Source organism: Ovis aries, chromosome 21, assembly GCF_016772045.2.
Source record: "Ovis aries strain OAR_USU_Benz2616 breed Rambouillet chromosome 21, ARS-UI_Ramb_v3.0, whole genome shotgun sequence".
NCBI classification, from domain to species: Eukaryota; Metazoa; Chordata; class Mammalia; order Artiodactyla; family Bovidae; genus Ovis; species Ovis aries.
In genome coordinates this window covers 34,192,219-34,264,307 of record NC_056074.1, presented here as the reverse complement: position 1 = coordinate 34,264,307, position 72,089 = coordinate 34,192,219, and the positions used below count along the sequence as shown (strand labels likewise).

The 72,089-nt window shown below is 46.3% G+C and overlaps 1 long non-coding RNA gene across 1 annotated transcript; it reads left to right on the top strand.

Annotated features, from left to right (window-relative positions):
- The first annotated feature begins 40,147 nt into the window (after window positions 1–40,147).
- Window positions 40,148–58,650, top strand: LOC105604073 (uncharacterized). The gene is made up of 4 exons (XR_006057493.2): window positions 40,148–40,651; window positions 41,423–41,520; window positions 42,807–42,919; window positions 43,005–58,650. It is a non-coding gene; the product is annotated as an uncharacterized LOC105604073 (long non-coding RNA).
- Window positions 58,651–72,089: the final 13,439 nt, after the last annotated feature.

Below are 72,089 nucleotides of genomic sequence, written 5' to 3'. Positions count from 1 at the left end.
TACCCCTATGGTTAACAAGACACAGTATCTTGTTTCTAAGGGGGTAAGACATGCTTATAAACAAGACTGCAAAGGCATCTTAAGACAACAAATCACTCATAAAAAAGGGAACATTCTGATGAGTAAAGTGTAAATGAATCAGAAACATATGGATTCAATCTACTTTAAAAGGCCCAGTGGAGTTCTGAGCAAAGGGTAAAACCCTTGGAGGAGGTTATACTGGGGGATATTTCCAAACCCAGGGCTATTAGTTCTGGCCAGGCCCAGAGATAGGCTGGTAAGTGGATCTCTGAGGAAACCGGCAGAAAGAGAGCTTCAGAAAGGTAGGAGGGTCACTTTATCTCAAATCTTCAAGTCCAGACTTGGAAATTTTCAAAGCCGCATGCCTCCTAGAAACACCTTTCCTGAACATCTCATTCTGGCCCTGGGCTGGGACACTGGGTCCAACCAGCCAACGATTTCTCTTTAGAAATTCCAGCTTGTTCAACTCCAGAAGGGTGTAGAGGCTGGACCAAAACCCTTCATCTTTCACAAAGGTTCTCTCCCTTTGACTGTGAACCTTATCCAAGCCATGGCCTTGGAAGGGAAATAAGGGCCATGGTTCCCTTTGTCAGCGTCAGATAAGAAATGAATATGCACAGAAATACTGAACACATTCCACTAAACAGGAAACAATGTAAGAAAAAGAAGCGTGCAGATCATCAGTCTGCATGGGTTACATTAGCCACGAAAATAAACACAGGACTCAAGAGTCCAGGCTGGCTTAATGGAAACCAGGCAATGAGCAGGTGTGTGTCCCTCGGCATAATCATCTTGGGGGCGTCCTGTGCCTTTCCTGGGGTCCCACGTGGGATGAAAGTTCAACCACAGGGGGCATGGTGGGCTCAGGGTCACCTGGGATTTGTTCTGTTTCTTTACCCTCCTGGTGCCCGCTTCCAGATGAGAACCCAGCCTGCTCTGTTGCTGATTTTTCTCGTTCTCACAGTGGTGTTGCTATGGTAACAGGCCTTTCTCATCCACCGTTGATTGAAACAAGTTTTTGGGGGGAATACTAAGAAGGAGAAAGTGGAACAGTATTCTCCCCAAATGCTGCCTGAAATTGACATGGTCTGTTTTCACAGCCCAGCCTCCCCCTTCCAAGACCACACCCAGGCAGCCAGGAAGGTGGGCCCTGCAGCCACACTCCCTGACTGCTGACTGCTCGCAGCTGGACTGGCTGCAGTCAGGGGCTGTGCTGGGAAGAAAGGCATTGTAGGGCCACTTCTGCTCAGCATCCCCCACATCTGCATTATCAGTTTTCATACTCAGATGGGCCTCATTGAGGCTCTGGGTCACTCCCTGCTAGTGCCTTCGAGCTAACACAGGATGCTCTGAGTGAGGCTGGTGGGGGAGCTGGGGCTCAAGGGAATTTTCTGTGCCTCTGGGAGTCCCCGTTGTCACCCCCTCCCCAAGACAGGCTTTCCTCTCTCTTGTTGATGCCTGAGGTCTGTCATCTTAGAGATTTATTTCTTTAGCGGAAGACTGATTCTTGAGATCACTGATGAGAACTTGTTATGTGCATCTTAACATCAAAAGATGGAGGAGGGGAGGGAAGCTGTGGTAACCGGCTGGAGCCGGGGGAGGCAGGTGTCCCACTGAGTGGTAAAGGTAGGCAGGATGGCAGGAGCGAGGCTAAGAACCTTGGAGACACCCTGTACTCGCTTCCCCGCCCCCACCCCTGGTTGTTGTAGGAGGGAAACAGAGGGTGCTCCAGAGCACTGAGAGCCCCCTGCCCCTCTCCACAATACCTGTCCCCAGTCAAGGTGTATTTGCTGTGAGGCTGCTGAGTGCCAGGCATGGCTCTAGACCCTGGGAAAACAGGAGCCGCAGGGACCCTGATGCTGGTCGGAGGATCCGGGAGCATCTGGAGCCTTGGAACCGAAAGGGACCAGCGCTGTCCCTGTCACCCTTCCCTAGGCCCCTCCAGCTCCAGATCCTTCTTCAGCTGGTCCTGCCTCAGCAGGGAGAAACTGAGCTCTCTAAGGAGTTTCTTTAGACACAGTGATGAGGTTGACAGAGTGCAGAGCCCAAAGGGGTGGCCTGGGGTGACCACAGCCAAGAAGGGAATGCATAGGCGAATGTATGCCCTCCAGCCATGTTACTCCCTGCACAGGTGCAGGGCCTTGGCTGGATCTGACCCCGCCTCCCAGAGGACAGAGGCTTCTGGAACCCAGTTGCTCATCCCCGGTAGCCCAGAGTCTCGGAATCCACAGAACTGAGCGTCCCGGTACCCTGAGGTCCAGCCTCTGGACCTGGAGCGCCGTTGGCTGACGTTCTCAGTCTCCTGTGGATGGACAGAAAGGTGAAGCGAGGGAGGGAGAGAATGCTGGGGTAGTGGTGCAACAGGAGGGATGGAATTGGTGGTGGGCTTCTTGCCCAGCTTACCCATCTGTTTCTCCACTGCTGCCCTGTAAATAAATCCTTCAGTCGCATTTTTCTAGATTCCACATATATGCATTAGAATACAATATTTATCTTTCTCTTTCTGACTCACTTCACTCTGTAGAACAGGTTCTAGGTTCATCCACCTCATTAGAACTGACTCAAATGCATTCCTTTTTATGGCTGAGTAATATTCCATTGTGTGTATATACACAACTTCTTTATTGATTTATCTGTTGATGGACATCTAGGTTGCTTCCATGTTCTAGCTATTACAAATAGTGCTGCAGTGAAGAATGGGATACATGTATCTATTTCAATTTTGGTTTCCTTAGGGTATATGTCTAGGAGTGCAGGGTCATATGGTGGTTTTATTCCTAGTTTTTTAAGGAGTCTCCATATTGTCTTCCATAGTGTCTGCATCAATTTACATTCCCACCAACAGTGCAAGAGCGTTCCCTTTTCTCTACACCCTCTCCAGCATTTATTGTTTGTAGACTTTTTGATGAGGGCCACTCTAACTGGTGTGAGGTGATATTGTATTGCCGTTTTGATTTGCATTTCTCTAATAATGAGCGATGCTGGGCATCTTTTCATGTTAGCCATCTGTATGTCTTCTTTGGAGAAATGTCTGTTTAGGTGGCAGGTGGGTTGTTTTTTTTTTTTTTTTACTACCGAGCCATTTGAGCTTCCTCTAGAGTCAAGGAGCCCAAAGCTAAGACCATGGGCATCTGTCTGACAGTGTGATGCCACCTGGATTCCAGCTTTCCATTCTACCAACACTTGGCATGTGCCTCAGAGCAGCAGCAAATCAGCCAAACACTGTTCTAAAGGCAGCAGCCTCATAAGGCACTCTCACTGCGTCCACTTAACAGATGAGCACACTGAGGCCCAGAGAGGGCAGTTAACTCTCCTGAGTCCCAGGACTGAACAACAGAGCAGGGATCTGAACCCAGACCACCGGGCTGACGGCTGTACCCCCTGGACCATTGAGCTAGTCTGGCTACTTGGACAAAGCTCCATGCTGGGTTACACAAGGGAATACAAATAAATAAGTGGTGTGGTCATGGCCCTTGAGGGCTTGACCGTTGCCAAGACTGAAGCAGTCTTCCCAGACTGGCCTGACGGGCCCACTGCCCAGGCTGGATTCCCCACACTCTGCATACGGCTTCAGGCCTCTGCACTTCAGGGACACCCAGTCACCTCCCCCCTTTCCCAGCACATCAAACCCTCACAGTAACTGAAATCCCACCTCAGCAGCCTCCACCTATTCTTCCAGACAGGCTGGCCAGAGCACCTCTCCTCCTCAGAGCATGACTCTGGAGTAACAGAAAGGACTCGGCTGTCCTTGCCAAGCTTCATGACAAAGATGTTGTGTGAGGCCGGAGGACGCAGCTGAGTCGGGCCTGCTGCCTGGGCTCTGGCCTCAGCCAGCGGTGAACCAGGTCAGGGCGCCGGGTGACAGGACGCGCTGCACTGGCCGAGCCCGCCAGGCCCTGCTCGGACAGCAAGGTCACTTTCATCCATCCACTCACAAATGGGCCACTTGGTACTTCAGACGCCCTGACTATGCTCGCCTGCGGGACCAGAGGATGGGGTCTGGCGTTTGGTCCAGACTCTGTGCCCCTGGGACCCCAGAGGCCATGAAGATGTGTTGTAAGTTAGCAAAAGCCAAAGACAGGGTTTCATCAAGGGCTTGATGAAATAGCGTCAAACAGGGCTCAAAGGAGCCTGATGCCATGGTGACAAGACATACAAAGAAGGTCCCTGGGCACAGGATTCCTCTGGAGCTCTGAGCCCGCTCGTGGGGCTGTTAGAAGCTGATACAGGATGCTGAAGCGAGAGCCCTGTCTCCTTCCTGGGGGACCGTTAAAAACCAACTGCACTTGGAGACGTGGTGGGTAAGGGGTGGATATGCACATAGGTTCTGTCTGCCTTGCTGTTCATCTGTGGCTCTGGGGTGACTGAGTCTCTTTCCAAAGGGCCAGTGTCTCTCCTTCCCCATGGGGGCTAGGCAGCCACATCACTGGGGTGCTAGGGGCCCTAGGGGCAGCTTGTCACAGCACCTTGACCAAGGAAATGCTGCCTGGAAAAATTATAGTGGTTGAACCAATGCAGGCATAATGTCCATGAGCAGGAGGAACGTGATAAACCAAGGGAGACAGGAAGGATGCCCCCTTCCCTTCCTGTAACCTGACCTGGTTTTGAAAACCTCCAAGGGGGCTCAAGTCTCTTCCAGGAAGGAAAATGGGCTTCACCAAGGCAACGCTGCCCTGGCACAACACCCCCACCCCTGGCACCCAGAGCTGAAACACCCTCCAGCATCGGGCTCCAGAGTCAAGATCACTAATGCCATTACCCACTCCCTGCCCCCACCCCTGCCTTCAATTCAGTGCCCACCTGTGCCTCACAGGAAAGGCCTAGAACTTGGGCAGGTGGCTGCTTGGGTTCTGGCAGGTTCCAGGTGGTGACAGCCACGTGTGGGATCTAGCCCCACATGCAGCCCTGGGGACAGGCACTTACTACAAGCCATGCAGAAAATTGAAGGCCGTATTCTGCCCACAGTGATACACGCCCCCCGCTTGCCTCCTCCATCACCCCATCAAACCACCATCACCTCCTCCTCACACCACTCCAGCCTCTCCTTATTCCCTCCTCCTCCCCTCACTATCTCTCAGCTAGCTCACAATCCATAAACCTCATCTACAAACTGCCCTGGACATTCCTCTCAGACACAAATTCCAAAAACAGGCAAACAAGAATAAAAATGGTGGAAGAACTGTGTATTGATTTGGGGTCACCAGCTGATATCCTTTGGCCCTTGCCTGATTTGGGAAGGATCCCAAATAAATGCTCATGGGCCGAGCCTCATGGGAATAGAAAGGCTGCTGGGGCTATGCCCAACACACAGCTATCCCTGGCAATGAGGACAGCTCCAAGGCATCCCGGTGCCATCTGTTGTTGAACTGAACGAGATGCCTTGACCAGCAAAGTGGACAGACTTGGTTTTAATTTTTCCTCTCTGGAGGAAAAAGGAAAAGGAATTCTGGCCATGGTGACATCTAGACTCTGCAAACGTCAGGCCCGGGTCTATCTATGAATGGAAATAACTCCTCGGGCCTCCCTTCACCACACCCACCTCTGGAGATACACCATAATAAAGTATTAACAACTGGCTCTGCTCTTCTGACTGATAAGGGGCAACTTTCTTTTTAAGATTTTTGTGCTCTGTTGCTGCCAAATCATTAGTGACTCTGCCTGTAAGGCAGGATGAGGCGGCTTTCTCTGGAGAAGCTCCATCAATCCGTGCCCCGGTGGGCAGCAGCTGTCCGAGGCTGGGTTGTAGGGGCAGGGGCAGAGGGGTGACGCTTCACTCACCCCAGCCCAGCAGGGAACTTGGCCTTGGCTCTGGACACAGGTGCGCCCTGCCAGGAGGTGCCTGATAGCACCATGGGGAGGGAGAGGCGATGGGGGGTGTGCCGCCCCTTCCATGGAAGCCCAAGGGGCTTCTGCTCCCGGCTCTTAGGAGGGACGAGGGATGGCAGAGGCACAGCTCCAGAGGGAGAGAACAGCACTGGGCCTGAAATATTCTGAAGTCCTTGGGGAAAAGGGCTGGAAAGGAATGTTCAGGACAGTCGTGTCCTGTTCTCTTCCCTTTCAAGTCTCTCATACTGCTGGAAGCACTTCAGATAGTGAAAATGGAAGGAACAGGAAGTTCATGGATGGCTGTGGGGAAGGGAAGGGAGGCAGAGTTAGGGGCAGGGGAGAGGGCAAGGCTGAGGGGCAGGAGGAAGGAGAGGACACGGAAGAGAGAGAAAGCCAAGGCAAAGGGGAGTCGGGAGGCAGAAAATAAAGAACGGGGTGTTCTGAGGGGTGAGAGCTTGAAAAAAAACAGATAAATTAAGAAGGTCAACTACACCACAACATAAAACAAAGATTACAAACTTCCCTGGTGGTCTAGTAGCTAAGACTGCACGCTTCTGATGCACGATGCCCAGGTTCAATCCCTGGTTGGGGAACTGGATCCCGCATGGTGCAACTAAAGATCAAAAGCACAACTAAGACCCGGTACAGCCAAATAAATACATATTTTTTTAAAATTAACATTGTAAAGTAATTAGCCTACAATTAAAATAAATAAATTTATATTCAAAATAAACATTTAAAAATTTAAATTTAAAAAAGGATGAATGAAGAAGAGAGGGACTGCTTTCCTTCTTTTTGAAGACCGAGTAATGTTCCCCTGTGAGTACAGTTCACATTTTCTTTATCTGCCTGTCTGTCGATGGACATTGAGTGCTATTTGCAACAACTTGGGTGAACCCAGAGGACACTGTGCTCAGTGAAGTGAGCCAGACTGCTGCTGCTGCTGTTGTTGAGTTGCTCAGTTGTGTCCACCTCTTTTCAACCCTGTGGACTGTAGCCCACTAGGCTCCTCTGTCCATGGAATTCTCCAGGCAAGAATACTGGTGAGCCGCCATGCCCTACTCCAGGGGGATTCTTCCAACCCAGGGACTGAACCCGAGTCTCCTGCTTGGCAGGCAGATTTCTTACCATTGAGCTGCCTGGGAAGTCCATAAGCCAGACAGCAAAGGGGAAATACTGCACAGTGCCCCTTATATGAGAGATCTCAAATAGTCACAGAAGCAGAAAGTAGAACAGTGCTTACTGGAGAAGGAGGAGGGGGAAGTGGGGAGCGGCTGTTCAGTGGGTATAAAGTTCAGTTGTGCTGTCCCTCAGTCGTGTCTGACTCTTTGCCACCCCCTCAACTGTAGCACGCCAGGATCCTCTGTCCATGGGATTTCCCAGGCAAGAATATTGGAATGGGTTGCCATGCCCTCCTCCAGGGAAAGTTTCAGTTATGCAAGATGAATTAGTTCTAGAGATCTGCTGTACCATGTAGGGCTTATGGTCAACAAAACTGTATTGTACACTTAAAACTTTGTTAAGAGAGTAGGTGTCACATTAACTTGTCACTATGCATACAACCATCAAACAGAGGGACACAACGACGGTGTGTCCCGGACAGTGTTCGGAGGTGACGGTATGTCAATTACTCTGAAAACAGAGTGATGGTATCATGGGTGCACGTTTGTGCCCAAACTCCTGAAACTGCATTCCTTAAACACATGCAGTTTACTGTATATCAACTATACTTCAATCAAGCTGTTACAGAGAAGAAGGAAGGGAGTATGATTAGGGAAGGCGGGCTGGGTCTTTGGAGATAAAGGTTAAAAGCTGTCAGCTCTTCCTAAAACTCAGACACATTCCCAGATGAAAATTTTCCATATCCAAGAACTTTTCCCCCTTTTTTTGTCTCAGTTGCCAGAGAGTTTAAAAGTCAGACTTCTTGTTCGTGTTCAGTTGCTCAGCCGTGTCCAGCTCTTTGCAACCCCATGGACTATAGCCCACCAGGCTTCCCTGTTCTTCACCGTCTCCTAGAGTTTGCTCAGATTCATGTCAATTGGATCAGTGATGCTATCAAACCATCTTATCCTCTTTTGTCCCCTTCTCCTCCTGCCCTCAATATTTCCCAGCATCGGGGTCTTTTCCAATAAATCAGCTCTTTGCATCGGGTAGTCAAAGTACTGGAGCTTTAGCTTCAGCACTTCCAATGAATATTCAGGGTTGATTTCCTTCAGGATGGACTGGTTTGAGCTCCTTGCTGTCCAAGGGACTCTCAAGAGTTTAAAAGTCAAACTGACTGCCCAAGTTTTGTGATCTCTTCAAATTCAGTTCAGTTCAGTTCAGTCGCTCAGTCGTGTCTGACTCTTTGCCACCCCATGAATCGCAGCACGCCAGGCCTCCCTGTCCATCACCAACTCCCGGAGTTCACTCAGACTCATGTCCATCGAGTCAGTGATGCCATCCAGCCATCTCATCCTCTGTCGTCCCCTTCTCCTCCTGCCCCCAATCCCTCCCAGCATCAGAGTCTTTTCCAATGAGTCAACTCTTTGCATGAGGTGGCCAAAGTACTGGAGTTTCAGCTTTAGCATCAATCCTTCCAAAGAAATCCCAGGGCTGATCTCCTTTAGAATATACCTCCATCTGTTTCTCTGAGAAAGTCCTGGTAGTGTGATGCTCAGATTGTCGCTAACCATAAGGCTCCCAAGCTTCAGCCAGTGTTAGCCCTTCAGGAAGTGGGGAACCTCAAAACTTGAATAAAGACCCAGGAGGAAACATTCTGACCCTTCTCTTCTCTGGAAGGGAAACAGGTGTGTTCCACAGCAGTCAGATACATCTTGGTAGGAAGCAGGCTCCAGAGATGAGGATGCCCCGGGACAGGCAGGTCCCAAAGGGGCAGCCGTCCAGACCCAGTGACCAGAGCAACCAGCTGGCCAGTTAGGGGTTTTGCGGTTGTCTTATTGCTTTGATTTATTTTTATTTACCTGATAGTTTAGTTGGTATCATGAGAACAGGTAGGGATTTCCTAACATCCCAAAGGGTATGCAGTGAGAAGTCGGATGCTCTCTTCCACCTACGGCCCACTCCCCTTTCCCCACCAGGCAAATGCTGACAATAGATCCCCTAAAAGGAGACTGTGGGGTTCTCTGGCCCATCTCAGAGATAGAGTCCGAAAGGCTCCTCTGTGGGAGTGACACTGGAGCTGAGAGGCGAAGGACAAGCCGGGGTTTGTGGTGAAAGAAGGGACTGCTTGTGCAAAGGCCCTGTGGTCAGTGTGGTCACAGCACTTTGGAGCAGAGGGCAAGCAGGTAGGGTGGCCTGTTCCGAGAGAGTGAGGTGGGGGCACATTCCAGGAGAGTGAGGTGGGGGCGGGCAGGAGCAGTGCGCAGAGGTGGCAGGGCTCTCCAAGCCATCTTAGGGTTGTGACCTTTATCCATACATGCATGCGTGCTAAGTTGCTTCAGTTGTGTCTGACTCTTTGCGACCCCATGGACTGTAGCCTGCCAGGCTCCTTGGTCCATGGTGTTCTCCAGGCAAGAATACTGGAGTGGGTAGCCATTTCCTTCTCTAGGAGATCTCAACCCAGGGATCAAACCCGTGTCTCCTGCCGCTCCTGCACTGCAGGTGGGTTCTTAATAGCCAAGCCTCCAGAGAAGCCTGACCTTTATCCACAGATTTAAGCCCTGAAAGTTTGGAGCGTATATGTGGCAGATCCAGTTAATGTTTTGAAAACATAATCACTGTTGCTCCTGTGCAGAGAAGAGCAAGGAGCCAGCAAGGAGAAGGGCAGAGATGGTATAGGGAGAGACTGTACAGTGAGGAGACTGCGTGGGAAGCCTTGGCAGCCCTGCCCCTCTCCTGTTCAGCATCCCCTTTGCGTTCAGCTTCGGCCGTGGTGGACACTCCCAGCTGGTCTCCGTCTCACACTCACAGCCCTAGCCTCAATTGCACCTTTTCCCTGTAGTGACCTCAATGCTAGGGTAGCTGTTGGGGCACCTGTAGGAATGACCCGAACTGCAGGAGAGCTCGTGCTTCCAGGAGCAGTCCTCAGCCAGTGGAGAACAGGAGACAATGGATAAATCGTCCTCCTGGGCCGTCAGGCTCTACTCTCTAGGTCCCACAGCAGTGACCCCACTTATACACTTGTATATGAACATTCCTTCTCCCCGCATCTGCCTGTCCCCCCCTTCTGATTCCTGGGACTACTTTTAAATGAGCGATCCTCACAGAAGACCTTGTAGGCTCTGCTTTATCTGTGTATTCCAAGTAAGAAGGCGGCACCTGCAGGCATCTAGGTAAGACAGGATGTGAGCTTGGACTGAAGTGGCAGCTGTGGGAAGGGACAGATTGAAGAGCTATTCGGATGGTGAAATTCAGTGTTCAATGCAGCCACGTGCTTCAGCACCACTGTCTCTTCTATTTCCTTGATATTTGGTGCGGCCCATCCAGGCTCACAGCTTGTGGTGAGTCTAGGATGGAGAAGGTGTTTTACAGCGGTACAAACAGCCATGATGTATGGAGGCAGAACTCAATAGCCATTGCAAGATGAAGGTTACAGGAGATGAAGATGGTATTTCCAGCAGTCCTTAATTCTGTTCAGTTCAGTTCCGTCGCTCAATTGTTTCCGACTCTTTGTGACCCCATGGACTGCAGCACTCCAGGCTTCCCTGTCCATGACCAACTCCCCGAGCTTGCTCAAACTCATGTCCATTGAGTCGGTGATGCCAGCCAACCATCTCATCCTCTGTTGTCCCTTTCTCTTCCTGCCGTTTATCTTTCCCAGCATCAGGGTCTTTTCCATTGAGTCATTTCTTCACATCAGGTGGCCAAAGTATTGTAGCTTCAGCTTCAGCAGCAGTCCTTCCAATGAATACTCAGGGCTGATTTCCTTTAGGATTGACTGGTTTGATTGTCCTTCATTGGTTGAGTTTAAAATGGGGTCTTTGGGGCTTCCCTGGTGGCTCAGTGGTAAAGAATCTGCCTGCCAGTGCAAGAGACACAGGTTTGATCCCTGGTCTGGGAAGATCCCACATGCCTCACACAACCAAGCCTGTGCACCACAACTACTGAGCCTGTACTCTAGAGCCTGGGAACTGCAACTACTGAGGCCCTGTGCTATGACTACTGAAGCCCGTGCGCCCTAGAGCTTGTGCTCTGCAAGAGAAGCCTGCACACCACAATGAGAGAATAGTCCCCGTTGGCCACAACTAGATAAAAGCCCAAGCAGCAAGGAAGACTCAGCACAGCCCCAAATAAATAAACAAATAAACAGAACTATAAAATGGGGCCTTTGGCAGGCATTGCTGGCATGAGCATCTTCTTCAGACAAGATGCACGGCCTTTGTAGCAGAGAGAGAAGCAACAGGAGGACATGGAGGAGGGGTCTCGGCTGCTCACCCAATGACAAAGAAATGGAGACTCACAGAAAGAGAGGTTGTCCTCCCAGGGCCCCGAACAGTGCCTGATAGAACCGGTATGCACATTGCGGTCCAAATGGCTCCAAAGGCTGGCTTTTAACAGCGATCTCCTTTTCAACTTCCCTCTGCTCCAAAGAAGGGGAGGAGCCCCACCAGAGCCCAGCCACAGCCATCTCTATTTACACTGGCTCATTGGACCAGCTGATTGTCAGATTCTGTTATTTGGTAGCAGAGGCTCAAGATTTTTTTCCCATAAAGGGCCTATTTTAAATATTTTAAGGATAGAATAGACTTACATCATAATTATAAAAATTATTTACAGAATTAACAGGTTTATATTGTTTATACTTCCAAATATAGAGAACAGGGAATTGTCTACACATTGAATTGTGTGCGTGCGAAGGCATTTCAGTTGTCTGACTCTTTGCAACCCTGTCGACTGGAACCCACCAGGCTCCTCTGTCCATGGGATTCGCCAGGCAAGAATACTGGAGTGGGTTGTCATGTCCTCCTCCAGGGGATCTTCCTAACCCAGGGACTGAAGCCAGGTCTTCTGCATTGCAGGTGGATTATTTCCTGTCTGAGCCACCAGAGAAACCCAAGAATACTGGAGTGGGTAGTCTATCCCTTCTCCAGGGGATCTTCCCGACCCAGGAATTGAACCAGAGTCTCCTACATTGCAGGCAGCTTATTTACAGCTGAGCTGCTATGCGGCTTCAAAAAAAGGAGGATTCCAAGGTGGGAGATGTAAAGGGATGGTTTGCTGCCTAACAAACTGCTCTAACACTCCGTGATTCGGAAGACACCTACCTGTTGTCTTGTGCAACCTGAGGAGGGCTGGGCAGTTCTTCTGCCTGGAGTTGGCTCAGCAGTGCCGGGGTGTCTAGGGGAGCCTGGCTCACCTGTCTGGGATGGCTGAGATGGAGAGGATGTCTTGTCCTCCAGTTGTGGTCCAGCCTCACTCTCCTGGTGGAAAAAAGTTTTGGATCAGCTAGATAGAGGAAAAGCCCTGATGCACACACGCTTTCCTAGCCACTCCATGTGTTGTGTTTGCTCATATTCCATCGGCCAAAACAAGCCCGTGATTCAAAGCGTGGAGAGACCCGCTCCCCTCTGCTGGGCACCAGCACGTTGCAACGAGACATGCTTAGCAGGACTGGACGAGCGTGTAGTTTGTTTTGTTTCCCATCAGTCAGGATCAGAGGAAGCTTCATGGAAAGGATGGGTTTCAAGAAGTGGCTGGGGCTGGGCATTGTAGCCGATCTCCCACAGGTGTCAAAAACCCACAGAGGTGAGAGAGAGGAAGGTCTGCGAGGACCTGCCAGTGCTCCATCTGGGCTAGGGAGAGGGTCGGGAAAGAAAGCTGGGGCCGAATCAGGGAGGGAATGAGTGATGTCTTTCAGAGCTGGGGTGGCAGCCAATGGCTGAACTAAGAGGTTGAGCTCCACTTGTAGGGCAAAGCCCCTCTCAGAAAGCATGCTCCATCACATGCCAGGAAGCCGCGGTGACACAGTTCTCTTGCTCCTGGAACCTGAGGGGCAAAGAAAGGACCTGGGGTAGCCAGTCTACAGGCTGCCAAAGCTAAGGTGGCTGGAAAAGGTGAGCTGAGGAGTGAGGCATGAGTAGCAGAGGTGAGATGAAGGGTCCATTGAAGTTAAATCAAAGCTGGGGAACCCAGAGCGGGGTCCCAATTGGCTATGTGGGAGCTGAGAGCAACGAAACCAGCTGGAGAGTCAGGAAACAGCATTTCATGAAGGTAAAAATTAACCCAGTGAGCGAAGACCAGTCCCTGCAGCAGCCTCAGTTCTCAATGACGTTCCCTGGTGAACTTCCCACCCACGTTTTTGTGTGTTTACAAGTGACTCTTTCTCTGCAGGGGTCAAATGCGTCAGTCCCACATCACGTGATGGGCTGTCCTCTCCTTAAGTCCCCGGTTAGAACATCGGTTGGAATGAAATTTTGAAAAGAGGCACGGCGACCGGGAATAGGAGGATCTGTTGGTCAGACTGCAAAGCAGGGTGAATGTTCATGAGCACAGTTGTTTTATTTTTAAAATATAATTTTTGTTTATTTGTTTCTTTATTTTTGGCAGTGCTGGGTCTTCCTTGCTGCGTAGGCTTTTCTCTGGTTGTGGAGCAGGAGCTATTCTCTAGTCGTGGTGTGTGGGCTTCTCATCGCAGTGGCTTCTCCTGTTGCAGAGTACAGGCTCTAGAGCGCGTGGACTTCACTAGTTGCAGCTCCGCAACACTAGACCACAAGCTCAGCAGTTATGGCTCATGGGCTTAGTTGCTCTGTGGCATGTGGGATCAACCTGGTCCAGGGATCAAACCTATCTCCTGCGTTGGCCAGCAGATTCTTTACCTCTGAGGCACCAGGGGAAACCAGGACTCGGGTTGTTTTTTAAAAGGAGCTGCTCTTTTACTACCTCCCCTAGCAACTACTGCTGCTGCTGCTAAGTCACTTCAGTTGTGCCCAACTCTGTGAGACCCCATAGACAGCAGCCCACCAGGCTCCGCTGTCCCTGGGATTCTCCAGGCAAGAACACTGGAGTGGGTTGCCATTTCCTTCTCCAATGCATGAAAGTGAAAAGTGAAAGTGAAGTCACTCAGTCGTGTCGGACCCTCAGTGACGCCATGGACTGCAGCCTTCCAGGCTCCTCTGTCCATGGGATTTTCCAGGCAAGAGTACTGGAGTGGGTTGCCATTGCCTTCTCCCCTAGCAACTAGACATACCATAAAGTGAAAACGGAAGCCATCATATTTTCAGAAAATTTCTGGGATTAGGTGAAGTCTTAAAAGCTTCAAGAATGTTAGTTTGTAGTCTATCATTTCTTTAAGAAAATGTGTCAGTTCTCACTCTGGGTGCCAAAGAAGCCAGAAGCCATAGCTCACTCTGCCTTATTCCTTCTGGAATTTACCCAGTACATCTCAGCAGTGGCACAGAAAACGTATTTCCCTGGAAATCAGAAGTCACACAATAGGCCTCACCCCTCACAGCCCCATGGGGTACAAAAATCCCCATTCTATTTGAAATGCGATTTTTCTGCTTTTATGTCGCCTCCTCTGCTGTGAAGGCCAGCCCATCTACCAGAGCACAGAATGACACGCACACAAGGTGGTGTGCCAGCCACTCCCGCTCCTCTTTTGTGAGATCACCCTGATAACACTGCAGTCAGTCCACTGCCAGACTGTTAACCTTGGCTTGTTGGAAACAGACACTTCAACCACGAGACATCATTTGTCAGATACCGACCCAGCCTCTTTGGACATGAGTTGGTGCTTACAGAGAAAGCTACTAGGAACGGGAGCCTGAATTGCACCTTGGGCTGTGTAGGCATTTGCCCAGGCCACCATAAACACTACTCCTTATGGAAAAACACCACGCTGAGTCCCACCATAAAGTGTGTGACGTTTGTGGTTAGCATCGCGGCCCGTGAATCTTCTTCCAGGAGAATTCAGAGTGCTCGAGTCCGGCCAAATGTTACCGTCAAAGCCTTTTCTAGTCTATTTGTGGCTACAGAACTGTCTTCTCTTTTGAGAACCCAGAATGCTGACAGCAAGGGCCAGCTCCCACTTCAAAGGCAGATTTCAAAGCAGATGCTTCTTTGGATTCGAGTGCCAGTGGGAGGAGGAGTCAGTGTCACAGGCTGGCCTTCATGCACATTCCACCCCGTCCCTGTCTTACCTTCACTACAAGCTCAGAAACCACCGCTGTCCCCCTGCTGGTCTCCTTACACACCAAGGGGACTCTGAAGTCCTCAGACCAGACAAATCTGGAGAGTGTCCCTGGTGCCACGGCTCTGCTCCCTCTCGAGCTACGTCTTGGTTTGGGCCATGACTTTCTTCCCCCGGTATATCAGGCGCTCAGCTACAGATGAGAGGCGACTCATTGAAGCTTCCTGATGCCAGCACTGCTGGAAAAGCACATCTCCATGGCAACCACAGCGTTACCTCACCCAACAGCATTCAGATGTGACCGACCACAGAGCAAATATTTTTTTTTCGATGTAGAGGAAGCATTAGCTCTGTCTACAGAGTCAAGAGGGTTTTGCCTTTTTTTTTTTTTTTTTTGATGTTATATCCTTCTCTTCAGAGTTTTTGGCGTAACATCATATGTTTGGGGAGCATTTTGTATATAGACCGTATTCTCCCTCGTGCCTCAGCACACAGAGATAGCTTTGCTACGAAAATAAGACGACTTCTTCTAGGGAGACATGCCATTATTCATCTCTGCTCTAGTCACCGCCTATTGCCAAAGGGTTGTTTTTATGTTCTGAATCCAGGATTCCTCTTTCTTCACAGCCGCAGCAGGGTCTGGCCCACTTGGCGCTTGATGTGGTCTGTTCATGGGAAACCTAGGTGCTTGGGGTGGGGGTGGGAATAACTGCTGTCACAGTGACCTTTCACCTACCCCCCAGACTGGACTGGTTAACTCAGGGCACCCACGTGCTCTGCACTTCTCCACTCCATCGACCGGCTGGGGATCAGCAGCATTGGGAATGACATCTTCTGTCTCTCTGGGCTCCCCGAAGAGCTAACTTAATTGTCAGAAAACAATGGAGAAAAAAGCTGTCCCTACATCCTCTTACATCATGGGTTCTCAACATGGGGGAGAGGAGGGATTTCGTCCCTTGGGAACAACTAGGCAATGCCTAGGAGCATTTTTGGCTGCAGGACTGGGAAAGAGGTGCCAGAGGTATCTAGTGGGTAGAGATGGGTAAGTGCAGCTAAACATCCAGCCATGCACAGGACCGCCCTCCCTCCAGCCATAGTGATCCAACCCAAAATGTCACTAGTGCTGCAGGTGAGAAACCCTGGAAATCCAGAAAGGTGTGGCCTCAGAGCAGTTCGGATCTCTACTATTAGTAATGGGAGGACAAGTGATTTACTCATACTTAGTGAGTAAACACAGTTATTTACTAACTGTATGAACACCTGCCTCCAAATGTATTCACCAGGGAACCCCAGTGCACAGAAGGACTTCTTGTGACTGCAGAATTTGCAGGGCGTGGGTTCTTCCTAGAAAGCGATTTCTTCTCTGAATTCTGATTTCAGTCTGTGCTGGCTAGCACTGCCTCTCTATTTGTTAAAACTCTTTTTTGCACAATTCATGTAAGCATAAGTCCTTTCTTTAAGCTCTAACCAGTTAGACTTGGAAAAAAGTAGCTCGTTTACTTAACAGCCATAATCTTACCTCCAATCTCTCTCTCTCTCTGGAAGTTTTCCACAACGGGTGGAAACAGGGCAACACATGAAGTGATCTTCAGAAGCCATCTCATGGCCATGTCTAAAATCTACTGTTTTTGCTTAATTGGCACTTCCCTGCTATCACTAGCTTTCTAGTTATATGTCTTAGATTATTACCTAAGATGTGATGTGTTTGCTGAATTATATGGCTTGCATTTTATGTGTTCCTTAAAAATAAGAGGGCTTCCCTGGTGACTCAGTGGTAAAGAATCTGCCTGCCAATGCAGGAGACCTGGGTTCGATCCCTGGGTAGGGAAGATCCTGTGAAGAAGGAAGTGGCAACCCACTCCAGGATTCTTGCCTGAAGAAGCCCATGGACAGAGGAGCCTGATATACTACACAGTCTATGGGGTCACAAAAGAGTCTGACATGACTTACCAACTAAATAACAATAACAAAAGTGGGAATAGTGGGAAGCACGAGAGGAGTTTAGTCCCTGGAGTCCCCCAGCATGGAAGCCAGCAACAGAGGTGGAACTGGACAAGTTCTCATCGTCAGTCACTCCGGTTCCACCACTGGCTTTCTCACCAGGACCACTTTTGTTCCATAGCATGAGTGGCTAAGTCATATCAAGGCAAGCTCAGGTCAAGATTACAAACGTCCAGGCCCTCTGAATGTCTTACCCGTTTGCTCACTGCCATGGGGAGGATGGTGTCAGGCCAAGCGAAGAAGCTTGCTCTGTGGGCTCTCAAGGCAGAGTGGACTGGGTTGAAATGGTGGCCCCCTGGGAAGCACCACGGATTGGAGAGAATGTTGTAGAATGTTCCACAGTGCTTCCGCTCCAGCTACTCAGATCTGTCACATTTAAGAAAACATGCAAGGTGTTCAAGTCGAAAAGGCATTTTAGAAGCCGAAGCAGATATATTCACAAGGTAGGCAGACACACAGAAGACAGTCATCTCAAGAAGCTACAGCAGCAAGCCCCACCTCACTGTGGAAATGTTCTTAAACGATCCTCTTAGTGGACTTTGAATTCGTGCTCAGCTGAGCTCTGGGGCTGCAGCAAGGCCTGCAATCTGTACCAGCACTGGGACACAGCTCGGCTGCCCCTGAGAGGGGAGCAGGCTTCGCAGGGAGCATCGCCCACTGCTGTTTGGGGCAGAGTCTGGGCCTGACGGGCCCACCCTCACTGGGGGCACCATGCGCTCTTACTTCCCAAGATAGGAATTGATCGGCTTATTTCATAACTTGAGCAGAATTTGTTTCTTGCTTCCAACTGTGAGCCAGCCAGCAGGGTTGGTCTCACTCTACACCCCTCACCCCCATGGCCACTTCCTGTAGCAGGAACTTCCTGGCTTCTGTCGTTTGGGGATGGGGGAGAGGGCTAGAGGGGACAGCCCCCTGGGGTTTAACCCAGCGTCCGGTTTAAGGTCTTCACCACTCACGCGCCTCACTCCTCACCTGGACTGCCGTCCCTCCCTAGAGGACACTCCACTGCCTGGTCTAGAGGAACAGAGCCCTTTGTAACCGAGGAAGAACTTCTTGCCTTTGCCTTGCAGAGCTGTCAGCAGCTTTGCTGCACATGGCCCTGGAGGAGCTGAGTTGGCCCTAGCTTAAGGAAAACCAGCAAACGCACGCAGATGTTTCTGTGCGAGCTGTTCCAGGCAGGGCTCAGGGATTCTGCCCTGCCTGGTATCACATAGCACGGGGGTGGGAGGGCGGGGGTGGGTGGGTTGGGGAGACCCACTCCTTGAGGGGCAGGAAGTATATTACATGAAATCAAAATGTAAGTGTGTTCTTCTTGGATTAGGCAATGTTTTCCTCTTCTGTTTTTCTTTACATAACCTCGTCACTCAGTTTCTTTATTTTTCCCTCCACCCTCCTTGGCTCCCACGCCCACTCCTGTCTGCAGGATAAACTGGACCCACGGGGCAGGCGCTCTGAGTGGCATGGTTTCCAGCTCTTCTCCAGTCTCATCCAGTTCTCACTAAGTCTTTACTGACCTCTTTTTCTTATCCAATGCAGAAATCCTACTCCGCCTAGTTTTTCAGATCACAGGAGACCTCTGATTTACAACTAAGAGGCCAGGGAGTGGGGTGGTGGTCCACAGCTCAGCCCGACCCCCTCGCTAGTGGTCCATGGTGCCTCTCGCTGCCCCCTCTTCTCAGCTGCCCTCTTCTCCTACCAGAACATGCTCCACAGACAAGCATCTGATATGCTTTAAGGGGGGTGAAACAGACTTCCCACACCTCATATTTCTTTAACTGTGTACAAGGCGTTTCATTTCATAATTTGAGATGAAATGGTTCATGTGAGTTCCCCTGGGAGAGCAATAGGAACTGAATTCATGGGGAGGCACAATTGGTCTCGTCTCAGCTCAAAACACAGGTTTCTTTGTGTGTGTTTGTTTGCAGGTGTTAGCTTTGGGCTTCTGGTTAAGGGGCATCCCTGGTAGCTCACATGGTAAAGAATCTCCCTGCAATGCAGGGAGATCCAGGTTCGATCCTTGGGCCAGGAAGATCCCCTGGAGAATACTATCCACTCCAGTATTCTTGCCTGGAGAATCTCATGGACAGAGGAGCCTGGAGGGCTACAGTCCATGGGGTCCCAAAGAGTGAGACATGACTGAGTCACTGACACTTTCCCTTTTTTTCTGGTTAAGAGGGTTGAGGGCAGAGGGACAACAGAAGAGCAGAGAAGCAGTGGGCTCCTGAAAAGGAAAGGCGATGGGAAACAGGCTTGTTTTCTTCCCAGCTTTCATTAAGCCTCCCGTGCTAACTCTCCCCGTCCGCAGGCTTCCGCTGGCGCACCTCCTGCATCAGCCAGACCTGAACTGACGGCCAGCGTGGGCTCTTCCACTCTGCCTCACGTCCATCCTCTAGCCAGTCTTCGTGTTCCCACAGAGTGCTTTCCCCAGAATTTGAGAAAAGAGCCTGTGTCCCAGAGGACAGCAGTTCTGCTTCCTCATGACCCCCAAATTTTGAAAGGAACCAAGGAGTTTATGAGGAAAATACAGCAAAAGGGGGAAGAGCCCTGGGGTGGAGGAAGTGAAGAACCCGCTGAAACTAAAATTAGCTAAATTGTGCTAAATGAGTTTACGTAATGATATGACAGAGCTTTGCGGCAGTCCTGGGCCTGTCGGCACACGGTTTCCTCCTCAAGCCCCATCTGCTTGGCTCACAGGGGCGGACCCTCTGGGCTGTGTCTCAGACTCCTGGGGAAGTGGGGTTCCGCTAGGTTCATCCATGAGGGCTCTAGCCAGAGACAGGAGGGCAGGGAGGGTGGAAAGTGGGGAATCTCTCCCCCTTCTCTGCCTTATATAATTTGTATGTCAGTACATCTTATTTTTAAAAAATTTAATTATTTATGTATTTTTGGCTATGCTGGGTCTTCACTGCTGCTCAGGCTTTTCCCTAGTTGCAGCGAGCAGGAGCTACTCTCTAGCTGCGGTGGGCGGACTTCTCATTGCAGTGGCTTCTCTTGTGGAGCACGGGATCTGGGAGCACGGGCTTTGGTAGTCTCAGCTCCTCGGTCCTAGAGCACAGGCTCGGCAGTGGTGGTGTATTGGTTTACTTGCTCTGGGGCATGTGGGATCTTATTGGACCAGGGACTGAAACCTGTGTCTTCTGCATGGGCAGGCGGATTCTTTACCACTGAGCCACCGGGGGAGCCCAGATTTCTTATTGTTGGCACAAAATCAAAACAAACAAATCTATCCAACAGGGAACTCCGGGTTTAATGACCCAAGTCTAGGAGGGGCAGAGCATCATTCAGAAAGCCCCATCTCTGTCTGCACACCTTTCCCAAACGCTGATGGCAGAAGAGGCCATGCCCAGCTGTTTCCCACTTACCTCCCTTCTTTGGGGGTTTTGGGCAGGCGGGTGACTGAAAGTCCCAGAACTAGACGGAGCAAAATCAACCTTCAAGCCTGCCTCCTACCAAGGCCACTCTATAGGCTGCTTTGGTTGCAGTTTAGACAGCGTGCTCGAGCTGCTGCCCCCTGCTTCAGCAAATCTAACGTGTGGTTCCTCTGCTTCTTCCTGTGATGCTGCTAGAACATTGTAGAACAGTCACACTATTTTAAAATGTATGCTGCTTGTACGATCCCTTCAGCTAGTTTGTACTCATCAATCGGCCTCATAACAAAGGGGTCATTGTATCACTCCATAAAGAAAAAAGCGGTGCGTTCCATATTTGTTGCCCTGTTAAATGCCATTCTGAAACAAAACAACCCATTTCACCTGGGAATTGTTCAAGGAGCAGACTGTAACTAGGGAGTTAGATTTGAGAGAATGTACAATGTCACTTCAGCTCCCCAATTGCCTCTTCCAGCCCTTGATTTTTTCTGAAAACAATGGAGTGCACAGTGAGAGAAGAAGAAATCTAGGAGAATGGGTTGACTCCGAGGTCAAGGGTCTTTCAGAAAGGGATGCCCTTCTTAATAAATAAGATTATTCCTAAAATAGCTTTTCCCTCTGGTGGCCTCTCTCTCCTGCCTGTTACTACCAAGGTCTTAAATAGCGCTGCCATCCTGAGAAGCTCTCAGAGCACCCACCCCTCCACTCGCTCTGCACCCTGACCCCCACCACCTCCTGGAATTGCTCTGTCACCTACTTTTCAGGAATTAAATTCAGGGACATCTCCACCTTCATCCCCCAGATGCAGCCGCAGAAACGGATCACATTGTGTGTCTCGACTCTCCTCTCTCCATCCTGGCACTCTCTCCCTCCAACCCGGGCTGAACGCTCTCAAACTTTTGCAAATGTGTCTCCTCCTTCCCTATTCATGTTGGCCCTGTGGGGATCGAGCCTTCAGGTTATTGGAGCAAATGTCCACATTAGTCCTTTACCAGCTCCCGGTTAGAGTATTGCTGCGTTTGTACCACCTGGGACACCTGTGCCAGACCAGAAGTCATACATTGAAACTAGGATGGCATTGCTGCCCAGCTCAGAAATCTTCCACTTTCTTTGTTCACGGAACACAATAAAAATGACCGAATCTGGACCCCAAGTCCTCCTCGGCCTACACTGCAGCCCCGTCCCCTCACACACCTCATTCCTGGCTGGCTCACCACAGCCCAACAGGGCTCACTTCCCCACCTCCACCCGCTCACGCACACTCTCCTGGTCCCTTCTCTGCTCTCAAGCCCTAGCAGGAATCCAGCCTCTGGCGTGACGCTTATCCTGAACCCCTGCAACTGAATGCAATTACTTCGTTAAAAAAAAAAAGAAAGAGAGAGAGAGAACACTGGAGTGGGCTGCCATTTCCTTCTCCAGGGGAGAGAGAGAATATCCTCCTTAAAATGAGTATTATATGTTTAAATTTTAAATGTAAAATATTTTTTAAAAAGAAGGTACAGCTATAGTTCCACTTGACTACCTGCCCAATCTCGGTCCCTGCTGATGCATTTATTATTATATACACACCTGAAGATGTGTATGTAATACACATTATCTACAGTACAGTTCTGGTGCTCACCAGATGGGGGCTCAGGACCTGCTTCTCCTAGTGAGGGTCACCGCTTCTACTCTTGGCACCATTTGGTTAGAGACCACTCCTCAGAATGTCGGGAGCTCTGGTTTCTCACTTTACTTTGCTCCTATCAAACGTCTTTTAGAAATTCCTAATGATTTCCAGTTGACGGAAGCCATTTCTTTAATGTGCAGTCCTGTTAGGGATGTTTGTAGTTGGTGATATGTCACCTTCTGTGTCTTTTTAGGACAAGAGGGAAAGAACCACAGGGGCTCCCATCTTGATGGTCTGCCCACCTGCTGTTTTAGTTCAGGTTTTTCCTCAAAATACTTGCCTCTCACAATCCCCTTCACCTGGGGAATCTCTGGGTCTTCTGTGATACCTAGCTGGAGAGCCCAGCAGGAGCGCAATAAGTATACAAGGTTTCAGTAAATGGTAGGAATGTTTTTGTTTTTTTTCCTCACCCGCATGACTCAATACTATCAGTGTGCTGCGAGGAAGCTCTGATGGCTGTCAGGGACTCATGTTAACATGATGCATTCTTAGAAGCTATTCCCTGGGAAGCCCCTTTTATTTATTTATTTATTTTAAAAAATTTTTTTTAGTTTTTTATTTTTAAAATTTTAAAATCTTTAATTCTTACATGCATTCCCAAACATGAACCCCCCTCCCACCGCCCTCCCCATAACATCTCTCTGGGTCATCCCCATGCACCAGCCCCAAGCAAGGGAAGCCCCTTTTAAAAAGCAGTTTAAAAACTTAAGTATAAAGGATCAAAAACTGTGAAAATAGTCAAATCCAATCAACAGGGAGAAGATAAACCACTTTTAAGGGAATGAATTTGAGAGAATATATCAGTAATAAAGTATTTTAATTATGGGCTTCCCTGGTGGCTGGGGTGGTAAAGAACCTGCCTGCAATGTGGGAGACCCAGGTTTGATCCCTGTGTTGGGATGATCCCCTGGAGAATGGAATAGCTCCCCTTTCCAGTATTCTTGCCTGGGGGATTCCAGGACAGAGGAGGCTGGCGGGCTACAGTCCATGGGGGTCACAAAGAGTTGGAGGTGACTAACGCTTCACATTCTAATTATATTTAGGGAAACAATACATTTATGCAATCAGTGTGTTTAATGGCTTAAGGTAAAAGTAAAGAGAAGGTATAGAAAAGTTATAGGGTTTAAGTGTTATTATGCAAAGTTGTAATAGCATGTGAATTGAGAAATCAGGAACTGCTTGTCACTCACTGAGCCCCTGGTGGAAGTTGAAGCAGGATGGACCCGGCTCGTCATTCTCATGCTTTCACAGTTGATGCTCTCCCCTTAGCCAGCTCCTCTTAATTCTGATATAAAGTTGGTTTCAATGTTTATGAGAAAGGCCAAAATAAATATCCCTGTAGGCAAGATTTCTGGAAATTAAGGGGAAAAAAGAGAAGGCTCCATAGCTTCCTTTCCTTAAAGCAATGCCCATCTTACAAGCCTTTACCACCTTCTTCCCAGTTCTCCTTCCAGAAGGATCTTGATGTGTGTTTTAAGCATGCTTCACATCCCTAAGCCAGCACCTCACTGATCAGGCCTCAGTCTGACTTGCAAGCAGCTTCCAACCATCACAAAGGCAGCAGGCTCTGGAGGAAACCAAAGCTCCCGTGTGAGTCACTGAGCAGCCTCAAGCAACTTTTGTGACAGATGTACCAGAAGCCTTCAGGAAATCTCATCTCCCTTGGCACTCTCTGTAGTTTAAGGTGTTGAGTCAAAATGTGCTGATTTACACACTGGGCATTGGAAGCATGTAAAGTAGAAAGGTTGCTACATAGGGTGTCAGCCCAGGACCCAGTTGGCTCGCAGCAGCTTTCTGACCATAGACAAGGCAGCTACGCCCGGCCTCAGGTCCTCCATCTATAGAATGACAGGCTGAATTCATGAAATCAGAGCAGTATAAACAAGGCTCTGGCCAAATGCCTCATAGTCATTGTAACCATTCATTGGCAGCACAATCCTACATGGTGTGTATATTGTCTCCATTTTATAGAGCATTTCTTTTGGGTTTTTAAAAATATTTAAAAAAATGTTATCAAGGGGCTTCCCTGGTGGTCCATTGATTAAGATTCCACACTTTCAATGCAGAGGGCATGGGTTTGATCCCTGGTCAGGGAACTAGATCCCACATGCTGCACAACATGGCCAAAAAAAAAAAAAATTATTGAAATCTAGTTGACTACAGAGCATTTCTAACATCCCCACTCATTCTAATATTTTTAGACTCTATATAATTAAGTTTCATATCCATTTGGTTCTTTTTTTTTCTACAAAGTGACTTGCATTTATTTTTTAAAGGGTTTATTATAGGCATTTCTAAAATGAAGAGAAGTAATTACCCAATGGACTCAGGAAATGAGATTGCTAATTTGGATGCTAAAAAATGGTTTATGATTACACTGATGAACTGTTTATTCTTCCCGAATTCACCAGTAATTCATTTCTTTTTTTTTTTCTCCAGCTCAAGAGACTTGATTCATCTGCACCCTCCACAGACTATGCATTTCAGATGTATAATTATGCTGACTTAAGCAAATACATCCAGTAGACATGTACAGACATGAGAGCTGGACCATAAAGAAGGTTGAGCACTGAATAACTGATGCCTTTGAATTGTGGTGCTGGAGAAGACTCTTGAGAGTCCCTTGGACAGCAAGGTGATCAAACCAGTCAATCCTAGAGGAAATCACCTGAATATTCATTAAAAGGACTGATGTTGAAGCTGAAGCTCTAATACTTTGGCCATCTGATGCAAAGAGCTGATTCATTTGAAAAGACCCTGATGCTGGGAAAGATGGAAGGCAAAAAGAGAATGGGACAGCAGAGGAGGAGATAGTTAGATAGCGTCACCAACTCGATGGACATGAATCTGAGCAAACTCTGAGAGACAGTGAAAGATAGGGGAGCCTGGTGTCCTGCAGTCCATGGTCACAAAGAGTTGGATACGACTGAGCAACTTGATAACAACAATTGCAAATACACCTTGGGATCATTTCAGACAGAGGAGTGGGGCAGCAATGAGGTCCAAGCAAGAGGTTACAGGACTGGGCTTCTCCCGACCTGTGGCTTCCCACTCTGCACAGGCCTTTATGTTGGCCTCTCCCACAATCGTGAAAGGCTGTCTCATGTCTGAGTCAAGTGACTGACTGGGGTCTTTAACTGGGGGTTGGGCCAATTAAATGGCTGGACCACTTATCCTCTGGCATTTTCAGCAGGTGCAAAGTGGGAAATAAGCTGTCAAGTCTGAATTAAATGAGAAAAGCCCTGGAGATGAGGCCAATATTGCTCAACTTTTAAAAGGCACTTATTTTGAAGCACCTGCAATTTGTAATAATTTGAATAAATTATTCAAATAATTCAAATAATAATTTCAGGCTGTTCTCCAGCTCAAGTCCAGCAGGAATCCTGTGGACTATGAGGCCACTTGGGAGCTGACAGAGATGCTAAAAATTTATTCTTGGGAAGGTCATAGCCAGAAAAACCTTCTAGGCATCTCTGGCTGGGATTCTTCCTAAAATTCCAGGGAAGTCCATGACCATCTGGCTTCTGAGATGAAGAACTCACAACTGTGTCTAAAGGACACCAGGACAGCAAAGAAAACTTGCGAGGTCTGGTCAGCAAACCCATTTGTTTGAATTTTTTGACGCCAACCAGTACTTCATTTTCCCAGAGTAGCCCTGGTCTGGTGAGGGATCAACTTCCAGCCCCGTTCTGCCACTTACTAACAGTGAGATTTGGGGACAGCTAACCCCCCATCTCTCTGGCTTCAATTTCTAGACCCATAAAACCAGTGCTGGACAGGTTGAAATTCTTTCAGCCGTAGCAAAACTGACTCTATAAAATATACCGTTTGTTTTGTTGTCATGGAGACAGACTGGAGCTCGGTTAACCCCATCAGCTCCCCCCGCAGGACTTACTTGAGGTGGGTCCTATCTTAGGAAGCTCGGGGCAGGAAATCTGTGTGGCCCAGAAGCCTACAGCCTGCAAACATCAGGGCAGCTTTGCCTTGGGGTGGTTTGTCCTCTGAGCATACACTCTTCTAAAAGGAGAGACGTGGATTCAGTAAATGTGGGTGAGAGATGAGTGCCCATGTTCTAAACACTGAATGGACTGAGGGCTCAGGGGTCAAGCTGGCCGACAAGAGCTGGTTTGAAACCAGCATTCTGATAAAGGGGTGTGTGAACATTTTTCCAGGGGGCTATTCAGGCATTGACAGTCTTGAAATTAAATTTCAGATGCTGGAGTTAATTTGTATTTTTCCTGCCTAAGGCTATATAGCTCACATTTCTCAGCTTTTCTTTTCTTCTGACTGTGCTGGGTCTCACTTGCTTCACAAGGGCTTTTCGCTAGTTCCAGGAGCTGGGGCTACTCTCTAGATGCAGTGTGCAGGCTTCTCCCTGCTGTGGCTTCCTTGTTACAGAGCACATGGGCTCTAGAGCTCTTTTTTGACCATAGTCATCAGTGGCTCAGATGGTAAAGAATCTCCCTGCAATGCAGGAGACCAGGGTTAGATCCCTGGGTCAAGACAATTCCCTGAAGAAGGAAATGGCAACCCACTCCAGTATTCTTGCCTGGAGAATCCCAAGGACAGAGGAGCCTGGTGGGCTATAGTCCATGGGGTCCCAAAGAGTTGGACACAACTAACACACACACACACACATACACACACACACACACACACACACACACATCTTTCTCCCACTTTAAAACACAAAAACAAAAAAGACCGAATGTCCCTCACCCATCCTGAAGCTCATGAGGGTGAAAACTTTGCGGGCACCACACACAGAGATGGTTCTAGAACATACCTCTTCTCTGATAGGAGAAGAATGGAAATGCCCTTAGAAAACACTGGAGCTGGAGGCCCTGACTTCACCCAGGTGACAAGGTTCAATGGAGGCTATTTATGCCCCCATAAGAATCGGGATTCAAAAGCAAGATGATCATCACAGGGACACAGGGAAACTTATTTGAGCTCAAAAGTGAAGTCAGCGAACTTCCCCAGCCGTCCAGTGGTTAAGACTCTGAGCTCCCAATGCAGGGGGCCCAGGTTCCCTCCCTCGTCAGGCAACTAAGATCTGGTATGCTGCAACTAAGACCTGGGACAGCCAAATAAATAAATATTTTAAAAATTCTTAAAAATAAAGTGTCCTTATCTTAATGTGGAAGACAGTTAGAAAAAAAAAAAACTAAAAAAAAGAAGTCAGAGTTGTTCTGATAATAGTCAGATGTATCTAATTGGTCTGAGGAGGCTCTTCCTCGAGGCTGGGTGCTGGATGCTGATCACAAGGAGCTATATCTGGGAACAAAAATTTTCACAAACATACATTAAAGCACAGGATAAAATGATAGCCTCCACTGTAAAACACCGTATTTGCAAAGGTGTGTTTAAATGAATAATCATGACAAACACAGAGACGAGCCATGAACACCGTTGGGGACTCTCAGATGGCGTCAGCTCCCCGCCTCGCAGGCCCACCGCCGCTCCTTTCCTCACCTCCGCCAGCGCCCAGGCCCATCCCCGCTGCGTCCTCATCTGGTCATACCTGAGGGCGCTACCTCCACGTGGAGTCCATTGGCAAAGCCTTTGGCTGGGGGCTGAGGCTTCCAGAAACGACCCACATGTGTCCAAATCGGGGGAGGGAGGGGGTCATTGAGCTCGGCCTGTGCCCCAGCCAGGGGGCGACTCAGACAGCTTTCAGGTTAAACTTCCCCAAAAGTTGTAAGCCTGTTTCTCCTAAGATTTTCTGGGCTTCAAGCTGAAAGAGAGTTGGCAGGAATCCAAAATTGGAGGCTGAAAACTCCTAGCAATTGGGATAATCGGGAAAAACAGATCAATATGCTTAATGCTTTTTCTTTTTTAAAATAGAATTATTTGATGCGGAATGCTTATAAAAGCCTTCATTGAATGTGTTACAATATTGTTCCTGTTTTATGGGTTTTTGTTTTTTGTTTTTTTGGCTGTGAGGCGAATCTTAGCTCACACGCCAGGGATCAAACTGGCACCTTGCACTGGAAGGCGAAGTCTTAACCACTGGACCTCTAGGGAAGTCTTTCGTGTTGCTTTTATCTTCATTTAGTTTTTATCTTGTTAATCAATTTTCTTTCACACAGATGGCTCCTGGTTTAAATATCTTCATCCAAGTCACCTAGTTAGTGATTTTTTACTCCTTAGAAGCCAGGTCTTCTCCTGGGAAATTACCAGTGTCAGAGCCCCTGGGGATGGGTCGTATGAAAGAGACACATACTCTTATGATATTAAAATCTAAGAGGTGAAATGCTGCTCTCAGGCCTGCTGCAGACCTTTGCACATGTGATTCCTCTATCTGGAATGGCCTCCTCCACCCCAATCTTCTGGTTAATTCCATCTTATCTGGAAGAATCCACAGGACAGGTCAGGCTCCTATTACTTGCTCTGCTAGCAGCCTTGCTTTTTCCTAGCACCAAGCAGTGGGTACATGCAAAGTCTCTCAGTCATGTCCAGCTCTTTGCAACCCTATGGACTTCAGCCCTCCAGGCTCCTCTGTCCATGGGATTCTCCAGGCAAGAATATTAGACTGGGTTGCCCTGCCCTCCTCCCAGGGGATCTTCCTGATGCAGGGATCGAACTGGTGTCTCGTATGTCACCAGCACTGGCAGGTGGTTTTTTTTGTTTTTTTTTTTTTTTTTTTTTACCAATAGCACCAAGTAGAAACATAATTCAATAAGTAACTGGATGTTTATTTCCAGGATCTCTCTTTGAAATGTAAATTCCAGGAAGACAGAGAACACTGTATCTCAAGCATGTGATACTACCCTGCACATTATAGATACTCAGGAAGTCTTTACAGCATAAATGCAACTTATTTCCTCTCACCTCACCTTTTGCAATAGTTTCAAAATTCTATTCCCCCTTTCAGGCCAAGGTTAAAGCCTGTTGACAATGATCCAACATGTAAATTCATCACTCATTCTTCTCTGTTCCCACAGCATACTGCTATGCATAAGACATAATAGTATCTGACTGAACCATAGGAAATTTTGTGGTTTTTAATAGACCAGAGTAAGCGGTTGAATGTCCACAATTTTCATGCGATTCACACTAACAGTTCATGCTTTCATCTCTCTTGCTAATACATGAGTTCCTTGAAAACAAGACCAGCATTTGTTCATCTCCAGTATCTGACATTTCTAGCAAAGGGCCTAGTACACAACAGATGCTTAATCAATGTTGTTTATAAGAACGCCTGAGTGGCTGACAAATCTCTCCTCGGGCTCCATGTGGATTTCCAAGACCTTTACCCAACAGACTCTTCCAAATTTGGGGGCACTCCCTGATGACAAAATGTCTTTATGGACTAATTTTATTTTATTTTTTTTACTGTTTCCAATTGGACACCTTCCTTCAGAGTCAAGGAATTCAGTCCCAGCTTACAGAAACCACAAGCCATGGAAAGCTGAGGTTATTGTTTGTTGAGAGAAATAACATCAAGATGGATGAGGTCAGTCTAATGGCTCAGGTTATCCCTGCCAAGGGGATTGTGAAGTTCTGTGAAACACTCCACCTTCCTCCACACACCCAGACAGCCAGACCCCTCTAGCGTCCATCTGTCCCCTCCCTGGACAGCTTATCAGAGAGAAGCTGGAATAACCACACAGTTCATTTCGCACTGCTGGATTGGTCTTGCCCACCTACCTATGGTGACGAGAGATGCCTCCACACCTGTCACTGGCATGCCTCACCACAAGCAGCTGGAAACCACAGCAGAAATGGCAGGTGTCCCTCAACTAGCCCCACCGCTTTAGCTCTTCAAGAACTTAGAGCTGGTTCTCTGGCAGCTAAACCTGCCTTAAGGCACTTCACACATTAACCACTCATGATTGCTCCAAAGCACCAAGAACCTATTTCCATCAGCCTCAACCTTAGGTGTTTTTTTTTTTTTTTTTTTTGCAGTGTGGCATGCACAATCTTCTCCAATATTTGTGCCTGGAAAACCCCATGGACAGAGGAGCCTGGTGGGCTATAGTCTATAGGGTCACAAAGAGTTGGACCCAAATGAAGCAGCTGAACACACACACACAAATACACAATCTTAGTTCCAAGACAAAGGATCAAACCCACGCCCCTTGCATGGAAGCATGGAGTCTTAACCACTGGACTGCCAGGAGAGTCCTGGGAAAATCTGTTTTTAAAGCTTAGAAAAAAAATCACATGAACTTGCAGATAGATGAGAACTCATCACGAACAGAGAACTGAAATCATCGTTTCTCTGTCACTCCTTAAGTCTGAGAGGAAATAGAGTTCATAACAACTCAACCAGAAGTAAGAAGAATGGCAGTCTGACCGATTCCCTAGGAACTAGAGGGGCTAAAGGCATGTAAATCCAACCCCTGACTTTATAGCTGAGGCTGTTAAGAGGCATGAAAATGAAAACTCACCTAAAGTCACAGGGATGTTATCCCGAGAGCCATCTCATCACTTTGACTCCTGTGCAGTTAGGTTGAGCTGAGATGTTTGAAGAGGTCCCATTTGCCTTATTAATGAACTGAGGCAAACCCGTGTATTCATCTGCTGGGGCTAACATGGTAAAAATACCATGAATAGGGGGCGTAGACAGCAGATTTATGGTCTCACAGTTCTGAGGATGGAAGTCCTAGCTGGAGGAACTGACTGCCTGGGTTCCTGGTGAGAGCTCTCCTCCTGGCCTGCAGATGGCACCCTCTTGCTGAGTCCTTACCTGGAGGAGAGACAGGGAGCTCTGATGTCTCTCCTTGTAAGGGCGCTAACCTGGGCACAGGGCCCCATCCTCACCTAATCACCTCACCTTGAAAGGCCCCACCTCTAAAGACCATCACACGGGGAGTCAGAGCCTCAGAACATGGATTTTGGAGGGGACAAACACATCCTGTCTTCAGTCCATGACTCAGAATATATCTCTTGATGTCTTTAGGAAAAAAGCATATTCATGATTTTAAGTAAAGAATTACCTTTTGGGGAGCCATACAATCACATTTCTAATTAGTAAGTTAAATACATTTATAGGGACTTATGAGGTAGTCCAGTGGTTAAGAATTCACCTTCCACTGCAGGAGGCTGGGTTCAATCCCTGGTCAGGGAACTAAGATCTTACATGCTTTTTTGCCAGAAAATCAAAAATAAAGGAAAAAAGAAAAATCCATAAAACAGAAGCAATGTTGTAACAAATTCAATAAAGACTGTAAAAATGGCCCACAATGGGGAAAAAAGCTTTAAAATAAACAAGTAAATACACTTATAACTGATCAGTTCAGTTCAGTTGCTCAGTTGTTTCTGTCTCTTTGCCACCCCATGAACTGCAACACGCCAGACCTCCCTGTCTATCACCAATTCCCGGATTCACTCAGACTCACATCCATCAAGTCAGTGATGCCATCCAGCCATCTCATCCTCTGTCATCCCCTTCTCCTCCTGCCCCCAATCCCTCCCAGCATCAGGGTCTTTTCCAATGAGTCAACTCTTCGCATGAGGTGGCCAAAGTACTGGAGTTTCAGCTTCAGCATCATTCCTTCCAAAAAACACCCAGGACTGATATCCTTTAGAATAGACTGGTTGGATCTCCTTGCAGTCCAAGGGACTCTCAAGAGTCTTCTCCAACACCACAGTTCAAAAGCATCAATTCTTCAGCACTCAGCTTTCTTCACAGTCCAACTCTCACATCCATACATGACTACTGGAAAAACCATGGCCTTGACTAGATGGACCTTTGTTGGCAAAGTTATGTCTCTGCTTTTGAATATGCTATCTAGGTTGGTCATAACTTTCTTTCCAAGGAGTAAGCATCTTTTAATTTCATGGCTGCAGTCACCATCTGCAGTGATTTTGGAGCCCAAAAAAACAAAGTCTGACACTGTTTCCACTGTTTCCCCATCTATTTCCCATGAAGTGATGGGACCAGATGCCATGATCTTCGTTTTCTGAATGTTGAGCTTTAAGCCAACTTTTTCACTCTCCTCTTTCACTTTCATCAAGAGGCTTTTTAGTTCCTCTTCACTTTCTGCCATAAGGGTGGTGTCATCTGCATATCTGAGGTTATTGATATTTCTCCTGGCAATCTTGATTCTAGCTTGTGCTTCTTCCAGCCCAGCATTTCTCATGATGTACTCTGCATAGAAGTTAAATAAGCAGCGTGACAATATACAGCCTTGACGTACTCCTTTTCCTATTTGGAAACAGTCTGTTTTTCCATGTCCAGTTCTAACTGTTGCTTCCTGATCTGCATATAGGTTTCTCAAGAGGCAGGTCAGGTGCTTCTGCTTCTGTTAGGTCCATACCATTTCTGTCCTTTATCAAGTCCATCTTTACATAAATCGTTCCCTTGGTATCTCTAATTTTCTTGAAGAGATCTCTAGTCTTTCCTATTCTTTTGTTTTCCTCTATTTCTTTGCATTGATCACTGAGGAAGGCGTTTTTTTTTTTTAATTTCTTCTTGTTATTCTTTGGAACTCTGCATTCAGATGCTTATATCTTTCCTTTATAATTGATAAGAGTCATAAAATACTGTATTTGAGATATTCGCTCTGTGCTGTCCCAATGTGAGTAATTTCTCCCTAGGCCTTTGGAATTACCCATTGTGAGCAAGCATCTGTACTCTGAGTAGTCATCATGCTATGAGCTCAATGTCCACAAAGTTTTCCTTCTAAGGTATCATTCAACATTTCCAAGGAAATTCCAAAACAATTTGACGGAATTCCCCATTCTGTCCTTTCTCACTTTTTTCCATCACCTTCCAGTGTTAGAGGTCATTCCTGACTCCTGTATACTCCTGTATACTCCTGTATACCCTGTATACCCTGTATACCTGAATTTCCTCAACTGTCCTTCAGACATGGATGCTGAAGAAGACGAATTACTTGGTAGGAGCATGAGAGGTGGAGCCTTACAACCAAGCACCCAGCCCCCATCAGCTGCATCCATCAAGGCCTTGGGCCTCTAGATGGTTTATCTGTCTGCTATCCCCAGTTCTACCAGAAGTGTGCTTTTTTTTATGTTTAAATTATCATTTAAAGTCCTTGAGGATAAGGACCTGGCCTGTCCCTCCCTTCCTTCCTCACTCTCTCCTTCCTTCCCACTTTCTTTCCTTCATCCTTCCTTCCCTTTCTCCCCCTTCCCTCCCTCTCTTCCTTTCCTTCTTCCTTCCCTCCTTCCTTCTCCCCTCCCTTCCATCAATCCCTTTCTTGTCCCCATTCTTTTATCCTTCCTTTCATCATGATCCATTTTTGCTGAGTCTCATCTTATCTGGCGGATGGAAAGCAACTCTTGATTTGAGGCATGGACCTGATGGATGAAGGCTTGACCCCTGAGCTTGACATGCACACCAGGCTGAGCTTCTGCCTCCAGCTCATGTTTGCCTCTGCCTCCTTCTGTGCTTCCCCTTATACTGGGACCCATATGAGAACAGCTGTGGAGTCAAGAGTCCATGCTCAACAGCTATGGATGAACATTTCTGGCGTGTTATTTCACCTCTCTAATCTCACTTTTCTCATGTATAAAATGGAAGTAATAACACCACTGATACCTTAAAAGAAATGACATATGGGGTCTCAGGGCACTGCCTGGCACATATTAAGAATTCTGTAAATATTAGCGATTATCATCTCACTAACAGTGAGTACCAGGAAGGTATGGTCTACAACTGCTTTGTTCTCTTTGTTGTTTGGGGGGGGGCATCTACGGCTTTATGGGGGTATAATTGACATACAATAAGTGGCACATATTTAAATTTTACAGTGTGATGATTTTTGATGTGTGTGAAACCACAGCCACAATCACTATAATGAACACATCTCTCACTTCCAAAGTTTGCTCTTCTTCCTATAGATCCTCCATCCCTACTCCCATCTCTGGGCAACCACTGAACAACTTTCAGACCTATAGATACATCTCCATTTCCCAGAACTTTATGTAAAAGTCACGCAGCATATTATTTGAGGTTTATCATGTTGTGATTACTGGTATTTCTTCCTTCCTGTTGCTAAGTATGACTCCACTATATGGATGTGAAGTGAAGTGAAGTGAAAGTCGTTCAGTCGTGTTCAACTCTTTGTGACCCCATGGACTATACAGTCCGTGGAATTCTCCAGGCCAGAATACTGGAGTGGGTAGCCATTCCCTTCTCCAAGGGATCTTTCCAACCCAGGGATTGAACCCAAGTCTCCCTCATTGTGGGTGGATTCTTCACTAACTGAGCTAGCAGGGAAGCCTATATGGATATACCACAGTTTATCAACTCATCTGTTAATGAACATTTTGAGATGTTTCTGTTTTGGAGCTATTAGAAATAAAGATGCTCCATAACAGCTGCATCAATTTACATTCCCACCATCAGTGTAAGAGGGTTCCATTTCCAGCACTTATTGTTTGTAAATTTTTTGATGACCATTCTAACTGGTGTGAGGTAATACATGCATGTGTGGTCAATCACTCAGTCATGTCTGATTCTTAGCAACCGATGGACTGTAGCCTACCAGGCTCCTCTATAGGATTTCCCTGATAAGAATACTGGAGTGGGCTGCCATTTCCTCCCCCAGAGGATCTCTCGACCAGGGACCAAACCCGCATCTCCTGCAGTGCAGTCAGATTTTACTGCTGAGCCACCTGGGAAGCCCCCTCATTGTGGTTTTGATTGGCATCTCTCTAGTAATTTGTGATGTTGAGCATCTTTTCATGTGTTTGCTGGCCTTTTGTATGTCTTCTTTGGAGAAATGTCTGTTTAGGTCTTCCACTCTTTTCTGATTTTGTTGTTTGTTTGCTTGTTTTGATATTGATGTACATGAGCTATTTGTATATTTTGGAGATGAATCCCTTGTCAGTTGTTTCATTTGCAAATATTTTCTCCCATACTGAGGTAGATTGTCTTTTTAATGGTTTCCTTTGCTGTACAAAAGCTTTTTTTAGTTTAATTAGGTCCCATTTGTTTAATTTTGTTTTTATTTTCATTACTCTAGAAACTGGGTCAAGAAAGACCTTGCTGCAATTTAAGTCAAAGATTGTTCTGCCTATGTTTTCCTGATCTAAATGGGAAGGAAATCCAAAAAAAGAGGGGATATATGTATACATATGGCTGATGCACTTTGCTGTACAGCAGAAACTAATGCAACATTGTAAATCAACTATACTCCATTAAAAATATTTTTAAAAAAGAAATAAAGCAGCTAAAACATCCATGTTCATGCACATGTGCCTATTTCTCTTAGGTAAATGAAATTACTAAGTCATGTGAAAGGTGAATGTTCAACTTTTAAAGAAACCACCAAACTGTTTTCCAAAGTAACTACATTAGTCAGAGTTCTCCAGAGAAACAGAGCCAATAAGATGTGTATATACAGGGATATTTACTTTAAGGAGCTGGCACACATGCTTATGAAGGCTGGCAAGTCCAGCATCTTCAGGGTAGTCTGGGAGCTGGAGACCCACACAAGAGCCAATGCTGTCATTTGAGTTCAAAGGCCATGGCTGGCTGAGGTCCTTCCTGCTCACAGGAGGTCAGTCTTCATTCTAGTCAGGTGTCTACTCTGCTGCTACAACAAAATACCACAGATGGAGTGGCTTAAAAGACAAATTTTTACTTCTTACAGTTCTAGAGGCTAGGAAGTCTGGGATCGGGGTGCTAGCATGGCAAGGCTCTGGTGAGGACCCTCTTCCCAGCTTATAGATGACTGTATCCTCATTTGTGGAAGAAAGCAAACCCTGGTGTCTCTTTTCCTTCTTACAAATCTCATCAGGGGGATTTCCCTGGTGGTCCAGTGGTAAAGAATCCTCCTGCCAGTTCAGGGGACATGGGTTCGACTGATCCCTGGTCCAGGAAGATCCCACATGCTGTGGGGGCAATTAAGCCCATGCACCACAACTACTGAACCTGTGCTCTAGAGCCCAGGTGAGAAGTCTGAGCATCTCAGCTAGAGAGTAGCTTCTATTTGCTGAAACTAGAGAAAAGCCTGCATGCAGCAACAAAGACCCAGCACAGCCAAAAATAAACATGAATAAATAAAAATTTAAAAAAATCAAATATCAGCATGGGATTATCTAAACCGAACTGCCTACCAAAGACTGCACCTCTTAGTACCACCACATTGGAGGCTGGGGCCTCAACACGTGTATTTAGGGAGGACATAAATGCTCAGTCCAAAAGATCAGGCCTTCACCTCACAGGATGAGACCGACTCACATTATGAAGGACAATCTGTCTCACTCCAAGTCCACTTATTTAAAAGTTACTCTCCCCAACACCACACTCAGAAACATCCAGCATAATGTTTGACCAGATACTTGGGCATCATGGCCCAGCCAAGTTAACACATAATACTAACCATCACAAGACCACCCTTTGTCAGCCTGACACTTACATATATCTCTTTAAACCAAATTAAGCTCCAAGTGAAGACAATAACAAGATCATCCTTCCATCTAACATGATACAACTATCCTGCATACAACTGAAAATGCACAAACTCTTTCCCTAGAAGAGGATGTAAAGTCCTTGAATCACGTTTCGTCTTCTCCTTGATATTCTGCAGCTTAATTACTACAATGTAATAGTAGCCCCAGGATGTAGTTGAGGTCATCTCTGAGGACCTTGAGCTTCTCAGGTGGTTCAGTGATAAAGAAGCCACCCGCCAATGCAGGAGTTTGTCCCTGGGCCCAGAAGATCCCTTGGAGAAGGACATGGCAATCCACTCCAGTACTCTTGCCTGGGAACTCCCATGGACAGAAGAGCCTGGTGCGCTATAGTCCATGGGGTCACAAAAGAGTCAGACAGGACTTAGTGACTAAACAACAACAATAGCAACAATACATAAACAGTGTGTAATGTAACAATAGTAACAATACATAAACACTATATATAAGGTCAACACATATTTCATATCATGTAACACACACACATAACAAAATGAGGAAGACATACTACAACTCAGTAGCTGTGGTTTCTACTCTGAGAAAACCAATCACCAAGCTCTCCAAGGACACCGGAGCTCCACTCACAACTTTATCCCTTGCAGCAGTGGTGAATGGTGTGTTTTTTGGACCCTCCCAGGGCAGGTGAGTGGGTCTTCAAGGACAAATCTACTCTCACATTTCCATGTCCCAAAACCACTGGTGACATTCACATCCCAGATGACCAACAGGCACATGACAAGGTTGAATGGTGAGACCAGACATTCTTTCCTTATGGCTGATCTTAGGGGGAAAGCATAAAGGTTTTCAGCAGCAACAGGTATGTTGGTTGCAGGCTTTTTGTAGATTTTTAAGACTGAAGATTTCCCTTTTATTTCTATATTGAGGATCTTTTTTAAAAAACCAGAATTGAATGTTGGATTTTTCATATGATATTCTGTATATCATTTAGAGATGATAAAAAGGCATTTTTTTTTTGCTTGTTGATATGGTTAATTATATTGCTATTCTCAGAAATAAAGAGTAAACTATATTGATACAGGCAATGATTTCAATAAACCTCAAAGGCATCATGAGGGGTGAAGAAGCCAATATCAAAAGGTTATATACTGTATGATTCAACTCATATGACCTTCTAACTGCTTTTAACAGCCTGTGGCAGGGCAGTTCCTTCTGACATCATCAACAGCACAACATTTAGTGAAAGGGTTTGCCCCCAGTTCTGGGTGTTGGGATGAGGAGACTGAGCTTCTTTGTTATTTTTTTCTTGTTGGTTTTTTTTTTTAATTTCTTGCTTTATATTTTTTCCCATCCCATGACTAGTTCTGTAACATTTACAAAATAATCTCACTGCAGGAGCTCCAAGGAGAGGGTGGAAGTGCCACTCCTCTAAAATGCCCTGGATTCTGGCCTCAGTTCTGCTGTGGTTACAGTGGGTCCTCATCAAAGAACAGATGCTTTCAAACTGTGGTGCTGGAGAAGACTCTTGAGAGTCCCTTGGACTGCAAGGAGATGAAACCAGTCAATTCTAAAAGAAATCAACCTTGAATATTCACTGGAAGGATTGATGCTGAAGCTGAAGCTCCAATACTTTGGCCACGTGATGCGAAGAGCTGACTCATTGGAAAAGACCCTGATGCTGGGAAAGATTGAAGGCAGGAGGAGAAGGGGACAACAAAGGATGAGATGGTTAGATGGCATCACTGATTCAGTGGGCATGAATTTGAGCAAACTCCAGGAAACAGTGGAGGACAGGCGGGGGCTGGTATGCTGCAGTCCATGGAGGTACAGAGTCGGACATGACTTAGTGTCTAAACAACAAAAATTCTACACAGTCCCAGCAGCTGTGAGGGAGCATCAACTGGAGAAACTTGGCCTCAGGAGATGTCAGGCTGGGCTCTACCTCTCAGCGCCACCTAGAAATCTTTACTCATAGGTAAAGAATGTGGCAGCCTGCCCTCTGAGGAAACTCACCACCCCAAACATTTTTATGCAGATCATTCAATACATTGCACGGGATTTTGCTAAGTATATCTAAGAAAAACATCTATGTTTTCCTGGAAGGCATTACAATTCTCACATTTGAAACATAATCATCTGAGAATCTTGAGCGACTCTGATGATGTGTTAAAGGACAGGTTACAGCATCCAGGACACAAATAGTAGTAAAAATCCTGAGCTAGACTCAGAAAGGCTTGACGTGAAGATTTAGGTGCTGCGGAAATGTCACAGAGAGAGCTCTGCTGGATTCAAAACAGACTTGGGCAGCAATAGAGTTTCGTCAGTGATAGACTTTAATGACTATGCATTGCAGCCTGCAGTAAGCATTGCTCATAGCTCACCAAAATGAAAGCTTAGTTTAATTCTTAAAACTAAAAAAATAACTCATGCCAAGTCTTATCAGCAAACTGCCTCCATATTCATTTTCTCCCATTTCTCCTGACACATAGGTAGGATGAGTGACTGGTCAGCTGGGGGGTGCTGAGAATGGGAAGCAAACAGCCTCAGGACTACCAGGGGGCAGGAGGGAAACTGGAGGGATTTTGGAAGAACGTGTCCGCTCTTCCTGCTTTATCTAAAGGCTGGTGTCTCCTCTTCATGGAGAAAGTCCCAAGGTGGGTGGTGGGCTGGTGCCTTCTGTGATGCAAAGACTTGTGGATGAAGTTGCCATGGCAGCAGCACCAATGGTGATGCAAGCTGACTGAACTCTCCCTCTGGTAGAGGAGTCAGCATGGAGGCATCAGGGCTCCAGTTAAAGGAGGGCTGCCTTTCAGGGTGAGGCGACCCAGTGCAAAGAGTGTGTGTAGGGCACACTGGTACCCCAGCAGAGAGTCAGCACTGGGGTGTCTGCCACCCCAATATCAATGGCACTGGCCAAAGATTCCTTCATCTCTTCCTTCCTCTCCATCCAAACTCGAGCAGCACCATGAGACGAAAGGTAAGGCAGGGAAAAAAGACAGCCCAGACTCAGGTTCTGAGCCCGCTGTGGGCAAGTGGAGAAGCTTCAAAATGGGAATCAGCTGCAAAATGAGACAATGTCCAAAAGTACCTGGGAGAGCAAAGGGATTTGCCAAGAGTTCCTTGGACTTGGAACAGGGAGACTGGATGGAGAAGATTGATGAGCAGTGGTGTAAATGCATAGTGAAGTCCCTACCACTGGAAACCTTGAGCCTAGCTTCCCGACTCATGGACCTCACCAGCCTGTATTAGGATGAGCCAGGAGGACAACTTCTCAGCTCTCAGGGAAATTGTGAGAGTACTGGAGAAGCAGAACCCCTGAGGCTAAAGCATCCAAATCTCTTTGGCGGTAATATAACTACTACTTTCTAAATACGTTGTGATCTGAATGGCACCAGGGCCTTGCCTGTTGCTCTTTCAACAAACTGGTTACCACTGGCAGCAAGTAATTGATTGAGGTTACCTAAGGCAGGAACACATTGCCTCAGCAACCATCCAAGGAGTCAATAAATCCTTGTTTGACCAAGTGACAAGGAATGAGCCTTATATCCTTTGGGTGGAAACGTCGTTTTCCTTCTGCTCAAAGTGGAAAATACAGTATGTACATAACATGTTTGATTTTGTCAACTTACGTCAGAATTTCAGAAGATTCTTAAAGCCTCCAGAGGAATGAGTCAACAAAGGGAATTTGAGGAAGGGGGTGGTACCAAGAAAACGAAGCCCGAAAGACTGGATCTGTCATTGAGCAAAGGAGCTGTCAGTCACTTCTACTCAGCAAATCAGGTCCCAGCATACTCACTCACGACAAATTAGATCCCAGGAAAGGAAAACCCAATGGGTGGTCCTAAAGAGAAGTCAAGGTTTGGGAGATGTTAGGCAGGCTGACCCTGGAGAAAGAAGTGCCTGTCACAGAAGCCAGACCCTTCTGCCATGTGAGGTGATGGATGAAGACCGGAAGCCTTAGAGAAGGGAGAACAAGTGCTCATTTCTGGCGGGTGGACGTGCTACAGCCAAAACCCGGGCAGAAACAGAACGGGCAGGGAGGACAGGATCAGAAGCAAAGGTGGAATCTGGGACCAGGGAAAACTCCAGGAGAGACAGAGGGAAGGCTGGCTCAGAGCCCAAAGACAGACACACAGGGTCCCACTCACTTAAGGGACCAGAAGAGGGTGGGCCCCAGAGGGAGGGTCCAGAGAAGACAGACACCAGCCCTCAGCTGGAAAAGGGCTGTGGAGAAAGTTCCCGGAGGGATCGAATTCTTGCCCATCTTGGCGGCTAGAACAGCCCAAGTCTGCCATGCGCTTGAAGTCATTAACTGTCATTTATCCAGGTCATATCTAGGACGGCCAGGTAAGGATGGGATACTTTTTAAGATCTGGCAACCTGCAATTGGTGACTATACTCTAAGAAATCTAAACTCTGTGTGTGTGTGTGTGTGTGTGTGTGTGTGTGCGCGTGCTCTTCGCGACCCATTGGACTGTATCCTATGTCCATGGGATCTCTCCGGCAAGAATACTGGAGTGGGTTGCCATTTCCTCCTCCTGACCCAGGGATTGAACCTCTGTCTCCTGCATTAACAGGCAGGTTCTTTACCACTGTGCCACCTGGGAAGCACCAAGAAACTAGCTTTGCTCACTGGTTTCTGTATTTGTGTGTGTATATTTTCCTTTTGCAAATGTTAATGGAGATTTAAACTAAGCTCATATTTAAGAAGCATCAAGAGATTCTTCACACTGATACTGGTGAGAGGAGAAGCCGGAGTGCCTGGGGTCAGGGGTCAGGGAGCAGTGTATTCTCAGCATAACTGCTCCACCCCTTTCCATGCACACAAGATTGAAATTGGAGTTGCAGCGAGAGCAATTGATTAAAAGTTTGTAAAACTGTCCCCTACAACTTAAAATCTGAAGATAAGCCAATGCTCTTAAAGATAAGTGGACTGAGCTTTTGGCAAAAATCTAATATCCCAAGGCTTTCCTTCATATTTTTTGTGTTTAATAGTCACTGAAATAATGATAGCTGTGCCAATCAGTCTTCTGAAACCCTTTAAATAGGTTGCCTCTTTGTATCTTCATCTGTCCTTCATCATCCTTGAGGGAGCCACTATTCTGACCCATTTTACAGATGAGGAAACTGAAGCCAAAAAGGGTATGCAGTGTGTCAAGTCGAGAGCCATCTGACTCCAGTGACTGCATTCCTCATGGTATATGTCGGAGACCCAGGTGTGATTTCTCTTTTAAATAGTTGCTTTACAACACTGTGATAGTTCCTATTGCTCAGTAAAGTGAATCAGCTATGCATACATATTTATCCTCTCTTTTTTGGATTTCTTTTCATTTAGGTCACCGTGAGGGATTAAGTAGAGCTCCCTGTGCTCTACAGCAGGTTCTCATTAGCTACCTATTTTACATAGAGTATCCACAGTGTATATGTATCAGTCCCCATCTCTCAGTTCCTCCCACCCTCGCTGTCCCTCTGAGTATCCATACATTTGTTCTGTGTCTCTATTTCTGCCTTGCAGACAGGTTCATCTGTACCATTTTTCTGGATCTTCACATGGTGCCTGAAGTAGGTCAGTTCAGTCTGGGAAGCAGAGGGCAGTCAAGGTGTTGGGAGGCAGACATCCATGGTCTAGGGCTAACAATCAACTATTGCCACAACCTTGTACTTTTCAGCCTGGTTTTGTCATCATTCAGGCAGTTCCTCTGCAGGAGGAGAGAGAGGTGTGTGGAGGGAAGTGTGCCCATGGGGGAAGAGAGTGGGTACATGTGGAACTGGTTCGGTCGGTACACAGTTCACCTCCGTTCAGAATTACAGGGTCTTAATTTCTTAAAATTTAAGAACATTGCAAGGATGAGTTAAAGGAACTTGGGTAATTTTGCTGTGGGCCAACAAATTTAACAGATGAGGGCAGGTCACCAAGATAGGGAAGATTTTTCATTTTCTCCCTAAAAGGACTCTAAAATAATAGGAGTCTAGTTTATGTTTTTGCTGGTTGAAGGGAGGGCATGAGGTGTGATGATGTCATGAGCACAGCACTCACATGGAGGCCATGAGGCCAGGTCCAGACTCCTACTGAACAAATTAATTTAAACTCTCAGCCTCAGTTTCCCTTCTGTAAAACAACCCAGTTGGATTATTTCTCAAATTCTTTCAGCTGTAAAATTCCAAGATTCTCCAATATGTCTGTTGCATTGACAAATAAAATGAGTACTTTTAAAGTAGGAAAAGATGATAGAAAATGACTTTTTGAGTCCATCCTGCCTCTGCCGCCTAGTTCCACGTCTCACTAACGGCTCCCCGCCTCACCAAAGCCCCAAGCAGGACCCAACATCTTCACTAAAGACCAAGGGAACAGCTTCCCTTGGGTGTAGCCACAGGCACTGATGAGAGATTGTCTACCCAGGAGGAATTTCCTCCGAGCTTGAACACAGAGCTTGACATATGCTGGGAGAAGGAGTACTTTGATAGGAAAGGGGCACTGATGAGGGTATTTATTGGAAAACAGGTCTCCCCTGTTCCATGAAGTCTGAACCGTGCACAGCGTGCATGGACATTGTCTTTCTGCAAACGGGGACTCCGCCTGCATCTTCCTGCCTCCTATGTCTGCTGCATCAACAGGTCAGTTACTTGCTTTAAAGCCCCATGGTGTGGCCCCCATTCAGTCCTGCCTGTCGTGTCTACCACCGATGTCTTTCTTTCCTAGGTCAAGTTCACGTGGATCCTGGCCATACACAGTGTCCTGGGTTTTACAGCATGTTGCTTAGCTTCTTGGGCAGAAAAGAGGCCCTTTGTTTTCCTCACAAGTCCGTCGCCTTGGGGGGCTCCCAGGATTGAATGTTTTGTATCTGCCTTTTCTCTGCAGTTTCCCTATTCCCCGCTGTTATCTTTGGCTCTGTTGCTATGGGTGGGAATATTTTCTTGTCCTTGTTTAATAACTGCTTGGCTGCCAGACGGGCTCATTTCTCATTGTATCGGTGCAGGATTAGCCGAGATGTTTGGGAAATATTTCCTGTATTAAGCAGCAGGGGAGAGTGTGTTGGGCTCGTGCCTTCTTTTGACATCGCGTCATACTTTCTCTCCACTTTTTCCCTTGGAATGTGCTGAGGCCAGTTCTTTGCATCCAAAGCCTCAGCCCCTCCCTGACACTTTGCAGAACTGGGTCCCTTTCCAGGTGCCTCCTGTAAGCACTCCTAGGGAGGCTGCAGAGAATCGCAGGCAGGCATCTCAATTGATTTTTGATATTTGGGGTCCAATAGTGAACTGCACCATCAACCCACTATCCAGGCGAAATTGCCTATAAAACTATTTCATACTTCAGATTCTTTGACAGTTAGCTCACCGGCTTCCCATCAGAGCTGCCAACTGATTGACAATGAACTTGAACGTGGTCTTTGCTGTTGCTTAGAAGTGACAGCAAGTTTACAGCTCTGTCTGAAACTCTAACCGCTCACAGATTTTTTGGCATTCTTGTGTTTGCTTGCAACAGCCCTCCAAGGATTGAGAAAAGCTATCCAGAAAAGTTACCAAAGGAGGACAAATATCTATGAATTTTTGGCTCTACGTGAAATTGAGATAAAGAAGAGCGTGTGCTCAAAATCTGGCCGAAAGTCAAAGCCATGAGTTTGGTTGCATTGCAGTAGCTGACACAGGCTTGTCTCAGAGTAGGAGTCGCCGTGGTTCAAGTCTGAGGTCACTTCCTCCAAGCCCTAGGATCTTGGGTGGGTTCCCTCTGTAACATGGGGGTGACTGACTCATATAGTCATTGTGGAGAATGAATGTGAGAACACCTTGTAAACGACAAACATAATATTATTAGAAATATAGGGGACTCCCCTGGTGGTCTAGAGGTTAAGACTTTGGTCTTCCAATGCAGGGAGTGCAGGTTCAATCCCTGGTGGGGGCACTAAGATCCCACATGCTGCATGGTGTGGCCAAAAATAAATACATAAATAAATATATTTTAGAAAGAATTGTAGGAAAACATGTATGAAAATATTTGTAAAATGAAAAAAAAAATTAGCACAGGAGCTAATAGCTGTAGAGGCTACAGTGAAAACCTCACAGAAATGTAAACATACTTCCAAGGGGTGGGAGAACCATTTTCTCCTAGCTGTGGAAGTTAATGCTTCCTTTTAAAGATGATCCAAATCTCCTTCCTGACCTGGGCAAGGCAGAGCCCAGCTCCTACCTGAGAATTGCAGCTGTCTGAGGTGCGCTGCCCCAGTCACAGTGACCTGGGCTCAGACAGCCCCGCTTCTGTCTCGGACTTTGCTCCAGGAGCCAGTCCTCTAAAGAAGTTCCACCCTCGTTGCAGGAGGATGGAGGTGACTGCTCCATCCCAGACGGGGCAGTGGTGAGAGACCCATGGCCTCCATTGGTCACCCTCCTGTGGAGAATTTGGGGTGTCACTCCTTGGTACCATCCTGACTTGGCAGACAACTCAAGATTCCCTAAAGCTCCCCAATATCCTTTCATATAAAACTCGCTCTGGAACATTTCGAGCATTCAGAAAAAATCGAAGGGAACAGCATAAGGGACCCCTGTGTATCCATCACCCCCTTCATCAGTAGTCAATATTTTGCCAATTATTTCACCCATTTCTGCTCCTCCCTTTGCCTCTTGTTTTGTTTTTGGCTGAAGTATTTTAAAATAGATCCAGGATATCATATTATTCCACCCAATGCTGGAGACCCAGATTTGATCCCTAGGTTGGGAAGATGCCCTGGAGAAGCAGATGGCAACCCACTCCAGTATTCTTGCCTGGAGAATCCCATAATAAGAAGAGCCTGGTGAGCTACAGTCCATGGGGTTGCAAAGAGTTGGACATGACTAAGCAACTAACACACATACATACATTTTAAAATAAATCTAAGACACTGTATTTTTCTACCTGTACATATCTCAGCGTGCATTTCGAACTGATAGAGGCCATTTTTTCTGGCATAACCATAACATCATTTTCCCACCCAACAGGATTCATCATAGTATGCTCAGTACATCCCAGTGGTCATTTCTGCTCAGATTGGCAAGAAATGCTTGGTGCTAACTGTAAGACCCCAGCCTGACACACTGTCTCCCCCGCTTCTATCATCTTGGTGCCCCGAGCAGAAACCTCAGCCTGGGAAGGTGTTGAGAGAATGCATTCCTCTTCTCGGGTCCCCTCTCTTGCTGGAGAAGCACTCACCTGCCCAGTGGATTGGGACCAAGGACCTGGTGAGAGGCTGGGCTCTTCAGGCATCTCTCCGGGATTGGTCTGTCCCCAGGGCATATCGTCCACCCAGCATGGTGTCCACAGGCTCAGGACCTGTGGCCCCAGCCCAGGCCCACTTTGTGGGGTGAATCTGAAGGGTTGTCTCTCACTTGTCTCTGTAAATCCCACATTTACAGAAATGTGAAAAAGAAAAGGCAAAGCTATTATTTCTTTTACAGACTTCCCCAGGGTAGGACAAGGGCCAGCTCTGATAGGATCCCAAGACTCTTGTCTCGATGTGTGAGAATGAAAGATGATGCCCAGTTTCTGATTTAGGGGGTCATGCGATTATGCTGACCCAGGCCAGTAGATGTGAGAAGAGGACTGGGGGAAATAGTGGGTCTACAGCAGTGGATGTTGGAGGCAGGGTGCTTACTGGACATATGGGTGGAGGTGCTTAGGTGGCTCCTGGAATCATGAGCTCCAGAGAGGCTGGCTGGAGATTGATGTGGAGATTAGAGATTTCCCAGGGGTTGGCTGCAGGTTACAGCTTAGGCAATGTCAAGGTTCTAGAGGTAGTTTGGAGCTTACACAAATCCTCCTAAGTTGCTCTGTTCTGGCATTAAGAAGGTAGCTTACACAGACCTAGAAAACAAACTTATGATTACCATAGGGGAAAAGGAGGGGAAGGATAATTTGGGAGGTTGGGATTAACACATACATACTGCTGTATATAAAATAGAGAAATGACAAGGAACTACTACTATATATAAGATATAGAAAAAAACAAGGATACACTGTGTAGCATAGGGAACTGTACTCATATTTTGTAATAACTTATGAGGAAAAAGAATCTGGAAAACTATATATATATAAATGTGTATACATATTGAGTTTCCCACATAGTGCAGTAGTAAAGAATCTGCCTGCCAATGCAGGAACTGCTAGAAACTAGGTTTCAGTCCCTGGGTTGGGAAGATTCCCCTGGAGGAGGAAGTGGCAACCCACTCCAGTATTCTTGCCTTGGAAATCCCGTGGACAGAGGAGCCTGGTGGACTACACTGCATGGGGTCGCAGAGTCAGACAAGGTTGAAATGATTGAGCAGACATGCAGGCTGCATTTCTCAGACGTGAGCCCACCCGATCCTCTACACTGTTAAAACTCGCCTTTCAGGGACTCCTCTGGTGGTTCAGTGGTTAAGACTCCGTGCTTCCAAGGCAGGAGGTGAGGGTTTCATCCTTGGTCAGGAAGCTAAAGTCCCACGTCTTAGGGCCAAAAAACCAAAACATAAAACAGAAGCAGTGTTGTAACAAATTCAATAAAGACTTTAAAAATGGTCCACATCCAAAAAAAAAAAATTAAAAAAAAATTCCCCTTCCAAGACCACACCCTAAAGCCACTGAATGAGGATGTCCAGAGTGGTGTTCAGAAACACGCATTCTGGGGCTTATGTGTCCCTCGGGGGCCTTTATGCCATGGAGAGAATATTTGACTTCTCTCTTGATAGCATAACTGCTAAGATAAAGATAAGACACACGAAGCAGTGCTCTGCAGGTTGCATGGCGTAATTCCGAGGGACTGTGCCATGAACCATGGAACCCCAAGCTTGCATTTTCATTTCTGTTCAGAAATCCCACGCCTTCTTCCTTGACCTTGGCCTCACTTCTGTCCCACTCTACAGAGGGCACACATGGTTTTCTGGGTATTCATTCTGTCTGTGGGACAGAGAGGCACATGCAAAGTGTCAAGTATTACTCATAACTTTACTGTAAACTCCACCCAGAATCTGAAAGCCTGGCTTCAATCTAGTTCCTTACATCACCAGCAGTTTCAATTAGGAACCATAAAACATAGGAAGCATCTGGAGGTCAGAGGTCAGAATCAGCACTGGCCCTGGATGACATAGTAAAGCTACCAGTTGCATCTCGCATCTCTTGCTTCTCCTTTCTCTGCTATTTCCTGCTCCTCATCCCTGTCACTGGAGCTTTCTCTAGCCAAGACACTGTCCCTGGTCTGGGGAAGAGCTGATGATCTAATTCTAACTAAAATGTTAGTGACTTAGTCGTTAACCCTAAGCTTTTGGTTTTGTTTTTTTCTTTTTAAAAAAACTTTTTATTTTACATTGGAGGCTGCCCCAGTGGCTCAGATGATAAAGAATCTGCCAGAAATGTGAGAGTCCTGCATTTGATCCCTGGGTTGGGAAGATCCCCTGGAGAAGAGAATGGCTCCCCACTCCAGTATTCTTGCCTGGAGAATCCTATGGACAGAGTAGCCTGGCGGGCTACAGTCTATAGGGTGGTAAAGAGTCAGATATGATTGAGCAACTAACAGTTGCTTAACAAAATTGTGATAGTTTCAGAGTGAAGTGACTCAGCCATATATATACATGTAGCCATGAAATTAAAAGACGCTTACTCCTTGGAACAAAAGTTATGACCAACCTAGATAGCATATTCAAAAGCAGAGACATTGCTTTGCCGACTAAGGTCCGTCTAGTCAAGGCTATGGTTTTTCCAGTGGTCATGTATGGATGTGAGAGTTGGACTGTGAAGAAGGCTGAGTGCCAAAGAATTGATGGTTTTGAACTGTGGTGTTGGAGAAGACTCTTGAGAGTCCCTTGGATTGCAAGGAGATCCAACCAGTCCATTCTGAAGGAGATCAACCCTGGGATTTCTTTGGAAGGAATGATGCTAAAGCTGAAACTCCAATATTTTGCCCACCTCATGCAAAGAGTTGACTCATTGGAAAAGACTCTGATGCTGGGAGGGATTGGGGGCAGGAGAAGAAGGGGATGACCAAGGATGAGATGGCTGGATGGCATCACTGACTCGATGGACACGAGACTGAGTGAACTCCGGGAGTTGGTGATAGACAGGGAGGCCTGGTGTGCTGCGATTCATGGGGTCGCAAAGAGTTGGACATGACTGAGTGACTGATCTGAACTGAACTAAACTGATCCATTCTCCCCCAGGGAAGCTGGGCTTCCCTTGTAGCTCAGCTGGTAGAGAATCCGCCTGCAATGCAGGAGACCTGGGTTCAATACCTGGGTTGGGAAGACCTCCTGGAGAAGGGAAAGGCTACCTACTCCAGTATTCTGGCCTGGAGAATTCCATGAGCTGCATAGGCCGTGGGATTACAAAGAGTCGGACACGACTGAGCGACTTTCACTTTCACATTCTCCCCCAAACTCCCCTTCCATCCAGGCTGCCACATAACGTTGAACAGAGTTCCCTGTGCTATACAGTAAATTACCCATTTAAAATACAGCAGAGTGTACATGTCCATCCCAAAGGAGCCTCATTTTAAATAGTGGAAATCAATACAAAGCTTAAATTTACCATCTTAACCATTTTAAATATACAGTTCAGTTGTGTTAAGTATATTTGCATTATTGTGCAACCATGAAGAAATGAAGACTTATGATGGTGGTACTGGAGGTAGGCGTGAAAAACTTCACAACCTTTTCATTTTTCAATAAGAAACTCCATATCCATTGAACTGCTACCTATTTCCCTCTCAAATCCCTGGCAACCACTGTAAGTTTTTAAACAAGGGGTGGACAGTAATGCAGTGCTTAACCCAAAGAGTGAATCACTGGTGGTGGAACTGGAGTCAACAGGAACAAGCAAGTAAGGGATATTTTCAGCTGGAGGAATATTCTTTAACATTCCTGCCCCCACCCCCCAACCACCACCATCATAGGTCTTCCCAGGACCCACCCTGGTAGTGGAAGGAAATGGTAACCCATTCCACTGTTCTTGCCTGGAAAATCCCATGGACAGAGGAGCCTGGTGGGCTACAGTCCATGGGGTCACCAAAAGTCAGACACAACTGAGCTACTGAGCACCCTGGTGGCTGGAGCCTCACTGGTCATTCACTCTGGGCTCCAAGGCATCACCTGATGGGCAGGCTGCTGACCTCATTAAACATCCAGAAAAGAGAAGGACCATGAGAGTATTGCACTCATCTCAGGCTGTGGCTAATCCAGGCTTGGGAAACTCTGTGGGCCAGCCTCGCTCCCAGGCCACAGAGCACTGCAGTTAATCCCTCAGGACTGGGCAGTGGCCAGAATCATCTCCGGATGAGCTGATGGCCTGTTCTAGGCACAGCTGGCCTCCACCCATATCCTGGTGGGACATAGTAGGCAAAAGGCCCCATGGAAAAGAAAGAGTTTAGTAAAAGAGAAAGAATTTTTAGCTGATCCTCAGGGAAATCTGGGGTTTGGACCCACTGCTGCTGCTATTAAACTTGGTCACCATCCACAGATGATGTCCCCAGTGACAGAGTCCCTTTCCTCCTAGAAACAGGAGTTATTGAGATTAGTGCCTCAGAGTTAAGATCTATGCCGCTCTGAGAAGTCATTATCCTTTGTACCAAAATAAACCACAGAGCTTCACACATCTTCCGTCATGAAGGGGCATCGGCCATTACTACATGGTCCGGAAGCCGATGATGTCTGCGGTGTCTCGTGCCTTTGCTTCTCAGAATGAAATGCCTGGAACTGGCAGCACCGGCCCTTGGAGCTGGCACAGAATCCCAGACTCAGGCTATTGTATACTCTGTGTTTTAACAAGATGCCCATGTGGTTCTATGGCCCACAAAAGTTAGAGAAGGACCATTTCAACATGGGCAGCACCTGGCCAAGCATCGTGGCACCCCAACACTTGTATTGGCTCCTTGTGACCCCAGAATAAGCCCAAAATCCTTAACAAAGATGGAAGGCCACCACCAGCTGGCCTCTGCTTCCCGGTCCAGCTTTAGCTCCTTGGGTTCCCTCTGCTCTCTCCAGCACAGCTGTGAGGACCTCTTTTGCTGGGCTGAGCACAAGGCCATCAGATGACAAATTCCCTTGGCTTGGAATCTCCTCCATAGAACTACCCCTTTTGTTAACTCCTCTGTTATCTCTTCAACAGATATTTAGGGAGCATTTCCTAGGTCAGGCATCCTCTGGGAATAGTCCTCATGGAGCTTATACTGCAGGTCTCCTAGATTTCACTGAGCCATCTCCCCGAGGATGGCAACCCTGACGCTTAGGGAAGGGTAAATCTCTGAGTGCTGTCCCCCCAGCCACCTGTGCACCCCATTTGTAACACATTATATTTTACCCATAAAACATGGCTCTTGGCTTGTGTCTTCCTTTCCTGTTAGCCTGGAGTCCCTCGAGGGCAGGGCCTGTGTGTCTTGTTTGCAGCCTCTGCTCTCAGCCACCACCTCACCCAGAGAGGGGCCCCATGAACTCAGTACAAGGAGGGGTTCCAGAGGCAGGGAGGGACATGGCTGAGATGCAAAGAAAAAGCTGTGACAGCGGGACCTGCTGACTCTCATCAGAGGGACGAGTGAACGACTTTTATCTTTGACTCTTATTTCTTTGATCTAAACTTCCAAAGAGATGATGTGTGCCCACAGTGTGTGCCCTTTGAAGAGAGGAAATCTAAGCTGGCATCCACGGTGGATTCCCATCTGCCCAAATCTGCCTGGGATCCAAGCCCCATGCCGCTTTCCAAGGAGCAAATGGTGGGGACTACAGGGGTGGAGTCAGGGTGTGGCTCCAGCTGGGTCTGGACTGTGAGAGGCTGTGTTCCTGCCCCAGTGGGAGGCGCTGTGGCTTCCCCCTCCCCACCCCCCACCCTCCCACGCCTGGAAAGGAGGTGGGTGGTTGTGGCCTCCGAGGTGTTGGGGACAGAGGCCCAGATAAGAGCAGCTCTGCAAAGAGAGAGATTCAAGCTTTTTTCAAATCAAACCTTATTAAGAGATCGTGGACCATAAAGACTTATTCTAAATTGATGAGCTGGGACAGTCAATGCAAGAGAGAATATTCCTTTTCTCCCTCCCTTTGCAGGTAGCTACGGTGGCGCTAGTGGTAAAGAACCCACCTGCCAATGCAGGAGGCATAAGAGACATGAGTTTGATCCCAGGGTTGGGAAGATCCCCTGGAGGAGGGACGGCAATCTATTCCAGTATTCTTGCTTACAGAATCCCATGGACAGAGGAGTTTGGAGGACTATAGTCCATAGGGTCGCAAAGAGTTGGACGCAACTGAGGTGACTTAGCATGCACGGAGGAAAGAGCTGTGGTAACCTAAGGAAAGTCAGACTTGTCATCAGAGATCACAGGGGCCAACTTTCGGACCCCCTTGACTTTACTGTTTAGTATCAAAATGTGATCAGCAAGGCATAAGGTTGGTGTCTTTTCCCATGTCCTTCTCATTTTTCTTCTTGCATTTCTGAGGCAGGAGAGGCAGATGGTGTGGATCCCAGGCTGGCCGAGGAATGGGCTGGGCTTCACTGACCTTCCCTTGGTCACACAGAGTCCTGATTCCAGCTTGCTGTGATTCCCATTATACGTTCATGCTATGGCATGCATGCAGGCTGCGATGAGGTCAGGCAGATGGCTCTGTGACTTTGAGCTCTGAGCAAAATTGGTTATGACTGCAGCTGACATACACATACCCAGGCCCACAGTGCAGGCAGGCAAAGGCCACCTTGAGTCCGCACAGGACTGCTCTCAGGAAACCTTTGGATAAATTCCTTTTTCAATAACAACTTTCCTTATGTAAACGAATGAAAAGAAAGCAAATCCAAGTGTCTGCGTAGTTGACTTGTTTTGTATTATTTTAGCTGTCTTAGAGTGCTTGTGAGTCAGAAGCAATTTCAGGAAATACTGGCCGAATCACCAGCTGGAATCCAGGATCCTGTTTTCCAAGAGCCCTCAGGCTCCTGGACATGTGTTTCTGGGCACGCACACACACACATACACACACACTCACTCAAGCTCTCACACAACGCCTACACTCACTTTCACCAACTGGCATATTCACATACACTCACGTACACTCAACATAAAACTCAAATATACACACACACCTTCCCACACACCCATTACACACACGTTCCCACCCAGGCACCCCTATATACACACACGCATGCTCATGTACACACACACACACACACTTTCACACGTCTCCGGCCAGCTCTCCCTGATGCTAAATATAGCACAATGGACTCTTCACCAAAGGTACTTGTTGCATGAGAATTAAACCTGAAGAATGTTCACTGGTTATTCTTTAATAGATATTTCCAAATGTCTGCATGTTTTGGTTGGTGGACATCAGACTGTTGGGTTGAGACAAGTTTTTCTCTGCAGCTCCCTCTCTTTTGGGGATGTGTGAATCAGTCATTCCTGGTCATTCCTCCCCACTGAAGCAGAACAGTGGGAAAAGTAAGGGCAATTAACTCGGTCTCCACTGCAAAGGACAAACAACATATAGGAAGCTGATTTGGAGTACCTAGGCACAAGTAGCGCAGTTGGTAAACAATCCACCTGCCAATGCAGGAGACGTGGCTTTGATTCCTGAGTCTGGAAATCCCATGGACAGAAGAGCCTGGTGGGCTACAGTCCACGGGGCCGCAAGAGTCAGACACAACTCAACAACTAAACACATGGAACACACCAGGGACAGAAGGCACTTTGCAAGCAACAACTCCAGCTCTTCCTGATTTCTCCACAAAGGTCCAGTAGCCCCTCAGACCCCTACCCTTTGCACAGTTCTCACTGCAGGTCATACCCAACTCCCTGGGAACCTGCGATCTCTGCTGAGTCTAGTGAGGACAGGACACGGCGATGGCCCCTTCTGTGGGAACAAGGCTCCCTTCTGTAAATGCAGTGGTGCCCCTGCACTCTTGGCTTTCTTACAAAGCCAATATTTGTCCTTAACTATTTGTGTTTGTCCACTGTTTGTTATGTAGTTGTGTCTGTTTCCTCTTGGCGTCCATCCGCCTCAGTGTGTCTCCCTCTCATTGTAAACATGCAGAAGAGGGAGACTTTCTCTGAGTGATGGTGAGGATAGGGTTCCCAGAAACAGAGCCCTCACTCAGTGCTTTCTGATGGTGGTGGGGACCCAGGAAGGTTTTCACAATGAGCTCTCATGGTTTCTATGCGCCTCTAGGTGATTCTGTTTCAGGGGAGGGGTCCTTGATCCTCTGTGTGCGCTTTGTCTCGAGATGCTCATTCAGACCCGAGTAACAAGGTGAAATATCAGCGTGGACCGCAGGAGAGCTTTTCCCTGCGGTATTTGATGCTGAATGTAACATTCCGAAGGGCTTCCCTGGTGGCTCAGGGAGCTTGCCAGCCATTGCAGGAGACACGGGTTTCAATCTCTGGGTTGGGAAGATCCCTTGGAGAAGGAAATGGCAACCTACACCAGTATTCTTGCCTGGGGAATCTCATGGACAGAGGAGCCTGGTGGGCTACAGTCCATGAGGTGGCAAAGAGTCGGACACAACTAAGCGACTGAATAGCAACAGCACTGTGAGTGTGAGGTCGTGGATGAGCAATCCTAGTGGACAAAAGGTGGAGGGACGTGCCAGCAACTGCTTGTGCACAATGGAGGGGTGGGTCTGAGGACCCCCAGATATAAGGCTACATCACATATGATCCAAAGGAATTGGGAAGCCCTCTGGGTTAGAAGACAGTGTGCTTGGGTGTGGCTACCAGCAAATGGAGTGTTCTTTATAGAAAAGATGGGGACAGTGCCAGGACACCCACAGATCTGGGTGCCTACTAGCAACCCATGACCAGGCAAAACCATATGCTGATGCCTGGAGAAAGTGGATGACCTTGCTAATCTGTAGAATGTGTACAATAACACTTATCTCATAGGATTACTGTGGAGTTAATTGAAAACACATGCAACAGGGCTTAGCACATTAGCACTGAACACTAAATAAGTGGGAATCATTATTATAACCACAATCATTATTATCCCACGAACACTCATCTTTTTTACCCCCGCAAATAGTTAGAAGGTACAACCCTTATAGAAGTTACTGTGTTCGGTGTAAAGAATGTGACTGCTGGGGATACAAGAACTCAGTAAACTGAGCCCTAAATAATGTGGAAGACAAATTTCCACCTGAACAGAAATGATCTGAGGAAGAATGAAAGGGAAGAAAAGTGGCTGACATGATCATTGTGAAACGGCTTGAAAATTCCCATCACCTACTTTCATGAATGGAAAAAAGTCTACATAGTAACCACTACTTTATAGTTGTTCAGTTGCTCAGTCATGCCCAACTGTTTGTGACCCCATGGACTGCAGCACGCCAGGCTTCCCTATCCTTCCCTATCTCCCAGAGCTTGCTCAAACTCACGTCCTTTGAGTCCGAGATGCCATCCAACCATCTCATCCTTGTCATCCCCTTCTCCTGCCCTCAGTTTTTCCCAGAATCAGGGTGTTTAGTTTTTTTTTTTCCCAATGAGTCAGCTCTTCACATCAGGTGGCCAAGGTATTAGAGCTTCAGCTTCAGCATTATTCCTTCAAGTAAATATTCAGGGTTGATTTCCTTTAGGATTATTTTATGGGCATTTAGTATTTGTCAGGCACTTTGTCAACATCTTCTCGTTCAATCACAAGACCCTATGTGGTAGGCATTTCTCTCAGACAACTGTATAGAACCTGTCAGAATCACTATCATTGTCAACCACAGTCCTTCACCCAGGCTTCCTGTTAGCGCCTAGAGCTGAGGTCCAAACCCAACAATGAGATGCCCACCGCTGTGGGTTTTTCCACCCCAGCTCAGAGCAAGGAAGCTCGGAGGGTGCCCTTCCCCATCCTGCCTTCTGCTCCAGCAGGCAGTGCAGCAGCGCTTGGAAGTGTCTGGGTTTTGGGTCAGACTTGGCCAGACGTCCAGTGGCAATTTTGTAGCAGCACAACCTTGGACAGGCTTCTCCAGCTTTCCAAGCCTCATTCTCCTCATGGCTCAGTGAGGATGACAGTAAGATGATCTTCCACACGAGCTTCATTTTTTATAGAATGACATCCAACTATATGGCTGGCACAAAATAAGCATTAAAATCTTTAAAGGGTCAATGTTATTACAATACCATATAATCGCCAGATATGTATGTAGCCAGAGCCTCTTCTTCAGCACCAGGCTCCACAGTGGGCTCTCAGATCCAATGAAGCAACATTGCAAAATATCTCAACAGCCACTCATCAGTGAGTCAGAACTCATTTCCAGGTGGCTCCAGCTAACACCTCTTTTAATTGCCTTCAGAATAAATACCTCCCAGGTTCAAAAAGTTTCCTGAGGTCTTACACAAAATCCAGGGCCAGATATTGTTATTAAAGCCAGGTGGTGATGGCACAAATATTTTAAAATATGGCTCACACTCTCCTTGCCCAAGGCGATGTCGAAGCTGGGGGTAGCAGGCAGGAGAACAGAAGATTTTAATGAGAAGGTGTGAACCTGTGGTGACAGTCCTTGTTTGTTTCCAACTTAAGAATTTTCTAGCCACGCATCCATCCTGGGCTTTCAGAAACTGAGAAATCACCCTGGATGGCCCCTGGCTCTGCGATGGAACTCAATTCCCCTTGCTTCACAATTCACTGTGTTGTTTCTGGGTGGGTTTCTGTGCTTATTTCCCTGGGTGTCATCTAGATAGTCAGCACACGTGATTTGCAAGGCAAACAAAGGAAGAGAGGCTGGGTCCAGGGAAGAGAAGAGGTCTGTGTAACAAGAAAGCCAATGGCTTTTAAGGACTACCTGAGTCCATCCCAGCTCAGATCCTGGGAAGTGATGAGGAGAGCCATTGCTGCCCGCTGTATGAACACCACTTTGTAACACCACTTTCTATCCGTCCAGTAGATGAAACCTGGGATGCTTCTCACACCCAGACACATCCCTGCACATTCAAACGGCTCTGCAGCTATGTGCATATGCTGTCAATCAGGGAAATAATCCATCTGATTATTGACCTGAAGTAGACAAAAGAGCTTCCTGGGTTGGGAAGATTCCCTGGAGGATGACATGACAATCGATTCCAGTATTTTTGGCTGGAGAATCCCATGGACAGAGGAGCCTGGCAGGCTACAGTCCATGGGGTCACAAAGAGTCGGACATGACTGAGAAACTAAGCACAGCACAGGCAGAAAAGCAGAGTTACTGTTTCCCTTTGTAACATCACGTAAATGCGGATTTAGTCAAAGGCTTCTCTTAGACTTGCGGACACAAGGAGAGGAAAGGAGCGGGCGAGATGCATGGAGAGAGTACATTACCATATCTAAAATGGAGAGCCTGTAATTTGCTGTATGTCTCAGGGAACTCAAACAGGGGCTCTGTATCAACCTAGAGGGGTGGGATGGGAAGGGAGAAGGGAGGGAGGTTCAAGAGGGAGGGGACATATGCACACTTATGGCTGATTCTTGTTGATGTTTGACAGAAAACAAAATTCTGTAAAGCAATTATCCTTCAATTAAAAAATAAATAATACATATTCTAAAAGCCTTCTGTTAAGTCACTTTAACGCACATAACATGGTGCCCTTCTGCAGGATCTGGCCTCAAGGTTGGTGCTGGAAGGAAGACGCCTCAAGTCGGGTCAAGCACACACCCACCACCCAGACAACAAGCGATCACACTGTAATTATAAGTGTGTGCTGGGGGTGACTAGTGGGCTCTTTCTGTCTCCTTCTCTGTATGAGAATCAATCAACCATAAGGAGAAAGGAGACACCCGCCAACAGAGGCACCCGTGTCCAGCATTTTCCCTTTGAAGCCAGAACTCCTTTGACCTCAGGAGTCACTGAATGGCTGTCAAACCCTAGTGGTGTCAGACGGGTCAGCAGAGGTGGCTCTGGGGGAATGTTTTCTTAGCCGGTAAATTTATCAAGACTGGGAAATGGAAGCAGCCCCAGAACTCAGTGCAGTCCTGCACATCCCCTTTTCACCTGAGTTCCCTTTGAAGGTAAATCTGTAGCAGACATGAAATTGATTGGTGAGTTGGGGGAGGGAAAAGATGGACTAGCCTGTGTTTCACGGCTTGTAACAGGTTTTCAGGACTTCTTGGATGAAACAAAGGGTAACTATAATGGGATAGAATGTTCTGTCAGGGCTTTGAAGCTGAGTTCGTGGTCCAGGTGGGGCTACAGGTGAACGTAATACAGCAAAATGCAGCCAGGAGGAAAACCACAGTGGTCACGTGATGAATTATCAGGAGACTAGCAGGTGAGGCAGGAATACAGAGCTGTGTGCCAGCAGGAACAAGGTCCCCCAGGAAATGAGTGAAGAAATGGATAGGAAGTCTTTGTAAGCAAGTCCAGAGCTGAAGTGCCTGGACGAACTCTGTGGAAGGATTAGGGCTCTGACTAAGTGTTTCCAAATCTCGGGTCATAAATTCTTGTCCATTGAAAAGACATGAAACTAAGTCAGGAGTGACCCACACTAACGACAGCACACTTACTCTGTTCCCAGACCACATATAAAGCTGAATTCTGTGGATTCCATCCAGGAAGTCTAGAATGGGGTGCCGGCTACGGCCACAAGTCTGAGTTACAAAGGAAGGGATAGAAGACAAACTCTTGACTCTTGGATGTTTAAAACCACATCTCCATCCAGACATCCATTCCAGAGCAATGGATCCTGATGGAAAACTCTTGAACAGGATGAACCTTACAGTCTCAGACCATGATTACCCTAATTTTATAGCCCTGAAGTTTTTACCATCAATGTGAGAAGTGAATTTTTTTAAAAGTATTTATTTATTTATATATTTTTGGCTGTGCTGGCTGAATCTTTGCCGTTGCGTGGGCTCTTCTCTAATTGTGACCAGCAGGGGCTGCTCTTCATTGCGGTGCTTGGGCTTCTCATTGAGGTGGCTCTGGGGTGCGTAAGCTCAGTAGTTGTGGCTGCTGGGCTCTGGCACACAGGCTGAGTAGTTGTGGTGCATAGGCTTAGTTGCTCTGAAGCATGTGGGATCCTCCCAGACTAAAGCTCAAACCTGTGTCTTCTGTACTGGCAGGCGGATTCTTTACCATTGAGCCGCAGGGAAGCCTGAGGAAGCTAATCTTTAAAGGCAAAGCCCCCTACCCTCTGCCCCATCCTTCTTAAGGATGTCAGTCGAATTTCCAGCTGCAGGCGAGGGCTACACAACTTGGCCCTGAGCCAGCATGGACACCCCTCCATTCAAATGGACAGAGGCTGTGATCCCTGAGGAATATTTGCTTCCCAGCTTGAAGGGAAGATGTTGTCAACTGCAGGCATCGTGTAACATCTTCCAGTAAAGCAACTTTCCCCAAAATGTGTTCCAAAGATATTTTGCAATGTTAGCATTCTACCATCAAACCAATGTGGAAAACACAGGATTAAACTGAGTTCAACGTTTTCTCATGTGTGGGTTTTTGAGTCATTATTATTGTATATCATGACTCTCCAAGCAGAGAATGCAGCATCTTTCAATCTTATTAGACCAGTGAAAACTTTCCTAGTGAAAATAACTTCCAAGAACAAGCGCTCCATGAAGCACATTATAGGGAGCACTGTGTGAGGGGTCCCCCTCCCAGAACATGCACTTTTTCAGACTCCGTGCCTCTGCCAGGAGAAGGAGCTTCCCAGTGACCCCCGCTGAGCCAGCTATGGGAAGTTTTCCTTGTTACAAGCCTGTCCACAGCTAAACTTCACATGTTTTCTCCAGGCACTTTTTCTTGTGTTCACAGTTCAGTTCAGTTCAGTCGCTCAGTCGTGTCTGACTCTTTGCCACCCCATGAATCGCAGCACACCAGGCCTCCCTGTCCATCACCATCTCCCGGAGTTCACTCAGACTCATGTCCATCAAGTCAGTGATGCCATCCAGTCATCTCATCCTCTGTCGTCCCCTTCTCCTCCTGCCCCCAATCCCTCCCAGCATCAGGGTCTTTTCCAATGAGTCAACTCTTCACATGAGGTGGCCAAAGTACTGGAGTTTCAACTTTAGCATCATTCCTTCCAAAGAAATCCCAGGGCTGATCTCCTTCAGAATGGATTGGTTGGATCTCCTTGCAGTCCAAGGGACTCTCAAAAGTCTTCTCCAACACCACAGTTCAAAAGCATCAATTCTTTGGCACTCAGCCTTCTTCACAGTCCAACTCTCACATCCATACATGACCACTGGAAAAACCATAGCCTTGACTAGACACAAGACTTCCTTTCTACTCAGATCCCTTGTTTGAGTTACGAAGAGGTAGAGCTTAGTCTCTGGGTCCATCTGCAGTCCCAGGCCACTTGTTACATTAGGTCACATTTAGCTGAGCAGCCCGCTGGGATCAATTCATCCTTCTCTGAGAGGATGATGGGGTTTGGGACTCAGACCTGACCCATCAAAGGGCCTCTTTGCACAGAGGAAAACATGGTGTGGAGTCCCACACTGTCCCAATTCTGAAGAACCCAGACTCCAGGGGGGGTGAGGGCAGAGACCACTGGTGATTCAGTGCCTCCTGCCACCACCTCTAGAAAAACAACCCCAAGTACCTACTCCAGACAGTGGCTCAGCATCTTCTGTGCAGGCGACAGCACGTGAGGCTTTGTCACCACATCCCGAGTCCTCCAGGGGGACAGTGATACTGGGAGGGTGGTGGGGAGGGTGGTGGCACCTGGTCCCCCCACCCTACCCCCGCCAAGCTGGAAGCTCCGACAACTGCCTCCTCAGCAAGGTCTTGACCCACGTCAGAAATGTAGAATCCGGTCCTGGAGCCTCAACTGGGTTGACTCCTGGTTTCTGTCATGATGTTGGAGACGTGAAGTCTGGAAACCGCAGCCCATCTGTTTTCCAGTTTTCTTATTTAAAATAGTATCTTGTCCAAATGTGAAATGAGAAGGAAAACACAGCAGCGTGAATACTCTGTAAGCTGGATACGTTAGAGGGACCAGCTCTAGAGCACAGACTCCACCTGGAGGCCAGAAAGGGTGACCCCAGGTGGGATGGAGTGCTGCCCCAGCGTCTGGGCAGCTGCATAAACACCTCAGCTCCTCCTCGGAGCCCAGGGAGCCTGCCTGGGGAGATAAAGGGATGAAGTCATGCTGGCAAGCCTGTGCCACCTCCAGTCATTAGACCCCTGCCAGGCCTCCCCCCAGGCCAGCCCCTTGCCCCCACAGGTGTGCTGTCCCTCTCCAGCTGGCATAACAAGGCCATGCCAGCTCCGAGGCCGAGGCAGCCCAGGGCTGTCCAAGACTAACACAGCCAGGCCACCGATGCCAAGTCAGGAAGATGAGAGAAGGCTCTTCTCTGCAAAATGAAAATAAATTGCAAAATGGCATTGTGTATGTGGTTGCCCTGGAGAAGGAGGATCTGGAAAGGAGTAAAGCTAGAAAGCCGGTTTCCACAAAGCCAGGTGGTCCTGGGACAGGGAAAAGCATCAGCCGCCTTGGTGTGAGGATAAACGGGAAAAGCTGCAGAACTTGCCCAAATCCCGACCCCTCCTGGGGACCTCTGGGTACAGGAGACACACCCTGCAGTGCTGTGCCTGCAGGCTGCCCACTTACACCATTAACAAACTTGTAGACTCAAAACTCAGAACCATGGCTTCTCACGCGTTCCATCTCTGCCCCTCCAACCTCATCATCTGTGCTTTGTTAGTCTCTTAGGTTTTTAGGACGCACAAGCCTGAGCAAGCTCCCCCTGCCTGGGGTCAGCAGGTAAGGGGGAGCTATATCTCCCATCATCCGTTAGAAGGAGTATCTTCGTTCTCACTCTGTTCTCATCCAACTTCTCCATCAACTTGGGCTCCAGGAGGACAAGCAAGCTGTACCTGAGGGTGCAGAGGGGTGGGTAGGGGCAGTGGGGTTCCCTCTTTCTCTCTCCCTTGCTTCTGCCCAACTCTAGCCTTCACGCCTGCCTCCGTGTCTCTAACAAGTCATGGCTCTCCACCCAAGAAAGGCTTTGGGAGTGCAGCCTAGTAAGGCCAACCAGAACCCAAGCACTGCACTGTTACACTTCACACAATCCAGCACTATGATCAGGTCGCTCCGGATGGCTCGGTGCGAAGCATTACAGGCTTGGGATATTTTGGACGATCTTTTTGCAAGGAGAAAGCTGTATTTGTGTTTCATCCCCTCAGCGGCTCTTCCTGAGATACTGCAGAGTCTGTCAACAGCACCAGCACACACAAAGACACTTGGCATTTGGTGGGTGTTTTCTGCGCATTTAAGCTGTGAGCGCTCAGCACAGTGGTGCCAATCTGCCCCATGGGAACGCTGCTCCCTTCACGACCTCAGCTTGGGAATTGAGGTCACGCCTCATTGTTCTCATTGTCCCTTTAATCAGCTCTTCCTTTTATTTCCAGAAGGCCTCTCTGTCTTACCCTTGTTGTTTAAAAACATTTCTTCTTCTCTTTTGCCCCTTCCACTCCTCTCCTTTCTGTCCCCCTACTTTCACTTTCCAATTTACAACTAAGCACCGTTATTTTCAGGATCCTCTGAAAACTGACCCATCCCACTGCACCCACAGAAAGTGTCAGGGTCTTCAGCTGACACCCTAGTTCAGTGAAGGTCTGCTGAGCATGCACTAGTCACCGAGTTCCCGTGAGGGACACAAGATCCAGACTGGGTCCCATCTAGTAGCAGAAAGGAACCCTAAGTCTCCTACTGTGGCTTCCCTATCCCAAGAAGGCTTACACTTTGCATGGCATATACACAGTAGGTGCTCAATACATTCTTGAATGAAATCAATAGTCTGCCCCTACTTATTCTGATGGGAAAGCTGTTCTAAAGCCTGAAAGTTTCCTAAAAGATGGGATTGAACATAGAGAAAGAGACAAAGGTGTTTAAATGATGAAGTAGTTATAAACTGTGGACAGGAATACACTGACCACTCATTTTCCATCTTCCAACTTCCTCCAGTGCCTCAGGCTTGGTCTGTCTGCTGACAAACAGAGGGGAGAGGGAAAGCTTGCCAACAAAGGGCAAGGTCATGCACCGATCCCCAGCCCATCCCTTGGACCACAGGTATATGCTTTTCTCCCAACACTCAGAGAGTATGGACTTGAGTGAGGAATGAGGGAGGGGAACGTCCACTCTGTCCCTTCAGCCCATCATCCATCCCTGCTTCACATACCAGGTGCCATGTGACGGAGTTACCCTCACCCATGATTGCAATTCATAGAGTTGGTTCTGAGCCCAGGACTCAGATCTCACTGGCCCTGCCTCTGACATGCTATGGCTGTGCTCTTCCTTCACCCCTGCCATCCCCGACAATGACCCAGCCTTTTTCACATCAGCAACTCTGTTTTTTCACACCCTCTTTGATTAATGGCTTCCCTGTTAGCTCAGTTGGTAAAAAATCCACCTGCAATGCAGGAGACCCCAGTTCGATTCCTGGGTCTAGAAGATATACTGGAGAAAGGATAGGCTACCCACTCCAGTATGCTTGGGCTTCTCTTGTGGCTCAGCTGGTAAAGAATCTGCTTGCAATGCAGGAGACCTGGGTTTGATCCCTGGATTGGGACTATCCCTTGGAGAAAGGAATGGCTACCCACTCCAGTATTCTTGCCTGGAGAATTCCATGGACTGTATAGTCCATGGAGCCACAAAGAGTTGGACATGACTGAGCGACTTTCACTTTCACTTTGATTAATAATCTTCACAATTCAACTTTGTATCCTGAAGCCCACCTACGTGCTGCTTTCTCTGCAAGAAATGACCTTTCTTCTCTGAATGACCTGGACAGAACCGACAAGGACATTTAAGCGGGGACCAGCAAGATGTTAGGTTTGCAGTCAGTCCCTCACACTTAGGCAGAGGGAGCTGATCCACTGCCTGGACTCATAAACTGGGGTTAATAAGTGAGCACCTGAGAAGACAGCATCCTCGTCTCTCCTCCCCCCATGATCTGGGATGTCTGAGAACCACACATCTCCCATTGCATTTTGGCTCACCCCTAGAGTCCCCTGAGAGACCTTTGGAGGTCAACCTTTGAAGGTCAACTGTGTCAAAGAAAGATGATCAGGGAGTGCAAAGAATGAAGCCTAAAAATGAGGAAGTCAGGGCGTGAATAGACTCCTGTGCAGATAAGCCACATAAATGCAAATCAATCAAGCCCTGGACATATCCAGGACTACAAGCTGAACTCAAAGAAAGAATACAGAGCAATCAAGGGAACTGAGATAGCAACTGGGGATATGATACCCTGTCCCACTACCCTCCTGGGGTGTCTGTTTCAGGAACAGGCACCCTTAGAAAAGGAGGTATTTTACAAATAAAATACAGAGGAAAACCAGGGGCCCAGGCAACCGGAGAGAAGTGCTATTCAGAGGTGCAGCCTCACCAGCCCCAAATGGAAAATCCCAGGACAGTTGTAATATTGTTTCCTTGTTAATGGTGACCAAAGGCTTTCTTGGATCCTAGAGAGAATTTTTCTGTGGTGATTAAGTAGAAGACCTTTTCTTAATAGGGCATTTTATAATATATATTATACATGTGAATATACAAAATGCAATGATGTATATTTGAAGTCTTAAAAACCTTTGACAAAGAGATCCCAACGAAGTCTAGAATCTGTTCATACAAGAAGATATTTTCTAATTCATAACAGTGGCCTTTCTGGACAGTGAATACATTTAATCCATGTTAAAACTGCAACTTTCCTTTTAAGCTCTTCTTTAGCTGTATCCCATAAAGTTTTATATATGCTGTCTTCATTCTGTCCCAATATTTTCTAATTCCCTTTGTGATTTCTTCTTTGATCTGGGTTATTTAGAAATGTGTTGTTTAATTTGCAGATATTTGGAGAGTTCTCAGATTTCCGTTGTTGCTTTATAATTTAATTTTATTGCATTTGCAAAAGATACTTTGAGTCACATCAATCCTTTTACAAGCATGGAAACTTGTTTTGAGGCCTATCATATGGTCTTTCCTGGAGAATGTCCCACATGCCCTTGAAAGAATGTATTTTGCTTCTGTTGGGTGAATTATTCTATAAATGTCAGTTGGATCATGTTGATTAACTGTTTTTCAAATCTTCTATATCTTAGTTCTTTTTTTCCCCCCCTCTGGCTAGGCCACACAGCACATGGGATGTTAGTTCCCTGACCAGGGATTGAACCTGTGCCCCCCACATTGGAGTTGTGGTCTTAACCACTGGATTACCAGGAAAATGCTCAAATCTTCTATATTTTTATTAATTTTCCATCTACTTGTCCTAGCACTATAAAAGGTCATGAAATTTGGAACTATAAATATTGAATAGTCTGTATCTCCTTTCAGTTCTCTCAGTTTTTGCTGGTTATATTTTAGAGTCTTGTTAGGTTCACATGCATTTCAAATAATTTTATTTTTGTGATATTGTGACCCTTTTTACTATTATGAAATGTCCCTGTTTATCTCTACTAAAATATATTTTGAAAAAAAAGAAAAAATAAAATAAAAAATATCTTGTAACAATCTATGTTGTTTGATATGAATAATATAGCCTATTCTAAGCTGTTATAGTTTTTTTACTGTTTGTATAATATATCTTTTCTATTCTATAACTTTCAATCCAGCTGTATTCAAAGAATTTGAAGTATGTTTCTTATAGTCAAAACATAGTGGACTCTTTCTTTCCTATCTAATCTGATAATATCACCATTTTCATTGAACTGTTTAGTCTATTTGATGAATCATTTAATGCAATTTTTGATATCAGTAGATGTGATATTTGTCAGCAAAGTTTTGTCAGCAAAATTCGCATTTTGCTATTTGTTTTCACTGTGGCTTTTCTATTTTTTGTTTCTTTGTTCTTCCTTTGCTACTAGCTTTTGGGTTGAACAAACATTTCTGATATATCATTTTAATTCCTCTGTTGATTTGGAGGGTAGTTTTTTTGTTGTTGTTTTGTTTTTATTTTCTTAGTGTTTGCTACAGGGATTTAAATATACATTTTAATTTATCAATATAATTTATGTTAATATTGCCTTAATTTTAGTAAGATATAGCACATCAAATAAATTTTTAAAATCAAGAGAATATGTATTTATACCTTCTTTAATATTTATCCACACAAAGAATAGCAAGGAGAGATAAGAAAGCCTTCCTCAGTGATCAATGCAAAGAAATAGAGAAAAACAATAGAATGGGAAAAAGTAGAAATCTCTTCAAGAAAATTAGAGATACCAAGGAAATATTTCATGCAAAAATGGGCACAATAAAGGACAAAAATGGTATAGATCTAACAGAAGCAGAAGATATTAAGAAGAGGTGGCAAGAATACACAGAAGAACTACAGAAAAAAGATCTTCATGACCCAGATAACCATGATGGTGTGATCACTCACCTAAAGCCAGACATCCTGGAGTGCAAAGTCAAGTGGACCTTAGGAAGCATTACTATGAGCAAAGCTAGTGGAGGTGATGGAATTCCAGTTGAGCTATTTCAGATCTTAGAAGATGATATTGTTAAAGTGCTGCATTCAATATGCCAGCAAATTTGGAAAACTCAGCAGTGGCCACAGGACTGGAAAAGGTCAGTTTTCATTCTGATCCCAAAGAAAGGCAATGCCAAAGAATGTTCAAACTACCACACAATTGTACTCATCTTAGATGCTAGCAAAGTAATGCTCAAAATTCTCCAAGCAAGGTTTCAACAGTAGATGAACTGAGAGCTCCCAGATGTTCAAGCTGGATTTAGAAAAGGCAGAGAAATCAGAGACCAAATTGCCAACATCTGCTGGCTCACAGAAAAAGCAAGAGAATACCGGGAAAACATCTACTTCTGCTTCATTGTCTATGCTAAAGCCTTTGACTGTGTGGATCACAACAAACTGTGCTAAATTCTTAAAGATATAGGAATACCAGACCACCTTATCTGCCTCCTGAGAAATCTGTATGCAGGTCAAGAAGCAACAGTTAGAACTGGATATGGAACAACAGACTGGTTCCAAATTGGGAAAGGAGCATGTTAAGGCTGTATATTGTCACCCTGGTTATTTAACTTATATGCAGAGCACATCATGCGAAATGTCAGGCCAGATGAAACACAAGCTGGAATCAAGATTACTGGGAGACATATCAATAATCTCAGATATGCAGATGACACCATCCTTATGGTAGAAGGTGAAGAGGAACTAAACCTGCCTGACTTCAGATGATACTACAAAGCTACAGTCATCAAGACAGTATGGTCCTGGCACAAAGACAGAAATACAAATCAATGGAACAAAATAGAAAGCCCAGAGATAAATCCACACACCTATGGACACCTTATCTTTGACAAAGGAGGCAAAAATGTACAATGGAGAAAAGACAATCTCTTTAATAACTGGTGCTGGGAAAACTGGTCAACCACTTGTAAAAGAATGAAACTAGAACACTTTCTAACACCATACACAAAAATAAACTCATAATGGATTAAAGATCTAAATGTACGACCAGAAACTATAAAACTTCCAGAAGAAAACATAGGCAAAACACTCTCTGACATAAATCATAGTAGGATCATCTATGACCCACCTCCCAGAGTAATAGAAATAAAAGCAAAAATAAACAAATGGGACCTAATTAAGCTTAAAAGCTTTTGCACAACGAAGGAAACTATAAGCAAGGTGAAAAGACAGCCTTCAGAAGGGGAGAAAATAATAGTAAACGAAGCAACTGACAAAGAATTAATCTCAAAAATATACAAGCAGCTCCTGCAGCTCAAGTCCAGAAAAATAAACGACCCAATCAAAAAATGGGCCAAAGAACTAAACAGACATCTCTCCAAAGAAGACATACAGATGGCTAACAAACACATGAAAAGATGCTCAACATCACTCATTATCAGAGAAATGCAAATCAAAACCACAATGAGGTACCATCTCACGCCAGTCAGAATGGCTGCTATCCAAAAGTCTACAAACAATAAATGCTGGAGAGGGTGCAGAGAAAAGGGAACCCTTTTCTCTGTTGGTGGGAATGCAAGCTAGTACAGCCACTATGGAGAACAGTGTGGAGATTCCTTAAAAAACTGGAAATAGAACTGCCATATGACCCAGTAATCCCACTGCTGGGCATACACACTGAGGAAACCAGAAATGAAAGAGACACATGTACCCTAATGTTCATCTGAGCACTGTTTACAATAGCCAGGACATGGAAGCAACCTAGATGTCCATCAGCAGACGAATGGTTAAGAAAGCTGTGGTACATATCCACAATGGAATATTACTCAGCTATTAAAAAGAATGCATTTGAATCAGTTCTAATGAGGTGGATGAAACTGGAGCCTATTATACTGAGTGAAGTAAGTCAGAAAGAAAAACACCAATACAGCATATTGATGCATATATATGGAATTTAGAAAGATGGCAACAATGACCCTATATCAGTTCAGTTCAGTCACTCAGTCGTGTCCAACTCTTTGCGACCCCGTGAATCGTAACACACCAGGCCTCCCTGTCCATCACCATCTCCCGGAGTTCACTCAAACTCACGTCCATCGAGTCCGTGATGCCATCCAGCCATCTCATCCTCGGTCATCCCCTTCTCCTCCTGCCCTCAATCCCTCCCAGCATCAGGGTCTTTTCCAATGAGTCAACTCTTCGCATGAGGTGGCCAAAGTACTGGAGCTTCAGCTTTAGCATCATTCCTTCCAAAGAAATCCCAGGGCTGATCTCCTTCAGAATGGACTGGTTGGATCTCCTTGCAGTCCAAGGGACTCTCAAGAGTCTTCTCCAACACCACAGTTCAAAACCATCAATTCTTTGGTGCTCAGCCTTCTTCAGAGTCTAACTCTCACATCCATACATGACCACAGGACAAACCATAGCCTTGACTAGACAGACCTTTGTTGGCAAAGTAATGTGTCTGCTTTTGAATATACTATCTAGGTTGGTCATCACTTTTCTTCCAAGGAGTAAGCATCTTTTAATTTCATGGCTGCAGTCACCATCTGCAGTGATTTTGGAGCCCAGAAAAATAAAGTCTGACACTGTTTCCACTGTTTCCCCATCTATTTCCCATGAAGTGATGGGACCGGATGCCATGATCTTCGTTTTCTGAATGTTGAGCTTTAAGCCAACTTTTTCACTCTCCTGTTTCACTTTCATCAAGAGGATTTTTAGCTCCTCTTCACTTTCTCCCGTAAGGGTGGTGTCATCTGCATATCTGAGGTTATTGATATTTCTCCTGGCAATCTTGATTCCAGCTTGTGTTTCTTCCAGCCCAGCATTTCTCATGATGTACTCTGCATAGAAGTTAAATAAGCAGGGTGACAGTATACAGCCTTGACATACTCCTTTTCCTATTTGGAACTAGTCTGTTGTTCCTTGTCCAGTTCTAACTGTTGCTTCCTGACCTGCATACAGATTTCTCAAGAGGCAGGTTAGGTGGTCTGGTATTCCCATCTCTTTCAGAATTTTCCACAGTTTATTGTGATCCACACAGTCAAAGGCTTTGGCATAGTCAATAAAGCAGAAATAGATGTTTTTCTGGAACTCTCTTGCTTTTTCCATGACCCTATATGCGAGACAGCAAAAGAGACACAGATATAAAGAACAGACTTTTGGATTCAGTGGGAGAAGGCGAGGGTGGGATGATTTGAGAGAATAACATTGAAGTATGTATATTACCATATGTGAAATAGATTGCTAGTCCTGGTTTGATGCATGAGACAGGGTGTTCAGGGCTGGTGCACTGGGATGACCCTGAGGGATGGGATGGGGAGGGAGGTGGAAGGGGGGTTCAGGATGGGGAACACATGTACACCCATGGCTGATTCATGTCAATGTATGGCAAAAACCACTACAATATTGTAAAGTAATTAGCCTCCAATTAAAATAAATAAATTAATTTTTTTAAAAAAGCAAGGGAAGAGGAGCTCTATTCAGTTAAGAAACTTAATAGATACAGCAACCAAATGCAATGTGGAGGCTTTGTTTGACTCTATTCAACTATTAATTCAACTGTTTGGGTTTTTTTTAAGTATTTTTGAGGTAATCAGAGAATTGCTAATACTGACTGGGTGTTAAATGATAAAAGGAATATCATTAAGTTTGTTATATTGATGGCACTGTAATTATAAGGGAAAAAATCCTTATCAATTAAATATACATAACAAACTAAAAGAAAAATGAAGAGCCTCTTGAAAGTGAAAGAGGAATGTGGAAAAGTTGGTTTAAAACTCAACCTTCAAAAAACTAAGATGATGGCATCCAGTCCCATCACTTCATTGCAAATAGATGGGGGGAAAATGAAATAGTGACAGACTTTATTTTTTTGAGCTCCAAAATGACTGTAGATGATGACTGCATCCATGAAAATAAAAGACGTTTGCTCCTTGGAAGAAAAGCTATGACAAACCTATATAGAGTATTAAAAAGCAGAGACATTACTTTGCCAACAAAGATCTGTCTTAGTCAAAGTTATGGTTTTTCCAGTAGTCATGTATGGATATGAGAGTTGGACCATAAGGAAAGATGAGCAACAAAGAATTGATGCTTTTGAATTGTGTTGTTGGCGAAGACTCTTGAGAGTCCTTTGGACTGCAAGGAGATCAAACCAGTCAATCCTAAGGGAAATCAGTCTGGAATATTCATTGGAAGGACTGATGCTGAAGCTGAAGTTCCAGTACTTTGGCCACTTTGTGTGAAAGGCTGACTCACTGGAAAAGACCCTAATGCTGGGCAAGATTGAAGTCAGGAGAAGATGGTGACAGAGGATAAGATGATTGGATGACAACACCAACTCGATAGACATAAATTTCAGCAAGCTCTGGGAGTTGATGATGGACAGAGAAGCCTGGTGTGTTGCAGTCCATGGGGTCACAAAGAGTCGGACACCAGTAAGTGACTGAACTGAATTGACACCATTTCCAGTGTTCTTCATTTCTTCCTGTGGATTTGCCTTATTGTTCCGTATCCTTCTATTTTCTATCATTTTCTATAGAATTTCTTATAAGGCTGTTCTTGTTATAACAAATTCTCTCAGTCTTTGTTTATCTGGGAATGTCTTTATTTCATCTTAATTTTTGAGATGTACAATTCATGGTTGACTGCTTTCTTTTATTACTTTGACTATTTCATTCCACTGGCTTCCATCCTCCACTGTTTCAGGTAAGAATTGGGCTGTTAATTGCATTGTTGTCCCCCAGTTTGGGGTGAGTTTTTCTCTTGCTGCTTTAAAGACTTTCTATTTGTGTTTAACTATGATGTATGAGGTGGAGAAGACTCTTGAGAGTCCCTTGGACTGCAAGGAGATCCAACCAGTTCATCCTAAAGGAGACCAGTCCTGGGTATTCATTGGAAGGACTGATGCTGAGGCTGAAACTCCAATACTTTGGCCACCTCATGGGAAGAGTTGACTCATTGGAAAAGACCCTGATGCTGGGAGGGATTGAGGGCAGGAGGAGAAGGGGACGACCAAGGATGAGATGGCTGGATGGCATCACTGACTCGCTGCATAAGAGTTTGAGTAAACTCCAGGAGTTGGTGATGGACAGGGAGGCCTGGTGTGCTGCAGTTCATGGAGTCTCAAAGAGTCGGACACAACTGAGCGACTGAACTGAACTGATGGGCTGGTGATTTTTATGTTTGTTTTATTCAGGGTTTGTTGAGCTTTGTGGGTGTGTAGATTAATACTTTACAACACAGACTTCCTTAGTGGCTCAGTAGATAAGAATTCACCTGCCAACTCAGGGGACATGGGTTTGATCCCTGGTCCAGGAAGAGTCCACATGCCTTGGAGCAACTAAACCTGCGAGGTGCAACTACCGAAGTGCTCCACAACAAGAGAAGCCACTGCAATGAGGATCCTGCGCATTCTAACAAAGAATAGCCCACACTCACTGCAACTAGAGAAAGCCCATGCAAATCAACCAAGACCCAGCACAATCAAGACTAAACAAATGAAATTATATGAAAATATTTTACAAAAAATTGTAAATTTTCAGCCCTTATTTCAAGTATTTTTTCTCCCATTTCTTTCTTCTCCTTCTGGGACTCTCACTATATGTTGGTGTGTTTAATGTTGTGTTGTAGTTCTCTGAAGCTCTGTTCATTTTTTTTTAATCTATTTTTTTCTCTATTCTACACATTAGATAGTTTCTGTTGACTTATCTTCATTGATTCATTCTTCTGTCATCTCAAATTTATCCATTTAATTAGCTTTTATTTTCGTTATTGTGCTTTAAAATTCTAGAATTTCTACTGATCCCTTTTTATTGTTTGTTTCTTTATTGAGAAATTCCTATTTGAGGATCATTGTCATTATGCTTTTATTTAATTTTTAAAATATATGCTAAGAGCTGTTTTGAAGTCTTTGCTAAATATAACATCTGGGTCCACTCAATTTCTACAGACTTTTTTCTCATGAGAATGAATCATATTTTCCTGTTATTTTTTATATCTCATGATGTTTTCTTGAAAACTGATTCTTTAGACCATATATTGTAACATTTCTGGATTACATTTTTTTCCATGAGGTAGTTGTTGTTGTTAGAAACTTATTTGGACTTAATCTGCAGAATCTATTTCCCTGAGATATGCAGCCACTGATGTCTCTGCTCGATTGTTTTTAAATTCTTGCTTTGTTTTTCTGCCTAGCTTTCTAGGGGTTGTCCTGTGAGTGCATAGCTTTCTGGTAAGTCAATGATTCATGAGGTTGTGCTTGAGAACCTTGAGCCTCTAAGGCTTCCACCCTCTGCTGATAGATCTGTGTGTATGTTAAGCTTTCGATGTTTAGCTAGTTTTCCAGTTGGCCTCATCTTCATTTTCCTCTAGACCTTCTTGGGTGCCCTGTAAAGATGAGCATCATTTCCCATATATCCAAGGAGATAAGGAGAGCTCATATAGCCCTTCTATGGTTCTCTCATTTTCAGCATCTCCTTATTAAGTTTCTGAC